At 36.7% G+C, this 72089-nt stretch overlaps 3 protein-coding genes and 1 long non-coding RNA gene across 4 annotated transcripts; 2 read left to right on the top strand and 2 right to left on the bottom strand.

Annotated features, from left to right (window-relative positions):
* Window positions 1-10060: 10060 nt before the first annotated feature.
* On the bottom strand, window positions 10061-23654 carry LOC107759207 (uncharacterized). The gene is made up of 11 exons (XM_075217644.1): window positions 23403-23654; window positions 19323-19404; window positions 19141-19208; window positions 18948-19045; window positions 17299-17435; window positions 17136-17203; window positions 15500-15601; window positions 12678-12834; window positions 12452-12580; window positions 12164-12346; window positions 10061-10418 (listed from the first exon to the last, which is right to left on the bottom strand). The coding sequence occupies exons 1-11, from the start codon at window positions 23411-23413 to the stop codon at window positions 10260-10262; spliced, it is 1194 nt and encodes a 397-aa protein (XP_075073745.1). The 5' UTR covers window positions 23414-23654; the 3' UTR covers window positions 10061-10259.
* An 849-nt stretch (window positions 23655-24503) lies between these two features.
* On the top strand, window positions 24504-24962 carry LOC107759206 (uncharacterized). The gene has a single exon (XM_016577087.1). It carries the CDS (start codon window positions 24504-24506, stop codon window positions 24960-24962), a length of 459 nt encoding a protein of 152 aa, XP_016432573.1.
* Window positions 24963-31950: 6988 nt separating this feature from the next.
* On the bottom strand, window positions 31951-33917 carry LOC142182573 (uncharacterized). Its single transcript, XR_012711386.1, has 3 exons — window positions 33674-33917; window positions 33275-33341; window positions 31951-32250 (listed from the first exon to the last, which is right to left on the bottom strand). It is a non-coding gene; the product is annotated as an uncharacterized LOC142182573 (long non-coding RNA).
* A 24649-nt stretch (window positions 33918-58566) lies between these two features.
* Window positions 58567-62126, top strand: LOC107797821 (uncharacterized). Its single transcript, XM_016620744.2, has 2 exons — window positions 58567-58754; window positions 60746-62126. The coding sequence occupies exon 2, from the start codon at window positions 60791-60793 to the stop codon at window positions 61529-61531; it is 741 nt and encodes a 246-aa protein (XP_016476230.1). The 5' UTR covers window positions 58567-58754; window positions 60746-60790; the 3' UTR covers window positions 61532-62126.
* The last annotated feature ends 9963 nt before the right edge of the window (window positions 62127-72089 follow it).

The raw sequence follows: 72089 nt of genomic DNA on the forward strand, positions 1-72089 counted from the left end.
GCCCCACAGTATCATCTTCAGACATGGCTTGCTCAGTTTGACTCCTTTTAGACTTGTTGTTGCCCTTCACGGATGACCCTTTTTGTTGCTCAATAGTTTCATTGGATTCTTTATCCACAAACTTTTGAGCTTTTATAGATTATTGTACTAAGGAACCAGGTTCCCCTAGAGCATTTTTGTCAATCTCACTTATTGGAACACTCTTGTTAGTGACAAACTCCCTTTGATTCATTATCCTCTTTTTCCTTGTCTTGACACTCCTCTTGCTTTTCTGCAATATGGACTCAAAACTCTCTTGCTGTTGTAACCTGATAGTGGGTGACTTGGAGGAGGACTCTACGAGCTTAGAATGATCAGAAGGTGTAGGAGTGGGTTTGCATGGAAGAGAATCAGGTTCGTCAGAAGGTTTTTTTGAGAATGTCTCATGAGCCAAAGACTCAAGGAATACTGTGGTTCTTACATCTCCTAGGAATGGAGTTTCTTCCCCTTGATACCCAGATGAGAGATACGCTCCTTCATTCATCAGACTCTCAGCAACGATAGCCATGATGTTATGCGCTGCTTCCTTTTCTGGTGACTATGAGAGAGTCACTAAGTCCAGGATTGAGGAGTTCAGATATTAGTTAGGATCATCCTCAAGGACTTCTAACACTTGAGAGGTAAAACCTCCTGAGTAGGGCTGCTTATCGGGCGGATTAGACAGTTATTTACTCTTAACGGTTTGGCTTATCGGTTATCGACTTTTAAATGTATTAATCCGCTAGCCACCCGATAAGATATCGGATGGATTGGTATCGATTTAGCTCTTATCGGGCGTTTTATCAGCCTAATTCAATCTTTTTTTTAAATAGAATAGAAATTCTGAATTTGAAACTGAAACTTTTATACATGATTTTAAGAAGCAGAAGATTTCACACTTCTATTTTAGGATTGGAAAAGGCTCACTACGAACTTGGGGACTAATTTGGTACTCAATGAATATGGTGATTGAAGGGTTCATGTCATGCTTGCAGATGCAAACACTCCATGTAATTTTGGGAATGACCCCAGGAAGCACCTAACAGAGTTGATACAAATAATGATTAATTGAACTGGGCTTGAAGATACAAACTGAATAGCTTAAAGTTATACAGTGTTCTTTGGTTATCCTTTGCAGTCCAAAAAAGAAAATTATCATAATATTCTATTATGCACTTGATGTAAATGTTATTTGGGTATGGTCATCTATTTTCATTTTTATATGGAGCAGTCTATTGATACGTGAAACTCAAAAGGAAGCTGAACACTTCATATGTTGAGCCCGTGCATTTGCACGGGCAACCTCCCTCTAGTGTGTGTGTGTATATATATATATATATATATAACGGACTAACGAATTATTCTTTAAGAAAATTGAATAATCCTCCCCCAAACCAATAAGCCATTAATAAAAAAATTTCAATCTGTTCCCCATCCGTTAAACTGTTAACCCGATACCAATAAGCCATTAAGATTCAATTGTTCGGTTTTCGATTTTGGTTCGGGTTTGAACTTTGATGAGATCAGAGGAATGGCTAGACATAGGGTTTTCAAAATACGGAGGGAAACCAGGGTTTATCTGAAAAGGGAAAACTGTAGGAAAGGAGGAGGAGCTAGGAGTGGGTAAAATAGTAGAAGGAGTGAAATAGTGAAGCTCTAGAGATGATTTCAAGGATGATAGGGAAGTGGGAGTGGTGTTAATAGTGGGAAAAGGGGGCGATTGTTCGATTGCCATTATAAAAGTATTTGGAAGGCGAGTAGACTAGGAGAGATAGATGAGGAGAGGATCACAACTGCACAAAAGAGATGAAGGTTCATGACTTGTTGTGAGAGAGAAAGAAAATTTTATTGGAAGAAGGGCTAATGATGAGAGGAGAGAGAAACAGGTTCTGAATAGTTCTGAAAACGGCGGTAGGTTTGTGGGAAAGCGTTACCGTGTAGAGGGGATGAAGGGATTTAAAAGACAAGACATGACATGCAGACTTTAAAAAGTCGGATGATGTGGCGGTTGAGTTAATTTTGTTAAACAATTTTTTTTGTTTTGAGAAGGCATGCACAATAAACGTATTACTACTAACCTGGGGTAAAGGAACCTAATGCCAGAACAATTTTTTTTTTGAATAAGGTTTTAGCAGCCCCTCTTTCGCAGTTCGTAACTGTACCTTTAGCTTCTATTATCGTCATGCGTGTTTACCTGCAACGGTATTGATATGAGTTAGGCTTGGTCAAAAAAATACTTTAGCTAACTTTACCTGATGGTGTCTTGCATATCCAATTGATGGAGGATCAGGTCCTTCATTAGACTCTCATGACCCCATATTCACCTTGTTTGATCCAGAATATTCTCTACTCAAGGCTTTGATAAAGATATCTGGAATTTGGTCTTCTGTTATGCAAAACTTTCCACAGATCAACCCTTTCTTCATATTGACCCTCAGAAGATAATCCAACCCCTCAATATGCTTGGTCCTCTTGTTTTGAGATTTTTTTTCAGTTGTTGACGATGCCATTGAGTTTTGCTTCCTTGTCCCCTGAGGGATGAGGCATGAACATGGCAAGTGAACCGTTCCAGAAGTGTTTTTCCTTTCCATAGAAAAACCTGCATAGTTAACATCATCATACCCAACAGGATTAAAAATACTGTCACCTGAGGGGTAACACATGACCAGGTCTTGAGTTTCCTTAAGGTATCTCAACCTTCTATGAACATCCTTCAAGTAGGATTCCTATTAACTTTCACTTTAGATTATATTCTGGATTGGAGATACATAAGAGACTAAGGAAAAATGTTTTTCCTTTTCCCTTTTTTTTAAAGTTTTTAAATACTTATCTAACTCTAGAATAAAAGAAAGTGATTAACTTGTCACACTGATGGGAGCTTTTGTGTTTCCAGTTGGGACTAAAGTTTGATTGGTAGGGGAGATTTGGAGGTTAATTTGATTTCCCCACACTCTATGTTTTGTTGCTTGTGGAGTGCCATGAGTTGCATCTCATTCTTTCTTCAGCTTCAGTAGTAGTAAGTAAAATACCATGTTCCTTGTGAGAAATGGAAGATGATGTTGCATTGCCTTTCACCAGTCTCATCTATCTTACTCATTTTATCAGCATCCCTATTTGAAGCCTCAGATATTTCCCAGGGACCAGAGTTGGTTCATCACATTGATCATCACCGTTTCTTCCTTGGCTAGAGGAAGGTGTCTTGTTGAATACCGCATAAGCACTTCCTTCCATTTAGTGTGCCCTTTGTTTTAGACTTTGTGGCCTTGCTTTGTAGAGAGTAACCCATAAGGATTCCTTCGTTCGCCTTTTACATTGAACTTCCCAAGCTGGTCCTTCCCGTTGTCGAGAACATGGCATTTTTAGTCAAGAAGGTTCTCAGATGAGTTGTCTTTTAGTCAAGAAGGCATTTTCTTCCATTTGGCAGCTCATAGTGGGTGTTGATTCAGGAAAGACCTGATCAGACACCTGTTCACCAAGTAGAAAATAGTATTTACTACTTTTACCCAGAATTTCTTAGCGATTCCATAGTCGATGAGCATTGTCCATGCCACATCTTCCAGTTCCGTTCTTTCTTTCAGCAATACCATTTTGTTTTGGAGTCCTTGGTGTTGAGAAGTTGTGCATGATCCCTTCCTTTTTTTTATTTTCACTTGAATCTTTTTGACAAGAACCATTAATACCTCGAGAGTCTCTTCCTTTATTTTGTGAACCCGTATCCAGGTGACTCTTGAGTTTGGCAGACCATGGACCAGGTCCTTCTAAGTTAATTTATTCGGAGGTGAGAAGCTTGCATACACCAATCTTTCATGCCAAAGTTCCTACTTCACCCATCTCATACCACCAGCTTTTGTAGATTCATAGTCGACAGAGTGGATGTTCTTGTTTCCTTTGTCCACTGAGACCACTTTGCCAGTTATCAGATTGGTACCTGTACTTTAGGCCATTCACATAGTACACGTTCCGAACTGAGTGCCAAAGAACCTTTCCAACTTTACATTTACTAAGAATGTACCCTCTCATTTCTTTTTAAGGATACATTCCATTCATGCAGGGCTTTCAGTGAGAAGAAATTCATGATGTTTTTAGTCACATGTTTTGAGCATCCACAGTCCATAGTCCATCGCAGTCCACTTCCTCTCATTGTTCCCTGTACATGCAAATCAAAGGTTAGATTTAGGAACCCAAACTAGTTTGGGTCCCTTGTTATGATAGAAAGGATGAATAAGGGTTTTCCTAGTCCATGCAGGCAACATTCGTTTCTTGCGAGTGGTACCTGGTCCCTTGTTAGTAGTCACTTTATCAGTAAACACTTTGTTTTTCTGTACAAACTGAACCCTGTCCTGGTAATTTTCTTTAAAGTGCCCATTGTTCCAATAGTGGGTACATAGCCAGTTATCAGGGATAGTGACATACTTGTTGTGAGGGTTGTAAGGAGTTTTCTCTCTTTGGAACTCGATCCTCTTCCTGTTTCCACTATTGTTAAGATATATGGCAGTGACAGCATCAGAGGACCAGGTCCACTTCAGAGATTTCTCAAGATCAATTCTTACTTTCTCCAATTCAGCTTGAAGTTGTTGATTCTTCTCGAGATTACTACATAGATTGGTTTTCACATCAGATAATTCCTTTTCAAGCTTGATGTGTGTCTCACTAGCTACTTCCTTCCCTTTCCCAAGACTCACATTCCTATATTCTCTATTGAGTCCCTCAATGGTTTCCTCTAGATCGATGAATATCACTAAAAGGTCATCCCTATCTTGCTCAGTAGTTGTAATTTTTCCTTCTAAGGTGTGTTTCTCATTGCTAAGATCTTCTATTATTTCTTTTAGATCAACAACTACTACCATCAGGTCGTCTCTCTCATTTTCCACACTAGTTATTCTTTCATTCAAGGCTTCCTTTTATTTTTCAAGATTAGCTATGGTCTCGTTTAGGTTCACTATACAGACCACCAGATCATCTCTAGATTGTTCGGCTTCTCCTAGTTCTATGGTCAGGATCTCCTTATTATTAACAAGGCTATAATAGGCATCAATTAGAACATTTGCTAACGACCTTAGCTTCTTAGAAGAGTAGGATTTCAGATTTCTCTGAACATCCCTGAAGTTTACCTCATCATATTCATCTTCTTCATCATCATCAGACTGAGCCATCAGCGCGAACAATGAATCATACTTCATTGCTTCAGTTTCCACTGCCATCATGGAACTAATTTCAGCATCTGGTTCCTTTTCGGATTCACTAAAGGAGTCTCCCCAAGCAGCAAGAGCCTGCTTAACAATATTGTCAGCAACACTTTTTTGATTGAATCGTTTGTCTAGAACCAGGTTCCTTTTTGCTGCTTTGTTAGGATTTTGTTTGTATTGATCCTGTTTTGCGAGTGGGCAGTCTTTTATGAAATGCCTTGGCTTTCCACATTTGTAACAGAGATCATTGTTCCTTGCTTTGCTTGAACTGTCCCACTTTGGTATACCACTATTTCTTTGAACCATCGTTTGAGATCTCTTAGTAAGATAGGCCATGTCACTATCTTCATCACTTGAGTCACTGCTTTCAGCTTTGAGTACCAGGTTCTTTTTCTTCTTAGGCTCTCTTCTTTCACTGTCTTTCTTTCTTTTCATCTCGTATATCTTCAAATTACCAATCAACTCATCCATGGTCAGAATTTGTAGATATTTAGCTTCAGTGATGGCATATACCTTACTTTCCCAACAACCAGGTAGGACACTGAGGATTTTCCTTACAAGCTTGTTTCTGGGAATGACATTTCCAAGTGAATGAAGCTCATTTATGATGGAGGTGAATCTGGTGTGCATATCTTGTATAGACTCATCATCCTTCATCCTAAAGAGCTCATATTCCGTAGTGAGCATGTCGATCTTGGACTGTTTAACCTGAGTAGTTCCTTCGTGTGCGGTTTGCAATGTTTTCCATATTTCTTTTGCAGTATCACAAGCTGAGACTCTGTTGTACTCATTAGGTCCTATGCCACACATCAAGATTTTCTTGGCACGATAGTTTTCTGTCTTTCGGCACCATTGGTCCTATTTTTTCAAGCTTCTTCATGGGAACATGGGGACCATCACAAATGAGGTCCCACGGTTCTAAATCTTCTGCCATTATAAAATCATGCATGCTGGTCTTCCACCAGCCATAGTACTGACCATTGAATCTGGGAAGTCTGTAGGTTGATTGTCCTTCCTCAAAGTTGGGTGGAGCAGCCATTGAGATCATTTCTAGGTGTTAACTTTTTAGAAAGAATCTGGTCTGATACCAATTGTTAGTTTGTATGAGTCCAACAAACTGTAGAGTACCTAGTCCTATATGAGATAATGCTGAGAATGCTATAGAAACTGAAAGTAAAGAAGGCAAGGGATTTTTACGTGGAAAAATCCCACACAAGGGGATCAAAAAACCACGATCTACTCTTGTAGACTTTTAACTTCACTAACTTGCAATCTCCATATTACAAGCTACTTTGCAATAACCCTATTACAAATACTTCAACTAACTTGTGATGATTTCACCACAAGCCACTTTATAACTCTCCTAGTTACAAAGGCTTTAAACTTATGACTATTCCTAGTCACAACATAAACTCGAAAGTTTACGAATTTTTGGTATTTTCCTAAGACAAAACTTCTAAGAAAGCAAACTAGGAAATACAATAAAGAGCAAATAATAAGATTACAACTCAACTACGGATGTACATAAACTCATTAAGAAACTGATCCTTAGTGGAGTTATCTTCTTGTTCTTGACACAACAGTGACTTCAATGTCGGATGAACACTGTTATGCTTGAGAGAATATCACTGAATGCACAAAGATGTTGTATCTTGCACCAGGTTGTTATATCACAAAAGATATCACAATAGATAGTGATGTCAATTCTTGATATACGCTTTTTCCCAATGAGAAGTGACCGATGTACTGACTGCACAGTCACTTCTGTGCAGTTGCGTTCCAGCTGGATAGTTGACTTGTACTTCTGTCAAAAAACACTAATGGACCAGGTCCCAGTTGTGTTCCTCTTTTGTAACAGTTGCGAGATAGTCACTTTCTGCTGTTACGTTCTAGCTGTTCAATTGACTTGTACTTCTGCCAGAGAACCTTAAGAGACCAGGTTCATGTTGTCTTCCTCTTTATAATGATTGCGGACAGTCACTGACTTGTACTTCTATCGGAGTACCACTAAGGGACCAGGACCAGGTCCTTGTTGTGTTCCTCCCTGTGGTCGTTCATTCATTTGTTGATTTTCAGACTGGACCAGGACAGTTGAAATGAGGATCGGGTTCTCTATCTGGTTCTTTACAACAAGTTTGTTAGATCATCAAAACATAAGAAACATAAGGTAAAGACATTGAAAACTCATCATCTTTTTTGTTCCTACATGTAGAAAACTTTATTCTTTTCGACTCAAGTTACTTGTGCTTGTAAGTAGCGTATAATAGATTATTTTGACTAGTTTTTTATGGGGATGGAGCATAACTATATATATAGTTTTCTTTAATTTTTATGCAATTTAACCTGTTTATAAATATTTACTATAATTATATTATTTATAAAATATTAAAAATTAAATATGCATGGGGCTTACACCCTATGCCTAGGGGCTTGCGCCTCGCTGAAGCATATGTAAAACACCTTGCTTTACGTCCACGCCTTTTAAAACACTGCCTGCAGCATTGGCAAAAGATGAGGAACAAGATATCTTGTTGAGGAACTGAAGTATTTGATCATATTGATCCTTACTAAGAGTCACTGGAGCTTGTGAAAGTTCCCGATGCACTGGTGCAGAGGAAGTTGTAGCATTACCTGCATCATTACTTTCTGCAGTATGCATTTGAGATGCAGCTGGAATGCATCATGTAGACACATACATTTGACGTGTAGGAGTCCTTAGTCTTCAAGACGGGTAGATTCACATTATTTGTCTCTGAGAAGACATTGTAAGCATTACTTGTTGTGGTAGGTGCTCCCCCTTTCTTCGTGTATTTAAAGTCAGGGTGGATAGTTAACAATTTTATAGCAGTTCTCAATGTTATGTCCTTTAAGTTTGTAGAACTCACGTTGTTTGTTGTAATTCTTTCTGAACTTCTGATTTCCAGTAGCTTCAGAGTTGTACAATGTTGTTGATTCATAGTGACCAACATGTACATTAGGTAGAGGACCTAAAATACCAGTAGTGGTTGTCACAACTCTTTGACTCTCATCACTAACATAGTATAGGCTTAATTTACGGAGGGTACTGGTTTCAACATAAGAATTAGACTACGAACTTGTGAATATGAGTCATTCAAGCCCATAAGAAATTGGTACAATTTCTGTTTACGTAAATGCATAATAAAATCCCTAGATTTAACACAGTCACAAGCAGGACAGGGCACTAATGCCTCGGCTTCATCCCAAAGGTCCTTAAGCTTAGAATGATAGACAGTAGCAATTTTCTTGTGTAAATTGTAGGAACGAATATCATTTACTTTGTCAAATCGCTCTTGGAAATCCATCCATACTGCATGAGCATCGGTAGCATAAGCAATTCCACTGATTAGGTTTGGGGCAACTGCATTCATTAGCCATGATAGCACAATTGCATTGCACCTTTCACATTGATACCAATATTTTTCACGAAATCGTTCCTTCTTCCATCTACTATCCACAATTCCAAGCTTGTTGCGACCAAGTAAAGCAATTATCATAGATCGATACCACAGTGAGAAATTGTCAGTACCGTTTAGTTGAAAAGAGATGAGAGAAATGTCATTGGTATCTATAGGAGCGAGATAACGTGGATGAGTAACAGCAATTGTGACGCCTTCTTCAAATTCATCATCGGATGATACTTGAGAATTCTCTGTTGTAGTTGTTGTGGTTCCTTGCTCTAAATCATCTATAGCCATTGTTGATCAAATTAGGGCTTGATTAAAGAGAAATTGAATCAAATTGAATTTGAGAAAAAGATTTAGAAAGTGCAAACAAAAGTTAAACCGGATCGATTATGAGCTATAATCCATAGCTCTTTGCTCTGATACCATGAAGAATTGAGAGCAAAGTGAAGAAGACGACATGCAGAGAGAGGAGAGAAAAAGGGAGTGGTCTTGTGGAACTATTTCATTGAAGTTCAAAGCAAAAATGAAATACACGTGACTACTTTATGCACAGTCTATGCTTAGTTATCATCAACTAACTACTTAGCTAACTAATCACTTAACTAACCATAAATAATATAAAACTACTCCCTAAGTTTCATTACTCTCAACTATTGATGATATGTAGTAATGTAGGTTTGAAGAGAAAGCTTGAAGATAAATGGAGAGGTCATTCCTCCATAACTAAAAAGGATACTTAATGAGAAAATTATCTCCAAACTGCCATTAAGCAACTATAGTTATCACGTGGCCAAAACAAAAAAAGCTACAGCTATTCAGGGTACATTCAAACATTGTTGGCGGCTACGATTCGGAAAACCAACATGGTAAAGTTACCCTTTAGGTTAGCTCACTGCACAGAAAACACTCCACACCAACCTCATACTCTCACCATCCCATCCGGAGAATCACTTGCGGATGGTATTGCCAATTGATGCCGTACTTCCTTATGTTTTCTTATACTCCTAACAGCAGGAATTTGGAGGTACAGCAGTGAATAAAAGAGAGTAATCAGCACTGTAGTATGACGGAGCCCAGAGGACGAGAAATTTCAGGCTCAGACCAGCAGGAATATGAGAAAACAACCCGGAAGCAAAAGAGGGAGGGCGGCAGGTGGTTGGTTATGGTGCAGTGGAAAGGCATAGCAGGGATATATTATTGCAAAAGGGCGACGAGTATCTGACTTATGGTTGAGGCAGGGAACGGCAAACCCAACCCCAAGGCCATTACCATCCCTAGGCCTAAGTTTTCTTCTGCTAAAAAGCTGTAAAACCCACAAATTTTCCGGGGCATGAGAGAGAAGTCCCAACTCCTAAATAGCAAAGTCGAGAGAACATGAGGAATTCAACAACGAGATGACGGGAGTGCATTAACTAGTCATAATTTCTGACATTTTACTAAAGCAAACAGATAGGCTAACATTCATTTTAAACCAAAACTTTGGCATCAAAGTTGATAGAGCTCAAATATCCTTGACAAAGACAAGCAAACATAAGCAACTTGCTGCAACTGCATACAGGAGCCTGCAAAAGCTTGTATTGTAGCGATACAAATGATAAAAAACATTCCAAGGTTAATAACTGAAATCAACCTAAGCCTTGTAACCCCTGCTGTTTCTTCTTCCTCGAGCCCTCTCAAACTTTCTGCCCTTGGAACGCACAAATGGTTTGGTATGGCTGTGTGGAACACCAGGAGCTGGACCAAAGTGCTTCACTGCTTCACGTGCATTCTTAGGACCCCTTAGGAGAAGCTGCAAATCAATAGAAAATATCAACAATTAAGCAAACTGGGACTTCCTAATACTCTTCAATTTGTAGAGTGACCGAAATATGATACTCAGCTATCTTTTTAAAAATAAAATGCTGGATAAGGAATACTCTCAGAGCAAAACAAAAATTCTATAAAACCAAAGAAAATTCTCAAGTTATTAGACACCTTTTCTGGTACCACTGGAATAATATTCAGAGGTTTAATATATTTAAAACTAGACCTAAGAAAAACAACAATTTCCAATCAAATAGAACCAATAATAATTTGGACAAAATGTAATCCCATTACATTGAAGCACAACTCCATATTCAGCTGGGAAAAGGCTTAAGCAGATAGGATCCTTCTGGTTTGCTATACACACAGATAAAATCTTCGAAATCATAAGATTCCCAAGAACTATGTGCATCAAATGAGCATCTAAGGTCATACATTAACTTTCTTTGCCAAGATTCAAAATTCAGAGTGTTCCTCTTAAATTTGCAGGTATGCAGACGAGACTCAAAAATATCACATAAAAATTATTAGGAAATAATTGTAATCCCATTACACTGAAGCACAACTCCATATTCAGCTGGGAAAAGGCTTAAGCAGATAGGATTCTTCTGGTTTGCTATACGCACAGATAAAATCTTCGAAATCATAAGATTCCCAAGAAGAACTATGTGCATCAAATGAGCAGCTAAGGTCATACATTAGCTTTCTTTGCCATCTTTGCCAAGATTCAAAATTCAGAGTGTTCCTCTTAAATTAGCAGGTATCCAGACGAGACTCAAAAATATCACATAAAAATTATTAGGAAATAATTGTAATCCCAATACATTGAAGCACAACTCCATATTCAGCTGGGAAAAGGCTTAAGCAGATAGGATCCTTCTGGTTTGCTATACGCACAGATAAAATCTTCGAGATCATAAGAAGATCACCAAGGAGATCTATGTGCAACAAATGAAGAGCCAAGGTCAACAAAACCTAGGGAGCAAGGGACAGAGCAGAAGTACCGAGAGAGAGAGAGCATTCAAAATACAGAGGAAACAGTCCAATTGCAAAAGGCACGAGTCCATCACAAAATATGTCTAAATCAAATCAATAAGTTAACATGAAAGCACTTGCTTCCTTCATTGAGTCATTTACTGTCACTAGAACAATCACAATACTGCACTTTACCAACTATTTCCCTGGTATGCTGTGAAAGACTAATCTTTAACCATGTCAATCCATAAATAATGTTCATTTTCCTACCTATTAATAATTTGACAGGAACCGTCTATTCATGTTGACAGGTATCTACAAAAAGCACAATGAAATTCACAAATGATGGTCACATATAGCTCTATCAAAACAAAAAAGAAAGAACATGACGGTCACATTAGCAAGATATGAAAGGCACAAGAAATGTGCAAGGTCCTGGTCTTATGGCCAACAAATTTGCTAGTCGTTACTGAAGAGAATCAAGGCTCACTAAATTTTTCATCCACTCAAGGTTATTATCCAATTTTCAAAAGTTATTCCACTCTTTTAATACATAAAAAAATGTCAGCTGTTAAACAGTAGTTGTAAAAGGAACATCAAAAGCTGACAAAATGGGAGTTCACCCCCTTTTTGCAACTTAAAACTCATTAACTACTTCACTAAAAGTAGCAACAAATAAATACACATCACTCATATCTAGCAAAGATCCACAAAATACTGCAAGTAGAAGAGCACTATAAGGATGCAACTCAATACCGTGTTCTGTCCAAGTGGAGCCCTGAGAGCCAGCTGATCGAACGTCAAGCACTCGCCACCAGCCTTCTCAATCCTAGCCCTGGCGGTCTTAGTGAACCTCAAAGCACACACCTTCAATGCTGGAACTTCGTAAGCCCTAACATCGTCGGTAATAGTACCCACAATCACCACAACCTTATCCTCCTATAAACACATTTCAAAAACCTCACTTTAATCACAAACCACAAACAAATAACATATACATCTGAATCAAATACATACTGAACAAAGAAACACTTAACAATATACCTTTCCTTTGGCATAAGAGATCAACCTCGAGAGAGAAAGTGGAGGCTTGTTGATCTTGCTCATGAAGAGCCTCTTAAGAATCACCGCATTGAACTTGCTTCCGGTCCTCCTTACCAGGAATCGGTAAAGCTATGACACACATAGAGAAACAAACTTTAAGCAATCGAACATTTAGACATTCTGAGCAAAAACAAAAACGTAGATTTAAAACTAACTAGAGATATACCTTGACGAGGAGCTTGAGGTAAACATCGTCAGATTTAGGGGCAGTACGCTTAGTCTTCTTACTCTTACCTCCGGCCTTCAAATCGATACCCATGGCTGATAGGGTCTGGACTCCGCTGAACGAGTGATGGAGAAATGGCTGCTGCTGCAGGGGTCGGCTCTTATATGAATATGAAAGAAATGAAGTGGGGAGCTAGGGTTTTTAGAGAGGTTTGTGCTGCCCCCGTGTTTTCTGTTGCTGAGGTCTATAGTAACTCCTATGCACCTTACTTTGATGTTCCCCACGTCTTTCCTACTAAGTACATTATAATGCAACTTTTTCTTTTTTATTTATGTTCCTCTCTATGAGTTAGGGTTGTGTGGGGTGTCAAATGGCGGGTTCGGCCCATTTTGGGGAGGGTTAAAATAGATTTAACCAATAATTTGATGGGTCAAATAACCCGTCCAAAAGTTACTTGAGCTAAAATGAGTTGGATCAAGATGGGTTAAAAATTAGGTTATAGTCCAACCCTCACAACTCTTATCAAACTTAACTTAATATGTGTTATTTTCTTATGAATTGTATAATTACCAAATAAGACTTTTTTCTTTTGTTATAATCATATATAACATATCAAACCAAAAAAAGTTTTCTAAGATATTTTGGTAAAGTTACTCATGGATCAATTTAGGCTTAAAAATTAGTCTAATTTTAAATGAGTTAAGATGAATTGGGTCAAGATGGGCTTAGATCAATAATGAGCAGGTCAATGACCCGCCCAATTTTGGGTGAGTTGGGCAGGTCATTTGGGCTGGGGTCAAATTTGGCAGCCCTAGCCTTATTCGTACTATTAAAAACGAACACAAAGCTTTTTCCTGGAAAAAAAAAAAAAAATTGGTTTAATTTTAGATGAAAATTTTCTCAGGCTCTTTTAACCCTCACTGAGAACCTATATATATTTGTAGAAATTTCTCCAACTCGTCTCATTTTCAAGTCTTTTTAAAACCCCATTATACTTGATCATCGTGTCTTAAGTAATTGGCTACATCAACTTCTCTCTCGTTAGGCCATATACATCTATATATGCATTTTAGATTAGAAAATTGTAGCCTTAATTATAATTTGATAGTTAGACCCTATTTATTTCGATGAAGAATCTCCATAAGTTGAAAAGGTTTACTTGAAATATTCTGACCAAGTGGATTATTGCCATGAAAATGTGATTATAACTAGAATTCACTCTCAAATGCACAACGTTACATATCCCTCCGTATATAGATGTCTCCATTTAATAAATCATATAGCATCTTAGGGAGATTTTAGGTGTGAGGCAAAAATAAAAAATTTCTATCTTAGGTATTGCAGAATCCATACATTTATCTCTATAGTCTGTATCACAACCCTACAAATTTTCTTCTTCCTTATTACAATGCACTTATTTTTTAGGGCTCGTTTTCTTCTTCTTTTTCTAATATTAAGGTGACTGAATTTTTATCTGTGTCTGATTATAAAAATAGTCTTTTGATTTGAATACTGGATAATTAAGCCTATTTGTTTCTTAGCATTTAGATGTGTATAATTTCAAATCTTAATTTATACGGTGTTGCAATTCCTTTTTTTTTTATGGAACACACTCCAAAAGATAGCGGTGATAGCAATGATATTGGTGGTGATTGACACAATGGTTCAGATCCCGTTGTAACTTATACTAACGACTCTTACATAACGTAAATAATATCGAAAGTTAATTGAACCATACTGATATCGAATTGAAACTGAGATGATTAGGACGATTTTGAAAAATCTAATTTTGGTTATACAAAAATAGAGTAACCAAAAACTCTAAATTTGGTGATAGAAATTTTATAAAAAGACCGGTCATATGGTGATCTCAAGTTTTGGGCACTAAGTAGAAAATCAATAATTTCACATTTGAATAATTCAAATATATTTTAAAGTGAAAAGATGGCTCTGTTTACTCGAGGCATTCAATTTTTTAGGCTTAAATCAATACAGTACTTCCAACATCACTGCTTCGCTGCTCTCTCTGTCATTAATAAGGGTAAATCTGAAACTTTTTTTATGGGTATTGATCAAAGAATTTGCTTTGACTGTTAGATATTGTTTGATTTACTTGATACTAAACATGCTAAGTTAAATTTATTTCCCTACATTTAGTTTGTTGAATGCTTGCAAACATGTTCGTTAGTTTGTCACATTTAGCTTCTACTATTATTATATTATGTATGATATATTTTCTTAGTTTTTCTTTTCTAGCGAAAAACGAGACCCATCGTTATCGTTTTGGATTAATTTGTTCTTTTTTAGTTCTTTTTTTTTTTGGCTTGATTTAACCAATTAGTCCGAAATAACAGTTTCATGATTCACAATTACAAGTTTTAAATGTCTATTCTAATTTTTTTTGCTAAAATATAACTTTTAAAGAATAGTACCGAAGTCACCAAACCAAAGTAGAAAATCGAAAAGTGAAAAAACAAACCATATCGAATTTATGGTTGTGTTTAACATTTTTAAAGATTTGAAATCCAAAATATCAAACCAAAATCTCTCAAAAGCGTACCGAACCAATGAATGAACACCCCACTAACATCTAGAGAAACGAAATAACAGCTGCATGAGCAACTCTTGCTATTTGCAGCAGGTAAACATTGTCTTCCATTCAAGCTCAATCCAGTCGCTCCATCTGTCAACAGAAACCCAGATCACAAATTGAACATGACTACAGAATGAAATAGCTTTCACGTTTCTCACAATTGCATCACAAGAACATAATCATGTTCCATCACCAAACAAAATGCCGTATGTATAAATCAAAAGGGAACAATTCACTGCTCGTATAGGAGTCGTGACAATAGAGTACCTTCCAGAGGCCATCATTAAGATAATGCATGTTATCCACACCAATTCCCTTGTTGATTGCCCTTCTGCAATGGTAAGACATGCTTTTTCAGGTGTTGAAACAACAGAAATATATATCTCACACATGAGAAACATAAAAAATAACAGAACTTGAAAATGACTCTTAAGAGTAGAATATAAGCAAGATCGTCAATGTCAAAGTTTTAAAAAGTCATTTGGTACTCCTATACATAAAGGGGTCGTTTGGTTGGAATACAATTTATACCGGTATAAGTTATATTGGGATAAGTTATTGTGGGATTAGTTATGCTGGAATTGTTGTTTATTCATTGTTTGGTATGTTCTATTAAGAATAACAATTGCATAATTTCTAAGAAGAAGGTATAAGTTATACCGGTGCTAATTACCCCACCTTCTATAAGGTATAAGTTATCCAAGTATTAAAATTAACACCGGGGTAACTTATACCTGATTTGCTAACTAAACAGAGTATTAAGGTGGTATTAAATTTTTATACCACCCTTATACCTTTTTATACCTCATACCAAACAACCCCAAAGTGTTTTATTCTCACACGTACATAGAGATAGAGATAGATTGCCTAAAATAATCACGAAAGCCTATTAGTCCTCATGAGTATATCTTCACAAACTGCTTTTTCCAAATCCACCACTTCAAGCAAATGAAATGCTATCAACAGCATCCCATCTCTCATACTAATTGTGTCTCTCACCTCGTATAATTTACACACATTGAAAAAAACACAGAGAATTATACTATATGGAAGCCCAAGGCAAATACTGCAAATATTGATTACTGAATATGTAAGGATTTCCAGTAAAACTGCAAGTATTACTGCAAATATTAAATATTTCAATAACAAAACAGTTTTATTTTGATCCTTTTGATAACTTTGAAGATAAGCCAAATCGCCATGAAAATCTAACTAGGGTTCATGAGAACAAAATGAGAGAGAAAGAGAAGCTTCAGATTTTCTGTATATTAGAATGGCCAAAACCGTCCAAATGTGTACAAACTATATTATATATGCATTGGGCCAAAATGTCTTGAACCCGGAAAATATAAGCCAAAACTTAACAAAACAAAAGCCTATACAATTAACTTATACACAACTGGGCCTATTTCTGCCGAGGCCCAGATGCCAAATAGCCTTCAAGTCCAACACTTTTCTCACAATCTCACTATACCAAAGCTGCCAAAAATATTTAAGGTCAAGAAGAGAAATATATGCACTTTCAATGCTAGAAGGCGTTACTAGCCAATCTCCTTGATGCAACGAGGTAACATTTTAAGTTCGAAGACCAATATAGGTACTTTAAAGCTTTGACATGGAAACTTTCTTTTTTGGTTGGGTTTTCCTCGAAAGTTGTGGCAGATATTCCTCACGACAATTGAGGCAATAAAATGGCACAGAGGATTCACATTTAGGGGGGCAGTAAACAAACTAAACAAAGAAAGGGCAGAACATATTTGACCTATAAAAGGTAAAACATCTCAGTGCTATCACACAGAGGAGCATGCTTTAAGCATACAAAAGAAAAGAAAAGTAGCCATGCTAATACTAAGATAGCAACTCACATATCTTTTGCTGACATCTTTGTAAAGCCAATAGCAAGAGCATGTTGCTTTCCTTCAGCCATAATAGCCTAAAAGTAAAAGGCCGCACCTTAAAGTTCCACCCAAAAAAAATGCGGCAACAACAACTAATAATATTAAAGCATAAAATTGCTCTTATTCATACCACGGGAGTTTCTGCTCCCACTTCATCATCCAAGGCACCCCCAGGAGAAGTAAGGCCCGGACACATTATGTTGGCTCCAGAAAGGACAAATTTAATAGCCCCCCTGTCAACTTGTAGTTTTTTCATTATATTGGGATCTGTATAGCGGGAAAGAGGAAGGTCAAACAGAGCATTGATATCACTGAACAAATTAAACTGTCAACATAACATATAAATAAAGTTCATCAATCGCATACATTGAAAAGTTACAAATAACAACCATATGTATCTGACACTGAGTCAACAAGCAACTGTTTAAAAGGATTGGAGAATGAGAATCGGCAGGGTATGCCATAGGATCTGACTATCAGTAAACTGAACCAGACAGAAAGTCAATTGAATAAATGGAAGCAAATAGCCAGTTAACCTACTCGCTCCATCTCAAAACTGAATATTTATTCTCGCCTTCAAGAGCCAGACTGCTCAAAAACAGTATTTGTCCAATCTCAAGCATAACAAATTACTTAATATTTCGTCCCCCGCTCTCACAAGAAATCAATGACCTCCACATGGTAATTTAGTTTCCTAGATTCTTTTTGACAAGACTGTGACGGAAGCCTTCAAAATTTTGAGTATTTAAATCGGAAGTACACAAATGCTTGATCCCTTCGCTGAGACTGGTTTTACTGAAACAAGCAGATATATTTTGTGAATGGTTATGCATATCAAGGGTAAAGAAAAATGAGGCATTAAGTATCATGAGCCTTCAAATGAGTTTCTGGATGTGAATCTTATACCCTTTCTATTATTGCTTGGTTATTTATTTTAATATGCTAATCAGCAGCATCAGCTGGCTTGAATTATTTTGGTGCATACGGTCATAGCCATTCCATATTGAAGCATGATCTTGTGTTTGATGCATGTTCGATTAGAATCTTCAAAACTCCGTAGATGGGAAGTCAACTATTCTTTTTTTTTTTTTTGATGACCGAGAAATCCGTCTGGGACCGAGAAGTCAACTATTCTTCCTTTACATTCTTCAAATTTCTTAAAAAACTCTATTTTTCCTCACAGCCCACAAAGGTCGGACTTGACTGCATATTAAAGTAGATACTTGCTGATGACAAAAATGACCTAATAGTGATCATGCTCTGCCCAGTCCAATTTTTTTGAAGTGGTTTCACAGGTAAAACTAATAACTTTACTAGGGCGAAAGTATCACTTGTATCTGATCTGGATTGTCTATGGCTAGTATCCAAGGAAACCCGACACCAAATACAGTCCTTATCAGTAAGAAATAAAAATGTCTTTAAGCACCCAAGGGTGTGGCCTAGTGGTCAATAAAGTGATGACAACTATGAGGTCTCTGGTTCAAATCCCAGTGGAGGCAAAAAACACTAGGTGATTTCTTCCCATCTATCCAAGCCTTGGTGGATAGAGTTACCTGGTACCGGTTGCTGGTGAGAGCTGGCAGGTATCCCGTGGAATTAGTCGAGGTTCGCACAAGCTGGCCCGGACACCACGGTTATCCAAAAAAAAAATTTGAAAAGGACGTGATACAACCATCAGAAAGATTACCAAAAGAAAGGGCAGAAGTTTAAGTGGATGACCTTTGATTTAACTGAAAAGAAATATAAAGGAGGAAGAAAATTAAAAACTGGATAACTTACACTGATGCAGAAGACGTAAAGTAGGCATATATGGTCCATCACGTATGTTGAAAAACAGGGGTACATTGTTTACAACAACTAGGTTCAGATGATTCGGACTGCAAAAGAAATGATGAATGAAGGAAACATAATGTCAATTAAAGAAAAAGAAAAAAAACAGATAAGAAACTGCATTAAGACAGTTGAAATCAACCATTTTGCAACAATAAGTGGAGACTTCTTTGGAAGCAAATCCTCCAACACCGGCTCTAGTGTTGGGTACTGCAAAAGGAAGAAATTTTGACATTATTAACATATTATAACCACGATTTAGAGAAATCCTCTAGTTGGAATAAAGTGTGGAAGAAACAAAGTGGTATGTAGCATAGTCAGGACCTCTTCCGCAATGCTTTGACGAATTTTACGCTGCACAGATGCCTTGACTTGATTTTGTCCAGACACTTCTTCAGTTGTAAACCTAATATTTAACATAGATTGAGTTGTCCAAATCATATTAGCTAAGTATAATAAACTGCAGTGGGACACAGCAAACTTAACAAATTTGAGCATGAGAACCTAAGATCTAACATCAGTGACACACATATTCTCTACCAGAGAACTTTGACTTAATGACATTTAAGGTTAAGGGCCTGTTTAGTTCAAATTGTTTTACCTGATTAAATCAATAGATAATTGTCAGTTGATACGTCACATTACAATATAAAAAAGTATATAAATTTCTTCTGGATAATTACAAATAGTTCATATTGATAAGGTAGTTGGATAGCTGAAAGTTGCAATGGGGTGGGCGTCGGCCGATTCGGTTCGGTTTTCATGAAGTTCGGTTCGGTTTGTTCGGTTTTCTATTTAGTGCACCAATAACAGAACCAAAATTGGTTCAGTTTCTTTGGTTTTTGCTAATTCGGTTCGGTTGATTTTCGGTTCAATTTGGCCGGTTTGGTCTTGTCGTATTGAGCTTTTAAATCGGACTTTTTCTACTAAAAAATATGACTAATTTCATGTTTTAGTGCAACTAAAACTCGAAAACACGATACTTATAATATGATTAGCCAAATCATTTAGTTGATGTAGGAAATATAAATTTATTTGACAAATATTACTTACAATATAACTATCTCGTAGACAACAACATCGGCGACGTGCAAGCAAATAAAGATGAAAGATGCATTGGCAAACAAAAAGAAATAATTTTTAGAATGTGGGACTTTATTTGGGTTTGGGCTTCAAATTTTATAATGTAATTATGTAAATATGTGGAAAAGTTGGGGTAGACAACTTAAGAGGAGCCCAGAGGCTAGGACCCATATTAAAAACTTCGGTTTTTCGGTTTAAACGAAAACCGAAGTTGCCAAACCGAGCACCGAAATTATAGAAAACATAAACCACAAACCGATCGAATAAGCCGAATGAACCGAAGTTTAGGGTTCGGTCGGTTTTTTTGGTTCGTCCGGTATTATGCCCACCCCAACCAATGAGTATGTAAGTCTGAGGGGCCAAAGGCAGTTCTTCGTCACTGTACACGTAGGTTATAGAATAAACTGCAGTGTGGATGAAATGCATGCCACTAAAGACATAATCTGACACGTTAATCAATCAATCAGCAATCAATCAATGCTTCAATCCGAAATAGATCTGCTATATGAGTCTCCATATCCATCCTACTCTATTTAGGCACATTTCATTGCAATATTGCATAATTTATATTTAAGGGAACTCAGGGATTCTTCAAAACTAGAGATCTTTTTAATCTCACATTTTTTTTTCACATGGATGTACAAGTTTCTAACCAGAATAAAAAGACTCTCGACACATATCTACATAATGCAAATATAACAACAAATATGCCTCGACCCTAACTGGTAGCAATTTCTTATGCGTCCTTTACTTCATCGTGTTATATCCTAAGCTAAATCCATAATGAATTCCAAGAGATCGATGGTTGTTTAAGACGACTTCTCCCTGTGATTTAGTTCTATCTCATTTCCAGTTGTCACCTCCTACAATCATCATAGGGTCACACCCACCATTGGTCAATATGGAGGTGTACGTAAAATCATCTTAGGTGACACCTTTTCATTTTATCAATGTGTGCGTAACTTGCAACTTGTTTTTTTGATTAATCAACTAGTGAAGGGAATAGAAGCATAGGTAGAGAGGAGGAATGAGAAAGCAAGCTGGCTGCATATATCGTGGAGATGCCCGCTTTGTAGATTTGTTGAGTCAGACCAATTAGGCTACCAAATTGTCTTCTTGGAATGTACTTAATTTATTAAGAAAGTGACTGATTCAGGAAATGTGGATGTGACCATTTCCAATCTTGTCTGACCCACATCCGCACTTCTACAACATTTGCTACAGTTTCCATGGCCAAGAATCATAAGGATCTCAAAGGTGCAAAATAAAGGTACTGCTTCAAGTTGGAAACTGAAGAGTTTGGATACAAGTACCAATGATTAATATTTGAACTTTAACAATCTAGGCAATGATCAGCTTTACAAGAGTAAATAGTCTAACCATTTCAATCCTTGGCTACCAGAAAACATTGAATTTGTAAATGAGGACATCAAACAGGAGAAAACAACAGCAAGAAGAAGGTACAATAACAAGCAAATCTCCAAACCCAAGAAAGGCTCTAGGAAAAGCAGATTGCAAATACAAGTAGCTGAATTTCAATTGCATCCTTCTTCGGGTCTTAGACACCTCTATGTTTTGAGATATTGCAGGCATTTCACAGTCTATGACAGCTGCATAGTTATCACTGAGATGCAGGTATATCTATAACGAGTATGTCAGATGGTTTGTCAACACTCAACAATATTTCCTGAATCATGTAATCATACTAATATAATTACATCTGTTGATCACAACCTTGAGCAAGAACTTCGGCTCCAAGTCTTGCCTGCTGGTTTAAGCATCATGTATATTTCAGCTGTAATGGATTTCTCGTTAGTTAAGTATGAACCACTCTTAGTTATCCCCTTTTTCCTCTCTGGTAAAAGCATTTAAGGTAGCTCGGCCTAAGAAGCATTGGGGTGAGGTGATCAGGCAGGACATGGCGCAAATTTCCGAGGACATGGATCTTGATAGGAACATGTGAAGGTCGGACATTAGGATGGTAGGCTAGGGGGTAATCGAGAGTTCCTCCCTTTTTGTATCGGGTAGTCTGATAGAGTTTTGTTTAGGTTTGTTAGCGGTATATGTTGTGTTCACATTGTTGTTTTGCATAGTTTTGTGTATTGTCCTTTCACTTATTTGTTGTTGTTATTTTTTTTCCGGCATCTTCTGTTGTTATGCTTTTTCTCTTGTTTCTTTTCTGATATTATTGTCTCTCTTGCTGAGCCGAGAGTCTCCCGGAAACAGCCTCTCTACCTTTTTCGGGGTAGGGGTAAGGTCTGCGTACACTCCACTCTCCTCAGACCCCTCTAGTGGGATTTTACCGGGAATGTTGTTGTTGTTATTACACCACCCCAATCATCTAACATCTGTCTAAATTCTAAAGGTATCAACCACTAATCCCTTAATGTTCTTAACCCCAAAAAGATTTGTTGTTTGAAAACTATTAAAATAGAACCAATGAGGTTTCCTCCCACCCCTCGTCTAAATTGAGGCTAAGGAAATCCATACAAGTAAAAGAACCACTTGGTTTAGACAAACTTGGAGCGGCTAAATTGAAGTTGAGAACCTCCTAAGCACTACCACATTCTGCTTACCAAAAAAAAGCACTGATACTCACCCAAGGAGACAAAACTATACAATTTGTAAAGTCTTTCCTAGTCATATGCTAAATTTAAGGACATACAGGGGCTGGACTACTCAAAAGGATACCATCATAAGCCAGATATGAATTGCAGCCAGGAACAAGAAGTTTAAAGTTTAGCACGTCAGAAGATGGAAGGCATTAAAATCAATTGTTTAATTCTTTCGTCCACCTTTATAGATGAGGATCTGCTGGACTGAACATCTACCTTGTGCAGGAATTACTTTTTCTTACACTAACAACTATGTTTTGCTTATACTTATAGTGTACAGAGCCCGGAGCCTGCTGCAGCAAACATCCTTAATCACTCCAACAATGGAGAAAGGGAAAAAAGCATATTAGTCTCATGAATATAGTCTATAGACAAGTTGAGAACAAGCAACAAAGTAATAAGTGAATAAAACAACTACATCAGCTCATTTTTCAAATGACCAATAAATCATTTACCTAAAAATCAAGAAAATAAACAAAACAGCCAAAGTAAGCAATTTACAATAGAAAAAAGTAAAATACTAGCGGACACCCTTAATTCCCGTACTTAACCAAAATAGAGAAGTAAAATCACTAATCAGGCACGGAATGTACATCAAACTGAATCAAGATTGTCTAATAATTCCATGGAAATTAATCAAATAACAAGAGAAGTCTGAAATTGAACCTAGAGCTCCAGTAGGGAAAAAGGAAAGGAGTGCACTTACTTCTTGAACATTTTCACGGGCTGACGCTGAGAGAAGAATAATATGTAGGGTTTAAGCTGATGAACAGAGTGATAAATTTGGAATTGAGATCTCAATTTTAAAATAAAACATATGCTAGCCCTTATATTTATTGATGATAACCAAAGATGACGTTTTTTTAGTGGATCTACCAGCCCCGTGGACCGCGTTGTAAGAAAGCTAAGGTATCTGAGTTCCACTTTGATGATTTTAATGTACTATGTTAACATGTCCGTATAAAGCTGGATTTAGTGAACCTTTTGCTGTTAAAAGAATAAAAGAAGTATTTGAGGCTAAAGTTTAAAACACAAAAAAGTATATGGACCGCGATTGCGAATTACATTAGGGAAGCCGTTAGAGAGGTATTGGGAGTTTCAAAAGGCTCGTCTGGTGGCCGCATAAGGGATTGGTGGTGGAGTACTCAGATTCAAGGCAAAGGGGGAGCCAATAAAGCAGTATATCTGCAGTTGTTGGGGAGCATAGACGAGGAGGAAAAGAGGACGAATAGATAGCGATATAAGATAGCTAAGCTTGCGGTTATAGCGGCCAAGACTGCTGCGTTTGAACGCTTGTATAAAGAACTCGGAGGCAAATGGGGGGATAAGAAGTTGTATAGACTAGCCAAGGTGCGAGAAAGGAAGGCCCGTGACCTGGACCAAGTGAAGTGTATCAGGGACGAGGAAGACAGAGTTTTGTTGAATGAGACATTCATTGGCCGAAGATGACAGACTTACTTTCATAAACTCTTGAACGAAGAAGGGGTAAGAACATTGAGCTAGGTGACTTAGAACACTTCGAGAGTCGTCGGGACTTTCGGTATTGTAGGCGCGTAAGAGTCAAAGAGGTTGAGGGGACTATGCGTAAGATGAGCAGGGGGAGGGTAACGAATCCAGACGAGATCTCGGTGGAATTTTAGAAGCGTGTGGGTAGGGCGAGCTTGGATTGGCTTACTGGGTTATTTAATGTTATTTTTAGGACGAAGAAGATGCCCGAAAATGAAGATGGATGGTCTCACTATATAAGAACAAAGGTGATATCCAAAGTTGCAACAACTACCGGAGTATCAAGTTACTAAGCCATACTATGAAAGTCTATGAGAGGGTGGTGGAGCTGATCAGGTTGAGGAGGATTGTGACTATTTCTGAAAACTGGTTCGGCTTTATATTGGGACATTCGACTAAAAAAGCTATCCATCTTGTTAGGAGGTTGATGGAGCAGTACAGGGAGAGGAAGAAGAATTTACATATGGTGTTCATCGGCTTAGATGAGGCTTACAATAAAGTACCGAGGGAGATTCTGTGGAGATTCTTGGAGGCTAGAGGCGTTCCGGTTGCATACATCAGGGCTACTAAGGACATGTATAATGGAGCTAAGACTCGAGTGAGGACAGTGGGAGGGGACTCAGAACACTTCTTAATTATGATGGGATTGCATCAGGGGTCAGCCATCAGCCCATTTCAAGTCGATCGATGCTCTGACGCGCCACATTTAAGGGGAGATGCTGTGATGCATATTATTTATAGACGAGATTGTACCAATTGACGAGATGTGATGCGGTATTAATCAGAGGTTAGAGGTTTGGAGGCAGACCCTGGAGTCTAAAGGTTTCAAGTTGAGCATGACTAAGACAAAATACTTGGAATGCAAGTTCAATGGTGTGATTCAGGTAGTGGATGAAGACGTGATGCTTGATTCTCAAGTCATCCCTATGAAAGAAAATTTTAAATACCTTGGGTCAATTTTACAAGGGAATAGTAAGATCGACGAGGATGTTACACATCGTATTGTGGCGGGATGGATAAAATAGAGGCTCCCTTCTCGTGTTTTGTGTGATAAGAATGTGCCACCCAAACTTAAAGGTAAGTTTTATAGAGCGATGGTCAGACCGACTATGCTGTATGAGGCCAGCCAAGAACTCTCATGTCCATTATATGAATTTATCTGAAATGATGATGTTGAGATGGATGTACGGACATACTAGGTTAGATAGAATTATAAATGAAGTTATTCGGGACGATGTGGGAATGGCCCCTGTGGAGGACAAGATGCGGGAGGCGAGACTTAGATGGTTCGGGCATGTGATGAGGAGAGGCACAGATGCTCCGGTAAGGAGGTGCGAGAGGTTGGCCTTAGAGGGCCGAAGAAGTATTGGGAAGAGGTGATTAGGCAGGATACAATATTGCTCCAGTTTATTGAGGACATGACCATGGATAGGAAGGTATGGAGGTTGAGTACAAATAAAAGGTTAGGATAGATAGTTGAGCATTGTCATGTCCGTCTATCGTCATATCCCTTGACTTCCGTTATTACTTGTTGTTGCTTTCGTTTCGTCTTTCTGATTAGAGTACCTATTATTAGTTTTGTATTTTTACTTGGGTTTTTTGATTAGTATGCTTGTTGTTGTCCTTCTTTTACCTTTCCTGAGCTGAGGGTCTACTGGAAACAACCTCTCTGCCTTCTTAAAAATAGGAGTAAGGTATGCGTACACACTACCCTCTCTAAACCCCAGTAGAGAGATTATACTGGTGATTATTATTGTTATTGCTAGACTTCAATATTTAGAGAAAAAGACTTAATAGTCCCTTAAGTATGGTTGTATGAGTACGTTTATCCCTTATTTATACCACTGAATATAAAATATCTTTTTATCTTAGTAAAAAATGGACAATTTTTATCTAACCCTTAATAGGGTTTATAAAATTAATGATAAAGGCGTCAACTTAGAGTTAAAAGTAGTGGAGTTTTTTCTCTAATAACTACCACTTAAATACAATGTTAGCATCCATCAAATATTTTTGTCTCTTGCTCTCCGGCTCTCCCGCCCATCAACCCTCTTTCTCCTAAAATCCCTAGAATTGAACTCCACCCTTTCTACCAAAATCCCTAGAAATCGAACTCGACCCTTTTAAATGTTAGAAACTATGAGTCTAGTCAGTGGAAGGATGGGATAATCCGGAATCGAAGTTCAACTGGAAAAGATCATAGAATAAGTGATTTGTAATCATCTATAGGTTTGTTAAAGCAACACATTGTTAATTTTTTGCATTCGTATTCTTGCAACCAATTCATGTGATTTTGTTCTTATCCAAGTAGCTGCAGTTGAAGCTTTTGAAGCTACCGTTACTTACCAGTTTGTAGTTTTATGCTTTGAGCTTTTATTTTTAAGAACTCAAACCTTCTATTTCATAACTGTATGGTCAAAAATATGAAAAATATATGATCTCTCTTTTAGTATATGTCTGATTATTTTGGTTTACAAGCTACTTACATTTTTTAAGATAAATCTTTTTGCTCTTTTAGCTTGACATATGAATTTCTTTTGCACCATGGACTATGAACCTGGGGAGTAAATTTGTAACTATTTCAGTAGCCTGGTTCTTGTAATAAATAAAATTAATAGTTGGAACTTACTTGAAAACTGTAAGATAGTTTGTTATTGGCAAGTTGGAAGTGGGACGTTTCTTTCTCGTACCGTGCCTGTTGGTCTCGGAATTGATCATTATGAAATAGCGCATAACAGGCACGAGATTGACTCAACAGGCACGACTCGTGCTGACTCAACAGGCACGAAATCCTAAAGTTAATTATTTTATTTTCTAACAGAAAAATCAAATTTATTTGAATTTTAAATTCAAAATTCGAATAAATAGTTGTGTCTGTTTGTGAAACAAGATATCTTTTCTGAAAGGGTCTGTTGGTTGCCTATAAATACACAAGAATTCCAACGAAGTGGAATAGAGAAAATCACAAGTATTATTGCAGGCTTTGTTGTATCCTGAAGAGAATCGTTTTGTATTTTCCCTAAATTAGTATACAGGCGACAACTCTTTAAGGACAGTCGATTTTCACGCCTCAAAGCTAATTTTCTTTATTATTTTCTAACAATCTTAAAGAGTTATTCTGCTATGGAGAAATTGATGTCTGTTGTTGAGAATCCGAAGGAGTTCATCAAACTTGATCGCTTTGATGGAACGAACTTTACCCGTTGGAGAGACAAGATGATATTCTTGTTGTCCGCTCTCAATATCTACTATGTTCTTGATTCTGCCTTGCCTCCGATGCCTGAGCTCACAACAGAAGATTCTGACGTAGTCAAGGAAGAAAGGAAGAAACGAGAACATGATGAACTGTTGTGTCGCGGCCATATTCTGAATACTTTGACAGATCGACTCTATGATCTTTACTGCAATCTGAAGTCGCCAAGAGAGATTTGGACTGCTCTACAAACTGCATACCAGAATGAAAAATGAGGTATTGACAAATTCCTGGCTCTGCAGTACTTTGAATTTAAAATATTTGATACTAGTCCTATAATGGATCAGATTCATGAACTGCAAATCTTAGTATCAAAACTAAGTGATCATGAAGTTAAAATTCCTGATGCACTTTAAATAGGTGCTATTCTTTCGAAATTGCCTTCCTCTTGGAATGACTATAGAAATAAAATCCTAAATTCTATGGATAAAATGACTGTGGAACAATTTCGTACTCACATTCAAATTGAAAGTGAGACTCGTGCTCGTGATGCTATTAGTCAGCCTTCGAGTTCCGCAGTCAATTTTGCCAGTCAGAATGGTTCAGGAAGTGGGAACAAACATCTGAAAGTTTCCAAAAAGTCTTATTTTAAAAAGAGAAAGAACTTTAGTTGTCATCATTGTGGAAAGAAATGCCATATGATTCGGGACTGCAGATATAGAAAGGCAGGAATAAATTTCAATGCAGGCAATACCGAAAAGTCTGGAAAGATTGAAAAATCTAAAAAGGCAAACGTAGTGGAAAATTCTGCCCAAGGACTGGTTGCCATGGTTTCCGCAATGCAAATTGGTATGGTCACAGAGTTGAATGTGGCTACCGCTGCTACAAATACTCAAGACTGGTAGCTAGATTCGGGTGCTACTATTACTGTCTGTAATGACAAGAAGATGTTCAAGACATATGCAGAAGTGCAGGATTCTGAACAAGTCTTGATGGGAAACCATGTTGCAGCAAATGTTGATGGAAAAGGAAGTATTGAGATTAACTTCACATCTGGCCAGAAGTTGACATTACTGAATGTGTATCATGTTCCTGATATGAAGAAAAACTTAATGTCCGCTGCTTTGCTATCAAAGAAAGGTTTCAAGATAGTTATTGAGTCTGATAATGTAATAGTGTCTAAGAATGGAGTTTTTTGTTGGAAAAGGCTATAACTGTAACGACATGTTCAAATTGAGTATTAATGAAATAAATTATGTTTCTGCTTACATCGTTGAGTCTGATTCTTGTTTATGGCATGCTAGACTAGGACATTTAAATTTTGGCTCCTTGAATTATATGTCCAAAAATGGTTATATCTCATGTAAATAGATTTATAAATGAAAATGTTGATGAAATGACTGAAATAAATGGAAAACGTATTGATGCTAATAAATTGTCGCTTTCTGAAATTATTAAAACTAAGGAAAGAAGTGATGATATGCAGATAGAACCAAGGAAAAGCCAAAGAATAAGAAAAGAAAAACATCTTGGTTCTGATTTTATTTCTTCACAATCTATAGTATTTCTTGTTGAAGGAGATAGGACAAACGTTTGTAATCAAATTCCTATTGTATTAAATGTTGAAGAAGACCCAAAGACGTTTCAAGAAGCACTGTTTTCTAGAGACGCTGCCTTTTGGAAAGAGGTCATTAATGATGAAATGGACTCAATTATATCCAACAACACTTGGATTTTGGTTGATCTTCCTCTTGGATCAAAACCTATAGGTTGTAAGTGGGTCTTTAGGAGAAAGTACAATACAGATGGTTCTGTCCAAACCTTCAAAGCAAGATTAGTTGCAAAAGGTTTTACTCAAAAGGAAGGCATAGGCTATTTTGATACATATGCTCATGTTGCAAGAATAACATCCATTAGAGTCCTTTTATCCTTGGCCTCTATCTATGATCTTTACGTACATCAAATGGATGTTAAAACAACATTTTTAAATGGGAACCTTAGTGAAGAAATATATATGCAACAACCTGAAGGAATAAGATAAAATTTTTACTAAATTCAGTTATTTAGGAATAAAGAGGTATAATACTCCTTATGATTCTAGTGTTAAGCTAACTGCAAATACTGGAAGAGCAGTAGCACAGTTGGAGTATGCAAGTGTGATAGGTAGTATGATGTATGCAATGCATTGCACTAGACCCGACATAGCATTTTCTGTTTGTAAACTTTCAAGGTTTACCAGTAATCCAGGTAATGATCATTGGAAAGCAATAAGTAGAGTACTTGGATATTTAAAATATACAAAGCACTTAGGCATTTGCTATAATGGTTTTCCTAATGTATTAGAGGGATATTCTGATGCAAGTTGGATTACAAGTGTTAATGATAATAAATCCACATCAGGATGGATATTTACTCTAGGCGGTGGAGTCATTAGTTGGGCATCCAAGAAACAAACATGTATTTCCCATTCTACTATGGAATCAGAATTTATTGCATTAGCAGCTGCTGGAAAAGAAGCAGAATGGCTGAGGAATATATTACTTGATATAAACTTGTGGCCACAACCTATGTCAGCCATTTCCATATTCTGTGATAGTGAGACTACAATGTGTGTTGCTCACAATAAAATATACAATGGGAAATCAAGACATATAAGCTTGAGACATGCTTATATAAGAGAATTAATTACAAATGGAGCTATAGCTATAATATATGTAAGATCAAATAAGAATTTGGTTGATCCACTTACGAAGTCATTAGGTAGAGATGTAGTACAACAAACTTGTGGAGGGATGGGGCTGAGACCCTTAAATTAAATACAAGGAATAGGAACCCCACTTTGAGTTAGTATACACTCTAACAATATAAGTTCAATGGGTAATAACAAGTTACTTGTATTGTTTAAGCACTGATCTTCTCTTTAGGAGCCCTAATTCTATTGTACTACTTACTGTTATATGAGGAGTTAAGAAGTTGTTAAATGCTTGTTATAACATGGGCATAAAGTCAAACTCCAAAGTGCATACTGTTACATGAAGAGGTTGATTAATCTTAATGGAATTATTAATGTCTAGAGTAACAGGGACATAGTAACTAATTCCACCTATATGAATATTGAAATGGTGTCGCTTCTAGCAAGATTTAAAGGGTTGATCTTGTAAATATTCATGAATTCAGGATGAGCACATGGTCGTAAACGTGCTAAAGCGAATACTGGATTTTCTAAGCTACTAGATAACACTGTGTGTGTGGTACTTTCGGTTTTGGCACAAGGAGTTGTGGTTCAAATCTTAAGATACCATTAACTTCGTCAAAACTTTAATATACTTACACTAAAGGAAAGTTCAAATCTGTAAAAGATACTTTCAATTATTCACAAGCGTTATGAAGTGAAATAACAAACTAGTAGGGGATTGTAAGATAGTTTGTTATTGGCAAGTTGGAAGTGAGACATTTTCTTTCTCGTACCGTGCCTGTTAGCCTCGGAACTGATCATTATTAAATAGCGCATAACAGGCACGAGATTGACTCAACAGGCACGAGATTGACTCAATAGGCACGAGACTGACTCAACAGGCACGAAATTGACTCAACAGGCACGAGATCCTAAAGTTAATTATTTTATTTTGTAACAGAAAAATCAAATTTATTTGAATTTTAAATTCAAAATTCAAATAAATAGTTGTGTCTGTTTGTGAAACAAGACATCTTTTCTGAAAGGGTCTGTTGGTTGCCTATAAATACACAAGAATTCCAACGAAGTGGTATAGAAAAATCACAAGTGTTACTGCATGCTTTGTTGTATCCTGAAGAGAATCGTTTTGTATTTTCCCTAAAATTAGTGTTAGAAAATAATAAACAAAATCGGCTTTGATGCGTGAAAATCGACTGTCCTTAAAGAGTTATCGCCTGTATACTAATTTAGGGAAAATACAAAATGATTCTCTTCAGGATACAACAAAGCCTGCAATAATACTTGTGATTTTCTCTATTCCACTTCGTTGGAATTCTTGTGTATTTATAGACAACCAACAGACCCTTTCAGAAAAAATGTCTTGTTTCACAAACAGACACAACTATTTATTCAAATTTTGAATTTAAAGTTCAAATAAATTTGATTTTTCTGTTACAAAATAAAATAATTAACTTTAGGATCTCGTGCCTGTTGAGTCAATCTCGTGCCTGTTGAGTCAGTCTCGTGCCTGTTGAGTCAATCTCGTGCCTGTTGAGTTAATCTCGTGCCTGTTATGCGCTATTTCATAATGATCAGTTCCGAATCTAACAGGTACGGTACGAGAAAGAAACGCCCCACTTCCAACTTGCCAATAACAAACTATCTTACAATCTCCCACTAGTTTGTTATTTCACTTCATAACACTTGTGAATAATTGAAAGTATCTTTTACAGATTTGAACTTTCCTTTAGTGTAAGTATATTAAAGTTTTGACGAAGTTAATGGTATCTTAAGATTTGAACCACAAATCTGTCACGACCCAAATCCCGATCGTGATGGCGCCCAGCATACTACTAGGTAAGCCCGACCATTATTCAACACTTAACCCAATTTATCAAAAATAGCGGAAAGAAATATCAATTAAGCAAGATTAAAGTACTGAAGAATTTAACAAAATACACAATATAATCTCACTAAGACCCGGTGTCACGAATTTGAGCCTCTAGAATACAGAATATCATCCTAATACATGATATATCCAAAGTCTGATAATGTGGAAATAAAGAGATAGGATAGGAGGGAGAAGATCAATGGCTGTGAACGCCGTGCAGCTACCTCGATACTCCCAGAAGCTGGATCTGCTGATCAACTGGATCTACTGAGCCTGAGACTGCCTTGGATCTGCACACAAGGTGCAGGGAGTAAAGTGAGTACTCCGACCCAGTGAGTAATAAAAGTAACTACAGTCCGAAGATAAGAAAATCCAGTAAATACACAAAGTAAGCTAAAATCCAAATATACAACAACATATGGAACTGAGCAGCTAGACAACAGTATAAATAGAAATCCATGAATGCAATGCAATGCATATGATGATACATTCCAGTACCCACTGCGGCGTGCAGCCCGAGCCATCCATATTTATTTATCGTCGACGGCGCTCACTGAGGGTGTGTACAGACTCCGAAGCGGCTCCTACAGCCCAAGCGCAATATCTTGGTCAGTCATTGTTACCTGACCGGTCAGCCATTGTTACCTGACCAATTTATATCATACAGTGCCATTGTTGCCACTGTTCAAGTATATCATCTAGTGTCATTGTTACCACTATTTCAAGTATATCACACAGTGTAATTGTTACCACTGTTTCAAGTATATCACACAATGTCATTGTTACCACTGTTTCAAGTATATCACACAGTGTCATTGTTACCACTATTTCAAGTATATCACACAGTGTCATTGTTACCACTGTTTCAAGTCACTTTATAATCAGTCCAGAAAATAATATAATAAGCCCCTTGGGCATTTACAACACAAAAGTTCCCAGCCCGGAATACATTTAAAAATATCATTTAAGTTTTCAACACTTAGAATTATGGATGAGTTTGCAAAACAGCATTTGAAACCTTGGACTGAAATTAAATGATATGCAAATCATGCTAAGCAGTAATATCAATCCTCGAAGGATTTTACAAATCGGCACAAGGCCCCAAACATGGCATCAAGCCCCGTAATATCAATGAAGTATGTGTATCAATCACCAGTATAGTATAAACATCACACGGGATGGACCAAGTCATAATCTCCAATAGTATCTGACCCCGCACTCGCCATGGAGTGCATGTCACGCCTCAATATAGCGTTACGATGTGAAAGTCCGGGGTTTCAAACCCTCAGAACAACATTTTCATCTATTACTCACCTTTAACCGGCCGTAGACTAGTCCGCAATGCCCTTTCCTCTTGAATCGACCTCTTCGCGCGTCGAATCTAGTCAAAACCACAACGAATACGTCACAATAGGCTAAGGGAATATAACCCAATCGAAAAGACTCGAAAAATGTCGAAAATCCCGAAATTAGCAAAACCCGAGCCCCGGGCCCACTTCTCGAAAAATTATGAAAGTCACATCACCGGATTCCTTGTCTCGCCACGAGTCCGTACATACAAAATTTACCAAAATCGGAGTTCATTTGACCCCTCAAATCACCAAATCTTATTTTCAAATCCCTAGGCCTAAATCCTCAATTTTTCTACAATTTTCATGCTCAAATCCATACATAATTGATGTACTTAACTCAAAATAGATGGCGATAACTTACCTTCACATTGACGATGAAAATCCCCTCTTGAAGCTCCCCAAAAATCGTCCATACTTTGAAGAAATGAAGAAAAGTGAGCTAAATCCGTGTATAAAAGAATCTGTCTGTGTTTCGTCGAGTTGTACCTTGCACTTGTGCTATACAAGTTGTACATCCTATTAAAATTGTTCCTTGTCGGACACCTTCTGTTTAAACACCCATAACGTCTTGTATAAATATCCAAATGACAAACGGTTTGAAGATTTAGAAACGAGACTCAAAGATCTTTAATTTGATAGGTTGTACACCACATAACTCTTTATATATCCCGAGATATGAGCTTATAAAGTGCATCGTAAATTCTGCCGAAATTGCTCCAGTAGCCCTTTTCGATCCATCGTAACTTTCTGAGATGATATCCAAATCGCAAATGGTTTAATTTTCCGAAAACTAGAATGTATGGGCTACAACTTTTGTGTTTTGCACTTTTTCTGATTTCTTATAGATTACAAGATATGAGCTTCCAAACTGGACTACTCGCAGCAGAATTTCTGCAATTTTCTGCAATTTTTCCCAAGTCCGAAATCACTCCGAGACACCTCCGAAACACTCCGAAACCAAATATGAACACTGACTCTAAAACATCACACAAACTTGCTCGAACGATCAAATCGCCAAAATAACATCAAAATCAATGATTTGAGCCTTAAATCCAAGAATTCTTTCAAATTTCATAAACTTTCAAATTTTTCAATTTAAGGCCGAAACCCGTCAAACAACGTCCGTTTGTAACCAAACTTTACAGGAAGCACTTAACCAACATATATGACCTGTACCGGGCGTCGGAACCAAAATACGAGCCCGATACCTTTACTTTCTGATCAAATTTCATTTTCATTTTCCTTAAACATTTTCAGAAAACAATTTCACAAAAAAAATCATTTCTCGGGCCTGGGACCTTGGAATTCGATTCTGGAAACACGTTCAACTCCCATATTTTTCTATGGACCTTTCAAGACCAAAAATTCACGGGTCCGGGTCCGTTTACCAAAAATCTTGACCAAAGTCAACTTTAACAATATTAAATATCAAAATTCTTCAAATTTTTCACATAATTCATATATTTCAACACAAAAATATTCCGGACACACTCCTAAGTCCCAAATAACCTAACGAAGCTATCCAAACCATAAAATTCGCATTTCGAATCCGATATCAAAATTTCCACTTCCGGCCAAATTTTCTCAAAAACCTTCAATTTTCCCTCTTTAGCCGAACGACTCCAAAATGACCTACGGACCTCCGAATTCACTTCCGATCGCGCTCCCAAATCCAGAATCATCATACGGAGCTACTCTCAGTCTCGGAATCCCAAACGGACATCAATAACACTAAAATGCATTTTAAACCAAACTGATGCAATTTCTTCTAAAATGCTATCTTCCACAATAGGCGCCAAAACGCTCCCGGGTTATCCAAAACCCGATCCGGGCATACGCCCAAGTCCAAAATTATCATACGAACCTGCTGAAACCTTCGGATCCCAATTCCGTGGTCGTTTACTCAAAATTCCAATCCTAGTTCATTTCTTCAATTTTAAGCTTTCAAAATGAGAATTTCCATTTAGATTTGACTCCAAACTTCCTGAATTTTAATTCTGACCATACACACAAGTCAATATACCTGAGATGAAGCCGCTCATGGCCTCAAACTGCTGAATGACGTGCCGGAGCTCAAAACGACCGGTCGGGTCGTTACAATCTCCCCCACTTAAACATACGTTCGTCCTCGAACATGCTGAGAACTACACTAAAGTAGTCCAAAATAACTTGTTTAACATATCATGCACCTTCCCATGCTACCACTACTCCGTTGAGCACATTAGCTCGATAATTCTGTAGATATACTTATTTATTCAAGCAAATAAGCCATTAGGCCCAATTCCAACATCCTGAATTTCCCTCCTAAGCCTGTTTCCATCATACGACCACCATATCAATCTCCACACGCTGTACCCAAACATGACTGCATAACTTTGCTGAATTCACACTTTCCATCACTTTACTCATAGAACCACAATAACATTCTTTAAACATAATAGTCGAAATTCCATGAATCTGATGCTCCCATTGCATCTCATGATCTACACAGGTCTTGCTCTAGTTTATTTTATTATTATTATTATTTTATTTTTTTACACCGATACGACTGAAGAGATGTGTCGAAATTCACAACCAACTGCTGAATCAACAATTCATTGGATCTACACTACTGACAAGTTCCATTACCTTGTCCCAAACCAAAGAATGATCTTTGCTCTATAATATACTTCATATAATCAGTTTGCACTGACCCCAAATCTAGTAACCTCGTCTCACCCAGTACGAACTGATCAGGTAATAAGCTACCTCAGACATAATCAAAAATCCCACAAGACGCCACAATGTGCCAGTATGCTATCAATTCGAACGCGATACAAAAGAAAGGCGAACTCTAGAAGGACCTACTCAACTCGCACACTAACATAGACTTCCTCAGAAAACAGGGAAACAGAACACACAAAAGCAAATACGGGCACTGAACTGAACATCGCATTGTTGCGGCGTGCAACCCGATCCAAACAACATACCCATGGTGGTGTGCCACCCGATCCACATATAGAACTCACATAAGGAGATATATGTTGAGCTGAAAAGCTCATCACATCAAAACACCGTATATCGGTCATAAACACACTAAGGTGCATAATACCATTCCCGAGGAAACATATAGCTCTATAGGCTACAAACTCAAGCACAACTGAGGTGCGATACATGATCTAAGTCTCAAGAGCCATCTTGCTCATATAATATCACCGCTGAGCGGAACCTCAACTCAAAAGGAATTTACCAAGCCGTCTCACAACTCATACGGCGCAATATATCTTTACATAAATTAGCTGACCACGAAATAAGACTGTGACTATCCTTTCATAAAGAGCGCATTGCTGAAATAAACACAACTGGCCTGACGTAAGGCTCACTTCCACATTTAAATCTATCCACCGACCTCAAGTCGATCCTGATCGTGCCAAGCTAGGCCAATAATCTTTCACAGGTCCATAACCCAATAAACAGAGTGCCCTCCAGGCATAAATTCTCAAATGGATGATATTACCAAAATCCTCATACTTGGTTTAAATTTCTAATTAATCAAGTGACTACATGTCACACTTATACAATATTCCTGTGGGACAAGCTCCCACCATCTTTCGAAATAATTAACGGGTCTGCACATCCAAACCACCGGCTGCACTAACGCTGAAAAGCGATCAAGAATCCCTAACCAGGATGCAAAGCCTTTCTCACAGAACACCGACCTCAGGTGATACTAACGTCAATACCCATCTTACTCGAAACACTGAAACTCATATACTACTCATCCGAGATCGTGACATTACAGTCATTGACCAAACTGCAACCTTGGTCCTTACTTCAAATTCCATACCACTCACTGCACCTCACGTGCCAATATACGATAGACGCGATTTCCATCACAACTCTTGAACCGCCGATAGGCTAATACTTCATCACATAAGACCTTCCATTTAACTCACTTCAGGAGAACTATAGCAACATACAGGCGAATTCTCATAACCGTCGAATATGCCAATCTCTAAGTAGTGGTCCAAGCCGCCATAACCCTTTCCGGGATCCGCCTACTCATAACAGGCCCTAACAGAAGAATGATTCAGAATAACATCAATCACTACGGCCGACAAGCCTCACACGCACCACCACAAATCACATGCATAACTCGATCACGCTGAACGAACCGATCACTCACACCAATATGCCAACTCAACTATGGCTAATCAATCTACTTCCTTCCAGTTTATCCTTGATTGCCTTAGAAATAATAATATCTCCCTTCAACACCTAACTTATTCCAACGCACTCACCCCGAGTGACCTTAAATCATGAGACCATGCTGTCTCAAAAACCATGACCATTTCATGTCTCTCATGCTACATCGCAAGTCAAAACATCATAGAACATTCTGTGTCTTTCTTCATAAGCTGCTTCAAAAGCTTGACTCTTAACTGTACTTATAGACTCAGAATCATCAGGCACCACACTTTGCCTCTCGAATTCACTAGGACCGCTATTGAGAGCCACCCAGCTCTGACTTGGCCCCGAATGCAACCAACTCTACTGAATTTTATAACATATGAATACCATCTCGATAAAGCACCCAACGAAATCACTTTCCTCGAAGTCTGCACCTATACGAGGCATAAATCATGAATCTTCCCTCAAGTCTAAATATGAGCCAATAAGGCTAACCATAGCATGCATCCAACAATTCATTTACTCAAATTACTACTCATGGTCCTTTTTCCGTAGCTGCAATTACCCACCAATACGCCAATAACCAGAATTCACCCAGGTAATAAACCGTGCAATCAGCTAATCAACAGCAAGCTCCCCAACTTGGCTCGAAGCCATAGATCACAACACATATACTCTATTGTTGTCGTAATATCATGGTGAGATTAAACTCACTCCATCATAAGCTCGTGGAAACACGAATCATCTGGAATTTTAACTCTTCTGCAATTCTTGCATTTACTCACACAACAGTTAAGCCCACTCTCTAGGCGACCAATTTTTTTTTTTACTAAGTCCTAAATTTTTCAAAAATTTCGGCAGAGCCTCCTTTGTAATTGGTCCTATCCACCTGCCAGAGAATCACCAAAACCATCCTAACAACACATCCACAACTTGACAAAGCATCACAATGCATATCAATTACATAAATCTAAATTGATACATGGACATGCGTTTCACCTATTTGAATCATAACACATAGAAAATACCCTTCAACCCTCCATTATTGGGCTATTCAACCAAGTAGGAACATATTCTTTCTTTAATATTTTTGACCTTCAAGGTGGTCTCCTTGACTCAACGATTTAGTCATAATACATTTACGGAAGCGATCTCAGCTCCCAAACTTATCTAACTAGGAGACACGAAAAAATATTCTTCACTCGCCCATAACTCGGGCTACTCAACAGATCACAATAAGAAACGAATCACTTAACAGTTCATCTACTATCCAGTAGGCTTCTTCGCCACTACCAAGTCGTACAAATACACCTCGTAACACTAACATACTCATCACGTGGATATCCAACCGCCATTCCGGCTAACAAGGACAATAATGAACATATGAGTTAAAAACACTTGCTCACAAAATCAGCACCTCGGTACTCAAGCCATTGGCAAAGATTTGGCCTCAAGTCCTCCAGACTGGTCTAACTTCAAACTCACAAAGATTACACCTCGCCCCTCGATCGGGGAATCAAAGCCATCGAGACACATCTGATACTGAGCGCCCGTTGGTGCATACGATCACGCAGAAAGAATTTCAAAAGTTTCTTTTCAAGCTGAATCAAGGACGCACGATAAGAATTCAAGAATGTGAAGTTTTCCTAAAGATTCGGCAGCCTCTCGAGGATAAGTACAGACGTTTCCGTACCGATCCGCGAGACTCTACTAAACCGGCTCATGACTCACGAGACCAAGTAACCTAGGCTCTGATACCAACTTGTCACGACCCAAATCCCGGTCGTGATGGCGCCCAACATACTACTAGACAAGCCCGACCATTATTCAACACTTAACCCAATTTATCAAAAATAGCGGAAAGAAATATCAATTAAGCAAGATTAAAGTACTGAAGAATTTAACAAAATACACAATATAATCTCACTAGGACCCGGTGTCACGAATTTGAGCCTCTAGAATACAGAATATCATCCTAATACATGGTATATCCAAAGTCTGATAATGCGGAAATAAAGAGATAGGATAGGAGGGAGAAGATCAATGGCTGCGAACGCCGTGCAGCTACCTCGATACTCCCAGAAGCTGGATCTGCTGATCAACTGGATCTACTGAGCCTGAGACTGCCTTGGATCTGCACACAAGGTGCATGGAGTAAAGTGAGTACTCCGACCCAGTGAGTAATAAAAGTAACTACAGTCCGAAGATAAGAAAATCCAGTAAATACACAAAGTAAGCTAAAATCCAAATATACAGCAACATATGGAACTGAGCAGCTAAACAACAGTATAAATAGAAATCCATGAATGCAATGCAATGCATATGATGGTACATTCCAGTACCCACTGCGGCGTGCAGCCCGAGCCATCCATATTTATTTATCGTCGACGGCGCTCACTGAGGGTGTGTACAGACTCCGAAGCGGCTCCTACAGCCCAAGCGCAATATCTTGGTCAGTCATTGTTACCTGACCGGTCAGCCATTGTTACCTGACCAATTTATATCATACAGTGCCATTGTTGCCACTGTTCAAGTATATCATCTAGTGTCATTGTTACCACTATTTCAAGTATATCACACAGTGTAATTGTTACCACTGTTTCAAGTATATCACACAATGTCATTGTTACCACTATTTCAAGTATATCACACAGTGTCATTGTTACCATTATTTCAAGTATGTTACACAGTGTCATTGTTACCACTGTTTCAAGTCACTTTATAATCAGTCCAGAAAATAATATAATAAGCCCCTTGGGCATTTACAACACAGAAGTTCCCAGCCCGGAATACATTTAAAAATATCATTTAAGTTTTCAACACTTAGAATTATGGCTGATTTTGCAAAACAACATTTAAAACCTTGGACTGAATTAAATGATATGCAAATCATGCTAAGCAGTAATATCAATCCTCGAAGGATTTTACAAATCGGCACAAGGCCCCAAACATGGCATCAAGCCCCGTAATATCAATGAAGTATGTGTATCAATCACCAGTATAGTATAAACATCACACAGGATGGACCAAGTCATAATCTCCAATAGTATCTGACCCCGCACTCGCCATGGAGTGCATGTCACGCCTCAATATAGCGTTACGATGTGAAAGTCCGGGGTTTCAAACCCTCAGAACAACATTTTCATCTATTACTCACCTTTAACCGGCCGTAGACTAGTCCGCAATGCCCTTTCCTCTTGAATCGACCTCTTCGCGCGTCGAATCTAGTCAAAATCACAACGAATACGTCACAATAGGCTAAGGGAATATAACCCAATCGAAAAGACTCGAAAAATGTCGAAAATCCCGAAATTAGCAAAACCTGAGCCCCGGGCCCACTTCTCGAAAAATTACGAAAGTCACATCACCGGATTCCTCGTCTCTCCACGAGTCCGTACATATAAAATTTACCAAAATCAGAGTTTATTTGACCCCTCAAATCACCAAATCTTATTTTCAAATCCCTAGGCCTAAATCCTCAATTTTTCTACAATTTTCATGCTCAAATCCATACATAATTGATGTACTTAACTCAAAATAGGTGGGGATAACTTACCTTCACATTGATGATGAAAATCCCCTCTTGAAGCTCCCCAAAAATCGTCCATACTTTGAAGAAATGAAGAAAAGTGAGCTAAATCCGTGTATAAAAGAATCTGTCTGTGTTTCGTCGAGTTGTACCTTGCACTTGTGCTATACAAGTTGTACATCCTATTAAAATTGTTCCTTGTCGGACACCTTCTGTTTAAACACCCACAACGTCTTGTATAAATATCCAAATGACAAACAGTTTGAAGATTTATAAACTAGACTCAACGATCTTTAATTTGATAGGTTGTACACCACCTGGACTACTCGCAGCAGAATTTCTGCAATTTTCTGTAATTTTTCCCAAGTCCGAAATCACTCCGAGACACCTCCGAAACACTCCCGAACCCTCGGGGCTCCAAACCAAATATGAACACTGACTCTAAAACATCACACAAACTTGCTCGAACGATCAAATCGCCAAAATAACATCAAAATCAATGATTTGAGCCTTAAATCCAAGAATTCTTTCAAATTTCATAAACTTTCAAATTTTCCAATTTAAGGCCGAAACCCGTCAAACAACGTCCGTTTGTAACCTAACTTTACAGGAAGCGCTTAACCAACATATATGATCCGTACCGGGCGTCGGAACCAAAATACGAGCCCGATACCATTACTTTCTGATCAAATTTCATTTTCATTTTCCTTAAACATTTTCAGAAAACAATTTCACAAAAAAATTCATTTCTCGGGCCTGGGACCTCGGAATTCGATTCCGGAAACACGTTCAACTCTCATATTTTTCTATGGACCTTTCAAGACCGAAAATTCATGGGTCCGGGTCCGTTTACCAAAAATGTTGACCAAAGTCAACTTTAACAATATTAAATATCAAAATTCTTCAAATTTTTCACATAATTCATATATTTCAACACAAAAATATTCCGGACACACTCCTAAGTCCCAAATAACCTAACGAAGCTATCCAAACCATAAAATCCGCATTTCGAATCCGATATCAAAATTTCCACTTCCGGCCAAATTTTCTCAAAAACCTTCAATTTTCCCTCTTTAGCCGAACGGCTCCAAAATGACCTACGGACCTCCGAATTCACTTCCGATCGCGCTCCAAAATCCAGAATCACCATACGAAGCTACTCTCAGTCTCGGAATCCCAAACGGACATCAATAACACTGAAATGCATTTTAAACCAAACTGATGCAATTTCTTCTAAAATGCTATCTTCCACAATAGGCGCCAAAATGCTCCCGGGTTATCCAAAACCCGATCCGGGCATACGACCAAGTCCAAAATCATCATACGAACCTACTGGAACCTTCGGATCCCAATTCCGAGGTCGTTTACTCAATATTCCAATCCTAGTTCATTTTTCAATTTTAAGCTTTCAAAATGAGAATTTCCATTTTGATTTGACTCCAAACTTCCTGAATTTTAATTCTGACCATACACACAAGTCAATATACATGAGATGAAGCTGCTCATGGCCTCAAACTGCTGAATGACATGCCGAAGCTCAAAACAACCGGTCGGGTCGTTACAAATCCTTGTGCCAAAACCGAAAGTACCACACACAAAGTGTTATCTAGTAGCTTAGAAAATCCAGTATTCGCTTTAGCACGTTTACGGCCATGTGCTCATCCTGAATTCATGAATATTTACAAGATCAATCCTTTAAATCTTGCTAGAAGCGACACCATTTCAATATTCATATAGGTGGAATTAGTTACTATGTCCCTGTTGCTCCAGACATTAATAATTTCATTAAGATTAATCAACCTCTTCATGTAACAGTATGCACTTTGGAGTTTGACTTTATGCCCCTGTTATAACAAGCATTTAACAACTCCTTAACTTCTCATATAACAGTAAGTAGTACAATAGAATTAGGGCTCATAAAGAGAAGATCAGTGCTTAAACAATACAAGTAATTTGTTATTACCCATTGAACTTATATTGTTAGAGTGTATACTAACTCAAAGTGGGGTTTCTATTCTTTGTATTTAATTTAAGGGTCTCAGCCCCATCCCTCCACAAGTTTATTGTACTACATCTCTACCTAATGGCTTCGTAAGTGGATCAGCCAAATTCTTATTTGATCTTACATATATTATAGCTATAGCTCCATTTGTAATTAATTCTCTTATATAAGCATGTCTCAAGCTTATATGTCTCGATTTCCCATTGTATATTTTATTGTGAGCAACACACATTGTAGTCTCACTATCACAGAATATGAAAATGGCTGGCATAGGTTGTGGCCACAACTTTATATCAAGTAATATATTCCTCAGCCATTATGCTTCTTTTCCAGCAGCTGCTAATGCAATAAATTCAAATTCCATAGTAGAATGAGAAATACATGTCTGTTTCTTGAATGCCCAACTAATGACTCCACCGCCTAGAGTAAATATCCATCCTGATGTGGATTTATTATCATTAACACTTGCAATCCAACTTGCATCAGAATATCCCTCTAATACATTAGGAAAACCATTATAGCAAATGCCTAAGTGCTTTGTATATTTTAAATATCCAAGTACTCTACTTATTGCTTTCCAATGATCATTACCTGGATTACTGGTAAACCTTGAAAGTTTACAAACAGCAAATGCAATGTCGGGTCTAGTGCAATGCATTGCATACATCATACTACCTATCACACTTGCATACTCCAACTGTGCTACTGCTCTTCCAGTATTTGCAGTTAGCTTAACACTAGAATCATAAGGAGTATTATACCCCTTTATTCCTAAATGACTGAATTTAGTAAGGATTTTATCTATATAATGTGCTTGTGACAAAGTCACTTGTTTGTTATCTCTTTTGACCTTGATTCCCAAAATAGTATCAACTTCATTTAAATCCTTCATTTTAAAAACTGAGGTTAGATACTTCTTGGTCTCGGTAATTCCTTGTAGATTCGTACCAAAAATCAGCATGTCATCGACATATAAACAAATTATTACTCCATATTCTTTTGTAAATTTAGAGTAAATGCACTTGTCTGCATTATTATGTACGAATCCGTTTGATAGTATTACACTATCAAATCTTTCATGCCACTGTTTAGGCGCTTGTTTAAGACCATAAAGAGACTTTATCAATTTACAAACTTTCTTCTCGTTTCCCGGAAGAACAAATCCTTCAGGTTGTTGCATATATATTTCTTCACTAAGGTTCCCATTTAAAAAGGCTGTTTTAACATCCATTTGATGTACGTAAAGATCATAGATAGAGGCTAAGGATAAAAGGACTCTAATGGATGTTATTCTTGCAATAGGAGCATATGTATCAAAATAGTCTATGTCTTCCTTTTGAGTAAAACCTTTTGCAACTAATCTTGCTTTGAAGGTTTGGACAGAACCATCTGTATTGTACTTTCTCCTAAAGACCCACTTACAACCTATAGGTTTTGATCCAAGAGGAAGATCAACCAAAACCCAAGTGTTGTTGGATATAATTGAGTCCATTTCATCATTAATGGCCTCTTTCCAAAAGGCAGCGTCTCTAGAAGACATTGCTTCTTGAAACATCTTTGGGTCTTCTTCAACATTTAATACAATAGGAATTTGATTACAAACGTTTATCCTATCTCCTTCAACAAGAAATACTATAGATTGTGAAGAAATAAAATCAGAACCAAGATGTTTTTCTTTTCTTATTCTTTGGCTTTTCCTTAGTTCTATCTGCATATCATCACTTCTTTCCTTAGTTTTAATAATTTTAGAAAGCGACAATTTATTAGCATCAATACGTTTTCCATTTATTTCAGTCATTTCATCAACATTGTCATTTATAAATCTATTTTCAATAAATTCAACATGTATAGATTCTACAATGACATTAGATTCTAGATCTAGCAGTCTATAAGGTTTGGAGTGTTGTGCATATCCTACAAAAATACTTTTAACTCCTCTAGGACCCAATTTTGTTCTTTGATGGTGAGGTACTCTATAATAGGATATACACCCCCACACTTTAAAATAATTTAAATTTGGTTTTCTACCATTCCAAAGCTTATAAGGCGAAATATGCATACTCTTTGAAGGCACTCTATTTAAAATATAACATGCAGTTAGTAGTGCTTCACTCCATAAATTATGTGGCAAATGTGCATTAAGTAACATAGCATTAACCATATCCACCAAAGTTCTAATTTTTTTTTTCGCTAACCCATTTTGTTGAGGAGTATAAGGGGCACTCATTTGATGTATTAGGCCATGCTCTTCACAGAACTTATTAAATTCGTTAGAAAAATATTCTCCGCCTCTATCACTTCGAATAATTTTAATTTTCCTACTCCTTTGATTTTCCACAACAGACTTGTATTCTCTAAACTTTTGAAAAGCTTCGTCCTTAGTTCTAAGTAGGTAAACATATGAAAATCTAGAGAAGTCGTCTATAAAAGTAATAAAATATCTTTTGCCTCCTCTAGTTAATTCTCCATTTAATTCACACAAATCTGAATGTATTAAATCTAATAGTTCTGTGGATCTTTCAACTTTACGAAATGGTTTCTTTGTCATCTTTGCTTGTATGCAAATTTCACATTTTATATGTTGAGTTTTACATGAGATATAACCATTTTTGGACATATAATTCAAGGGGCCAAAATTTAAATGCCCTAGTCTAGCATGCCATAAACAAGAATCAGACTTAACGATGTAAGCAGAAACATAATTTATTTCATTAATACTCAATTTGAACATGCCGTTACAGTTATAGCCTTTTCCAACAAAAACTCCATTCTTAGACACTATTACATGATCAGACTCAATAACTATCTTGAAGCCTTTCTTTGACAGCAAAGCAGCGGACATTAAGTTTTTCTTCATATTAGGAACATGATACACATTCAGTAATGTCAACTTCTGGCCAGATGTGAAGTTAATCTCAATACTTCCTTTTCCAGCAACATTTGCCGCAACATGGTTTCCCATCAAGACTTGTTCAGAATCCTGCACTTCTGCATATGTCTTGAACATCTTCTTGTCATAACAGACATGAATAGTAGCACCCGAATCTAGCCACCAGTCTTGAGTATTTGTAGCAGCAGTAGCCACATTCAACTCTGTGACCATACCAATTTGCATTGCGGAAACCATGGCAACCAGTCCTTGGGCAGAATTTTCCACTACGTTTGCCTTTTCAGATTTTTCAATCTTTCCAGACTTTTCGATATTGCCTGCATTGAAATTTATTCCTGCCTTTCTATATCTGCAGTCCTGAATCATATGGCCTTTCTTTCCACAATGATGACAACTAAAGTTCTTTTTCTTTTTAAAAGAAGACTTTTTGGAAACTTTCACATGTTTGTTCCCATTTCCTGAACCATTCTGACTGACAAAATTGACTGCGGAACTCGAAGGCTGACTAATAACATCACGAGCACGAGTCTCACTTTCAATTTGAATATGAGTACGAAATTGTTCCACAGTCATTTTATCCATAGAATGTAGGATTTTCTTTCTATAGTCATTCCAAGAGGAAGGCAATTTCGAAAGAATAGCACCTATTTGAAGTGCATCAGGAATTTTAACTTCAAGATCACTTAGTTTTGATACTAAGATTTGCAGTTCATGAATCTGATCCATTTTAGGCCTAGTATCAAATATTTTAAATTCAAAGTACTGCAGAGCCAGGAATTTGTCAATACCTCATTTTTCATTCTGGTATGCAGTTTGTAGAGCAGTCCAAATCTCTCTTGGCGACTTCAGATTGCAGTAAAGATCATAGAGTCGATCTGTCAAAGTATTCAGAATATGGTCGCGACACAACAGTTCATCATGTTCTCATTTCTTCCTTTCTTCCTTGACTACGTCAGAATCTTCTGATGTGGGCTCAGGCATCGGAGGCAAGGCAGAATCAAGAACATAGTAGATATTGAGAGCGGACAACAAGAATATCATCTTGTCTCTCCAACGGGTAAAGTTCGTTCCATCAAAGCGATCAAGTTTGATGAACTCCTTCGGATTCTCAACAACAGACATCAATTTTTCCATAGCAGAATAACTCTTTAAGATTGTTAGAAAAAATAATAAACAAAATTGGCTTTGAGGCGTGAAAATCGACTGTCCTTAAAGAGTTATCGCATGTATACTAATTTTAGGGAAAATACAAAACGATTCTCTTCAGGATATAACAAAGCCTGCAGTAACACTTGTGATTTTTCTATACCACTTCGTTGGAATTCTTGTGTATTTATAGGCAACCAACAGACCCTTTCAGAAAAGATGCCTTGTTTCACAAACAGACACAACTATTTATTCGAATTTTGAATTTATAATTCAAATAAATTTGATTTTTCTGTTACAAAATAAAATAATTAACTTTAGGATCTCGTGCCTGTTGAGTCAATCTCGTGCCTGTTGAGTCAATCTCGTGCCTGTTGAGTCAATTTCGTGCCTGTTATGCGCTATTTCATAATGATCAGTTCCGAGGCTAACAAGCACGGTACGAGAAAGAAAACATATTTTGTCTTTATATATTCAGCTGAAGTTATTCTTATTTTCTATTATAAAGGTCAAATCTATAGTCGTGATCCACAAATTAATGGAGTAAGTAGGAGAAGTTGAAGCATAATTGAATTTTTGTATGTAAGATGGAAGTTGAGTTTGAGAAAATGAACAAGATGTTTTAGTGATAGTGAAATTTACGACGTTTGCCATGGACGGTTCACATCATCTAGCCTGCAACTCAGTGGCATAATTGCCATATGTATTACTAGTTTTAGTTGTTAGTTGAAGTTATAATATGTATGACTAGTTTTAGTTGTAAATTAAAGTTAAAATAGTAACTATTTTATAAATGAATGATGTAGTCGAATCATGTGTATATGGATGCAATAGTTTTTTCTTTTGATAAGTTAATAAGTAACAGTGAATTGATAACAATTCAATCACCATCTGCTTGAAAAATATTAAATGGAGCCATCACATGATATAGTGAACAAGAACCAAGTGAACTAAATATTGTCTTCGAAATTATATCATGCATTAAAGCATCAAAACATAGTTAACAGCTTTCTCAAAACATGAACTCCATATGGTATATGTTCAAACATTTGAAAAGTAAGAAGTCTTCAACGGCTTCTAGTTCAACAAGAAGTTTTTAATAGTTTCAGCAATTGCATATTATATTCAGCTTCCAAAAAAAAATAGTAGTAACAGTAACTTGAACATCATTCCAAAACAACTAAAAATTCGAACAACATCAATTCATTATTTCTCGTGTTCTAATTCTTCTCTTCTAACCCCCCCAAAAAATAGAAAAGATGCTTTAATTTTTAGCTTGTAACTAAAAGGCCGACTCAACGTAACATATTCAAATATTATACCGGCAACTTTAAAAGAATAATTTTGGAGCCAAATAGACAAAATTTGAAGAATGATTTTAGCCAAAGCAAAGAGAAGAAAGTATGGAATTCTTCTCTTCTCCCTTGTATCGGTGATACTTTCAGTCTTCTTAATGTTTGGCTAACTTTTGCCGTAAATTTTCTTTCTTTTACTGTTAGTTTATAAACCTTGTTAAGGGTTAGATCAAAGTTTTTCTATTACAAAGATGAGAGATATTTTATATTCAGTAGTATACATAAGAAATAAAAATACTCTTATATACATATTTAAGTGCCAAAGTCTTTTCCTCAGGGCATTTGCATATTGTTGGATCCGTGGTTATCCTTTATTTGTAAATAATAATTCTGGAAAAAATAAAACGTTATCTTATAAACGTAAATTTAAATGATACAGAAATTAATTCGAGCCCACTAAATTTACAGTGTTTCCTTAAGGAATTTAATCCCCTTCTAGTACCCAAGGTTATAGATTATTTCCTCCCAGGATATAACGAATTACACACTGGTGTAGCGGTACTTCAAACCTCAGTGTTTCAGCGAACACAAAGTTCGGCAGCAAATCACACTTATGGATGCTTTGTTTGTAGTTAAAAACAATGCAGAATAAGGAGGACAACTCAGAAGTCGAATGGAAATTCTAAGAGGAAGGAATGCAAAGTATAGCCAATGTTGAATTCTTGCTGAAGAGAATATCAGATTGCACTTCGTTTTTCCAGTGTATACAGAGTGTATATCCAGTATATACAGAGTGTATATCTAGTGTATACAGAGTGTATATTAAGTGTATACAGAGTATTTCGAGTGTTTTTTCCGATGTGTTCTTCTTTCTCTCCAACTTATACTCTATTTTAGCAGTTATTTGAGAGAAATCCGCCCCCTCCATGGTACAACAAACACTAGGCTATCATGAAGGAAGCACTTACATGGTGGAATATACACTTGCTTAGTGGGAGGAGCATTTGCACCATTGTGGGAGGTGCACTAGGCTGCTTATTGCTTAGTGTTGCAACACAATACACGGATTGGAAAATATCCGTTACAAACACAGATTATATCACGTTAATATTCACCATTAACAAATAAATTTGGTCCAAAAAATTAATCAATCGATCGATCATTTGACCAAATCCGAATCCAAATCCAAATCCAAATCCAAATCCCATTTCCCATTCATTCTAATTTTAAGACTATTTCATCTTAAACAAAAACTCAACAATCCCCCACATGAATGGGGAATGGCTATATCACGGAAGTATGCATGAAAAACTTGTGTGATTTGCAAGCAAGAATTAATTGCATCTGGATAAGTAGGTTTCCCTTTGAACTTTCCGTAGTGAACTTATGTTGGATATACTCGGTCAATCGGTAGATTTGATATCTTTGAACCATCGAACTTTAGTGTATACCTAGACAACCATAAGTCACACAATCAATCCTTTAACCGTCTTTGGTTCTCATTGTTGTGTTCGTTTCAGCCATGAACACTGCCTAGTTTCATAAGTGCGTAGAGAATTGGCCTTTGCAAAATTCTCCTTGAAGCGGCTAACACTTCACACTTACATAGGTGATTCCTAAACGTGTCATCCTGTAGATACACTATTTGATATACCCTGTATCAAATTTAGAAATCATTAAAAAGCCTTAATGCTTTATCCTTAGTACTGAACATTGTCTCATCACGAGAATGGACTAAAAAAATTTTGTTGACAATGTTGAACCGTCATTAATGACTTTGTTTGATCTCCTTGAACCTAGATCTTGGGATCTCCAGTCTTCTAGGTAGAGTTACCGCCACAATGACTTGTTCTCGGCCATAGTCTCATTCCCTTCGATGATTTCTCAACTACCTCTCTAGTTAGGCCTTTTGTAAGTGGATCCGACACATTATCACTTGACTTTACATAGTCAATCGTGATAATTCCTCTAGAGAGAAGTTGCCTAACGGTTTTATGTCTTCGTCGTATATGACGAGATTTATTGTTATACATAACGCTCTCAGCCCTTCCAATTGCCGCTTGGCTATCACAGTGTATGCATATTGGTGCCAACGGTTTGGGACAAAATGGAATGTCTTCCAAGAAATTCCGGAGCCATTCAGCTTCTTCACCGGCTTTATCTAAGGCTATGAACTCAGCCTTCATTGTAGAGCGGGCAATACATGTTTGTTTGGACGACTTCCAAGATATCGCTCCTCCACCAATAGTGAATACATATCCACTTGTGGACTTCAAATCAGTTGAACCGGTGATCCAATTTGCATCACAATATCCTTCAATCACTGCATGATATTTACTGTAGTGCAAATCAAAGTTTTGGGTATGTTCTAAGTATCCCAAAACTCGTTTCATTGCCATCCAATGAGATTGGCCTGGATTGCTCGTGTATCGACTTAGTTTACTTATAACACAAGCTATATCTGGTCGTGTACAATTCATGATGTACATTAAGCATCCCAACACACGAGCATAATCCAATTGTGATATGCTTTGGCTTTTATTCTTTGCTAGTGCAAGATTTACGTCAATTGGAGTCTTTGCAACTTTAAAGCCCAAGTGCTTGAATTTTTCAAGTACTGTCTTAATATAATGAGATTGTGACAATGCCAGACCTTGAGGAGTCTTTTGGATCTTAATCCCTAGAATTAAATCCGCAATTCCCAAGTCCTTCATATCAAACTTGCTAGTTAGCATACGCTTAGTAGCATTTATGTTGGCAATGTTATTACTCATTATCAGCATATCATCCACATATAGGCAAACAATGACTATGTGATTTGGAACATTTTTAATGTACACACATTTATCACATTCATTTATCTTAAAACCATTTGACAATATTGTTTGGTCAAAATTCGCATGCCATTGTTTGGGTGCTTGTTTTAGTCCGTAAAGGGACTTAACAAGTCTACATACCTTATTTTCTTTACCTGGAACCACAAACCCTTCAGGTTGTTCCATGTAAATTTCTTCCTCCAACTCTCCATTTAAGAAGGCCGTTTTAACATCCATTTGATGAATTTCAAGACCATACACTGCAGCTAATGCTACTAACATCCGTATGGACGTAATCCTTGTAACTGGGGAGTATGTATCAAAGTAGTCAAGACCTTCTCGTTGTCTATACCCTTTGACAACAAGTCTTGCCTTAAATTTATCAATAGTGCCATCATCTTTCATTTTTCTCTTAAAAATCCATTTAGAACCCAAAGGTTTATTTCCAGGAGGAAGATCAACCAATTCTCATGTATGGTTGTTCAAAATGGATTCTATTTCACTATTGACTGCCTCTTTCCAGAACAATGATTCCGAAGAAGACCTAACTTCTTTAAATGTTCGAGGCTCATTTTCTTATAAGAAAGTCACAAAATCTGGTCCAAACGAAGTAGACGTTCTTTGACGTTTACTACGTCTTGGATCCCCCTGATTAAATGTACTTTCTTTTGTTTCTTCCCGAGGTCGTTTAGATCCTTCACCAATCGACTCGCATTATTTTTTATACGGATATATATTTTCAAAGAACTCAGCATTATCTGATTCTATAACCGTATTATTATGAATGTCAGGATTTTCTGATTTATGAACCAGAAATCGAAATGCTTTACTATTAGTCGCATATCCTATGAAAACACAATCAACTGTTTTCGGTCCTATTTTTACCCTTTTGGGTTTAGGAACTTGCACTTTTGCCAAACACCCCCACACTTTAAAATAATTCAAGTTGGGATTCCTTCCTTTCCATTTTTCATATGGAATGGATTGTGTTTTACTATGGGGTACTCGATTTAGTATTCGACTGGACGTAAGAACGGCTTCCCCCCACAAGTTTTGTGGCAAACCAGAACTTATTAACAATGCGTTCATCATCTCCTTTAATGAACGATTCTTTCTTTCCGCAATCCCATTGGATTGAGGCGTGTAAGGGGCTGTTGTTTGATGAATAATTCCATATTCTAAACATATTTGTTCAAAAGGAGATTCATATTCACCACCCTTATCACTTCTTATCATTTTGATTTTCTTGTTAAGTTGCGTTTCAACTTCATTTTTGTATTGCTTGAATGCGTCTATTGCTTTATCTTTACTATTAAGTAAGTAAACATAGCAATATCGAGTACTATCGTTAATAAAAGTTATGAAATACTTCTTTTCACCGCGAGATGGTATTGACTTCATGTCACAAATATCTGTGTGAATTAAGTCTAAAGGATTTGAATTCCTTTCAACCGACTTCTAAGGATGTTTAACATACTTAGATTCCACACATATTTGACATTTTGATTTTTCGCATTCAAACTTAGGCAATACTTCCAAGTTAATCATTTTTCGCAAGGTTTTATAATTGACATGACCCAAACGTACATGCCATAAATCATTTGACTCAAGCAAGTAAGAAGAAGCTGAAGTTTTATTATTAGTTTCAACAACTATTACATTCAGCTTGAAAAGGCCCTTAGTAAGGTAACCTTTTCCTACAAACATTTCATTCTTACTAATCACTATCTTGTCAGATACCAAAACTCACTTGAAACTGTGCTTTACAAGAAGTCCACTAGAGACTAAGTTCTTCCTAATCTCGGGAACATGAAGGACGTTGTTCAAAGTCATGACCTTGCCAGAAGTCATCTTGAGAAATATCTTACCGTATACTTCAATTTTTGCTGTAGCAGCATTTCCCATAGAGAGCGTCTCTTCGGGTCCAGCAGAAGCATATGTAGAAAATGCTTCCCTCACAGCACAAACATGGCGAGTGGCTCCAGAATCAATCCACCACTCCTTTGGGTTTCCTACCAGGTTGCATTCAGAAAGCATTGCGCACAAGTCATCAACGTCATCATGCTTTTCTACCATGTTTGCTTGACCTCTTTGCTTGTCTTTCTTCCTAGCACGACACTCCGTAGATTTGTGTCCGGTTTTCCCACAATTGTAGCAGTTTCCAGTGAACCGCTTCTTTCTTGGGTTGTATTTCGAACCAGAAGCCTTCTTTCTCTTTTTGTTATCTTCAACAATATTTACTCCCATTATTGTTGAATTTCCATGGCCTCTCCTTTCAGCAGCTTTATTGTCCTCTTCGATTCTCAATCGAACAATGAGATTTTCAAGGGACATCTCCTTTCGTTTGTGTTTCAAATAATTTTTAAAGTCCTTCCACAATGGAGGCAACTTCTCAATTATTGCTGCTACTTGGAATGCTTCATTGATGACAAGACCTTCAATGAAAATTCCGTTAGTAAAATTACTAAAAATTTTACTTTCAACATTAGCATTCATTTCAAATATACTTTCAGCAAGTAGATCATGAATAATCACTTGTAACTCCTGGACTTGGGTAATAGCAGACTTGCTATCTACCATTTTGTAGTCCAAAAATTTTGCAGCGACGAATTTCTTCATCCCGGCATCTTCAGTTTTGTATTTCTTTTCAAGCGCATTCCACAATTCTTTTGACGTCTCCACGCCACTGTATACATTATACAGATTATCCTCCAGTCCGCTAAGAATATAATTCCTGCATAAGAAGTCAGAATGTTTCCACGCCTCAATCACGAGAAAGCTATCATTCTCTGGAGTTTCATCTGGAAGATCAGGAACATCTTCCTTGATGAACTTCTGTAGACATAACGTAGTCAAGTAGAAGAATATCTTTTGCTGCCAGCGCTTGAAATCCATCCCGGAAAATTTTTCGGGTTTCTTTGTCGGTGCCAACGCCGGAGTTCGACTTGTCGATGCGTTGGCAGTCATCATCGGAACAACTTGATTTCCGTCATTCGCCATTTTTACTGTAAAAATGACACAAACAAACGTTTAATAAACGTTTAAAACTGGAGTAAAAAATCACGTAGATTTTAATCTTCAACAAAACGCCACAAAGGCTTTACTCTCCAAATGGGAGTACACAAAACCACAAAGGTTTTAAGTTTCCAGAATAATAAAAGTAACACAAATACAGAAATTAAAATTATTAAATTCCTTAAGCTTGTTGGATCCGTGGTTATCCTGTATTTGTAAATAATAATTCTGGAAAAAATAAAACGTTATCTTATAAACGTAAATTTAAATGATAAAGAAATTAATTCGAGCCCACTGAATTCACAGTGTTTTCTTAAGAAATTTAATCCCCTCCTAGTACCCAAGGTTATAGATTATTTCCTCCCAGGATAGAACGAATTACACACTGGTGTAGCGGTACTTCAAACCCCAGTGTTTCAACAAACACAAAGTTCGGCAGCAAATCACACTTATGGATGCTTTGTTTATAGTTAAAAACAATGCAGAATAAGGAGGACAACTCAGAAGTCGAATGGAAATTCTGAGAGGGAGGAATGCAAAGTATAGCCAATGTTGAATTCTTACTGAAGAGAATATCAGATTGCAATTCGTTTTTCCAGTGTATACGCAGTGTATACAGAATGTATATCCAGTATATACAGAGTGTATATCTAGTGTATACAGAGTGTATATTAAGTGTATACAGAGTATTTCGAGTGTTTTTTCCGATGTGTTCTTCTTTCTCTCCAACTTATACTCTATTTTAGCAGTTATTTGAGAGAAATCCGCCCCTTCCATGGTGCAACAAGCACTAGGCTATCATGAAGGAAGCACTTACATGATGGAATGTACACTTGCTTGGTGGGAGGAGCACTTGCACCATTGTGGGAGGTGCACTAGGCTGCTTATTGCTTAGTGTTGCAACACAATATACGGATTGGAAAACATCCATTACAAATACGGATTATATCACATTAATATTCACTATTAACAAATAAATTTGGTCCAAAAAATTAATCAATCGATCGATCATTTGACCAAATCCAAATCCAAATCCAAATCCAAATTCCATTTCCCATTCACTCACACACACACACACACACACACACACACACACACACACACACACACACACACACACACACACACACACACATATATATATATATATATATATATATATATATATATATATATATATATATATATATATATATATATATATATATATATATATATACACACACACACACACACACACACACACACACACACACACACACACACACACACACACACATATTTGTTAAATATACTTGCTCGAATTTAAAGTAGTTCAATCTTTTCAATGCAACTTTAGAAATCAAATATGAGGTTTTCCTATCTTTCAATTGCAATTTTGGAAATTCAAATCTTAAGTAGTTCAAGTTCTTCAAAGCAACTTCAGATTTCGAATCTGAAGACGAAATCTGAAGTTCTTCTATCTTTTAATTGCAACTTCAGAAATTCGAATCTTAAGTAGTTCAATTTTTCAATACAACTTCAGATTCAAAATCTAAAATCTTAAGTAGTTCAATTATTCAATACAACTTCAGATTCAAAATGTAAAGTTCTGAAATATAAACTTGTTCTTCGAATTTTAACAATCCAAGACACGATTCAACACCCAAATCTACTTCAAATGAGTTTAAATTTAAAATATAACTTTCAGACAACATAAAGAATAAATTTCAATCATCAAATTGTTAAAACAATAACAAACAAAATCCATTTTGCAACTAAGAGGAAAAAAAACCCTAAATACAAAGAAGAAGAAAATAGCAGTGAAGAAGAAAAGGAAAATGTATGTATACGAAGTTACTACAAAATGGGATATCAGTTAAAAAATTTATAAAGAAATATGTACAAATTCAATTAGTTGCCCAAAACTGAGCCACATGAATTGCACGGGGCACCTTATTTGGTCGCCCCCATTTAACCTATACCCATTTTTTTAAAAGTTTTAACTTGTACCCACTTTTTAAACAACTTCAGACTCCTTTCTCCTCCTCATTCGTTTTCTTCTTCTTCTTCTTTTTCTTCTTCTTCTTCTTCTTTCTGCTGCTGTTGGTGCTGCTATGAAATTTCAGTTTATAGGATGATTGCCATAAGTATGTTTATCAGATTATTTAAAAATAAATTATAAATAAGTACGTAAGTTAGTAGACAATAATTTATGAATATTTCCACGTAATTCTGTTCTTTTCACGTTTATTGTTTTCAAAATTTATGATTTAGATACCGTTGACAATCTAATTATTTTATAGTAGTAATACACTATGAAAGAATAAGGTGATTATTTATCTAATATATTAGAAAGCATTTTCAAAACCTTCAGCTTATATAGTGCTGAAGTTTTTACAAATGAAATTGCATTCATTTACACTGACTCATGACCAGATGGAGTTATATACACGTATATATGTAAATATATGTATATAGGATACGAAAAAAGGTTATGGTGTTATATACGCACCGGCACCTGATCAGCTGGTATACGTTGATGATTTGCCCACAATGGCTGAGATGATACGATGGGATGCCCTTAGAGGCTTGATGATGTTATGAACATATATACCCATGCATGGTATGACATTATAAAAATGAAATGATTCACAAAGCTATGCAAACGTACATGTCGAGTCTTTTACTCCATGTTTCTCTCATGTCTATTATTTACTGATTTTCATTCCTTACATACTTGGTACATTATTTGTACCGACGTCCCTTTTGCCTAGGGACGCTGCGTTTCATACCCGCAGGTCCCGATAGATAGGTCGAGAGCCCTCTAGGTAGGCTATCAGCTAAGCGGAAGATGTTGGTGCGCTCCATTTGCTTCGGAATAGCTGGTTTGGTTAGTATGATTTAGACGTGTATTGTTTGGTATGACGTGACTCTGTCCCGACTTTTATGAAAATTACGTATTCTTATAGGCTTGTAGATAGATGTCATGTACGTAAAAGATTGTATGGCCTTGTCGGCCTATATTCAGTGTACGAGTGATTATTTTGGCCTTATAGGCCAGTATGTCTTATGTATACGTTGGTATTACATGTTGTATTCCACTTATCTCACGACAGCCTTCCGGTTCAGTTATCTATAATAGTACGACATGAAAGGATACATTATGTTGGTACTCGGTTGAATAAGGTACTGGGTGCCCGTTGCATCCCATCGGTTTGGGTCGTCACACTCTCCCCAAAAAGTTGCACGGGCACCCTGTTTGGTCGCCCCCATTTAACCTATACCCACTTTTTAAAAAAGTTTTAACTTGTACCCACTGTTGAAAAAACTTCAGGCCTCTTTCTCCTCCTTCTTCGTTTTATGAATACTGAAGATTGAGATATTGTTATGTGTTCTAGCCTGGTGATTCATATATATCTGCTTGTCCCATTATGCGTGTGTGTGTGTGTGTATGTGTGTGTGTGAGAGAGAGAGAGATAGAGATAAAGATAGAGAGATAGAGCCTAACTTATATATGCTATTTTAGCTCTTTACAACTAGGAATTAGCTTTTGGACCGTCCAGTTCGGAAATTCTAATTTTAATTGTTGTTGAAACATGAAAGCACGACTTGATTCCCTGTGCATTAGGTGAAGATGTTACTTTTACTAATGGTCTTATTTTATAGGAGTATTGCTTTTCAAATTTCCCGATAATTCCATTATTCTAAGGCTAAAATATACAATAAATAGTAGTTAGCAACTGGATCTTAATGACAACTTGTCATTGTTGTTTTAGAACTTCAGCTCTAACAATGTTGAAGTTCAACAAATATAAACAAAAACTCCAGCTCTTAGAATGCTGAAGTTCAGCAAATACAAAACAAATTTCAGCCCTGAAGTTCATCACAAACATAACAAAACTTCAGCTAAAACATGCTGAAGTTCAGCAAATACAGAACAAAACTTCAGCTAAAACATGCTGAAGTTTAGCAAATACAGAATAAAACTTTAGCTACTGGAATGCTTAAGTTCAGCAATTATAAACAAAAACTTCAGCCAACACATGTTGTTGTTTTATTGAACTGAAGTTTGTCATTTGCACTATGAACTGAAGTTTGTGTGATTGTCTTTGCAAGTCAGACCAAAATTCATGCAAAAATATTTGAAGTTTTGCTACACTTCAAGCAAAATTTTTTGCTACTTCAGGCCCGTATGCCTGAAGTTACGCGAAAAGTGGGTATACTTGCAATATTTTTTATAAAGCGGATATAAGTTAAAACGTGACCCAAAAAGCTGATATAGATGAAAATGGCCCGCCTCTCCCTCCACTAGGCCCAAACGAAATCCTCCACTTTAGCCCAATAAATGGACCATCGAGCTCTCAGCCGCGGACCACTTTGGAATCTCACCCTGCACGGCCAAGAATACTGATACAAATTCATAATTTTTGGGTGCTTCTTTTACTTTTTAATCTCCACTGTTCATCGCTTTCCCCGAGAAGAAAAACCTTAGACACTATTCTTTGCATCTCTTTTTATTTTCGGTCTTAGCCGAAATCTGTTTAATCTCGCCAAGTATATCTGAAGCCTAAAAGTCCCCGTTCACTGCCCCACAAAGGTCTGTGACCTTTTTCTTTAGCTCTTTTGAATGTGTTTGTGATTTGGTTGCTATTCTTGGTGTGCTGTTAGTTTCTTTGGTTGTGTTCATTAGATATCATATCTTTGGCAAATTTAATTTTGTGTCTCGCATGTCGTTTGAACAATGTTTTGGAATTTCTTTTATAAAAAACATGACTACGATAGTGTGTAGTTTCTTTCATCCCATTCGACGACGTGGGTTAATAATTCTAGACTTCAGTTTTTCCTGTTAAGAAGATAGGCTCTATGAATTTCAGCATGGCTTTTTCAATACACTTAATGTTTAGGCTCTCACTGAAGATGCTAAGTTAAAAATAAGAACTTGCTCGCCTCTTTCAATTAATTTTTGTTTCATTAAAAATGTGTGTATGTGTTTATGTGTTCCTTGTTCTTTATTGCCTTTTTTGCTTCAAACGTTATTTGTATTAGCTGAATTAGCAAGAAGAGTACTAGTCCTTTTTGGGGGTTAGGTATTGCGTATGGGACATTTAAACTTTTGAAGATAGGAAAACCATGGCTTTGTTTACTATGATATGAAAAAACTTGTTTTTTTTTTCTTCGTAATGACACTTTTGTGCTGACTATTCAATTGTTATTTCTTTTGAAAAGCTTAGTTTTTCTCCCTTTTAAATGAATCCTAGCTGTTGAATTAATAGACTTAAAAGTCCTGGAGGGTAGGAGTAATAACTTGGAGATGTCAAGTTCACATCTTTAGTTACAACACTCTTGTGGGTAGGTCTAGACTTGCACTTGTGTTTGTGGGAGGTAGTAGGCTACTTGGTGGACTAGTTGAGCTAGGTGCTCAGAGGTGGATCGTTGATACTTAAGGGTAAGTTCTACAAGGTAGTGGTTAGAGCGACTAAGTTCTATGGGGCATAGTGCGGGCCAGTCAAGAACTCCCATGTCCGGCAGATGAAATGAGAATGTTGAGATGGATGTGTGAGCATACTAGGTTAGATAGAATTAGGATTGAAGTTATTCGGGACAAGGTGAGAGTGACCCCTATGGAGGAAAAGAGGCGAGGCTGAGATGGTTCGCGCATGTTAAGAGGAGAAACACAAATGACCCAGTCAGGAGTTGTGAAAGGTTGGCCTTGGGGGGTAAGAGGAAGGGTAGAGGTAGGCCAAAGAAGTCTTGGGGAGAGGTGATCAGGCGGGACATGACACAGCTTGAGCTATCCGAGGACATGACCCTGGATAAGGGGGTTTGAAGGTTGAGGATTAGGTAGTCGTGTGTTTCCCTTTGTCTTCATTAGTTCGTTAGTGTTAGTGTTAGTATGGTATCCTTTTATCCTAAGTTTGCTATTTTCACATATCTTGTTCTGTTATTACCTGTCACCAGTACTTCCTTAGTTTGCTATCAGTCCTTATTTCATATTCTCTATTGCTATCAAACCTCGGATTTAGTTTCCCTAAATATATTGTCTTGCTATTTCTTGCTATCGGTACTTCTTTCATATTCTTTATTGCTATTTTCAATTTAGTTTTCTAAATATATTGTCTTGTTATGAATTGCTATTAGCACTTCTTCCATCTTCTTTAGCCGAGAATCTATCGGAAACAGTCTCTCTGTCCTTCCAGGGTAGGGGTAAGGCTGCGTACATTCTACCCTCCTCAGACCCCACTTGTGGGATTTTTACTGGATTGTTTGTTGAGTTCAACCTTTAAATTTCTTAGAACTGACTGAGTGTATTTTGAAATTGTGGGTTTCATAATTTAATATTTGTTAAAATTTTAATGGGTTTTCACATGTATATCTATGTTCTCTGTCAAAAAGTTGGGTTCAGTTGAATGCACCTCTGAAGGTGTTGCAAGCTGGACCGAACACCATCAAAATAAAAATTAATTGACTCAGATTTAAGTGCGTACTTGTATTTTAGTCATGTTTTCTGAAGTTAGCGTGACTTATTTTGTATTCCTAACATCCTTTAGGGTTTGTGTTGTATGCTTACGCCCCTCCATCTCTATGCAGCAACATTCTCAAGTTCTTTTTCTTGAAGAGAATCAAATTGTTGAAATGAGAAAAGACAAGGCAGCTGTTGCAAGGTCAAGTAAAATCAAATTTGCTGACTCTGATGAACATGAATCCTCGTCCGAATATGAGGAGGAAAAGGAGTTAGAGGAGGAGCTTGCTGATGTGACTTTTGAGGAATTGCAGAGAGCACGATCCGATGGGTCAGATACAGTGTATAGGAAGTTCAATTTGGAAGGAAAAACTGGCCGAGCAAACAAGAATAGGCCAGTAGAGATGAGTAGCAAGAAGCCAGTGAGCAGATTTAGGGAAATCATCCAAGTTCCTAAAAAAGTTACTCGTGATCCTCGCTTTGAGTCTTTATGCGGTCAGCTCAATGAAGAAGGGTTCAAGAAGAGATATAATTTTCTTTATGAGGATGATCTTCCAGCAGAAAAAGAGGATCTGAAGAAACAGATGAAGAAATCAAATGATCCAGAAGAGGTTATTGAACTGAAAAATCGCATTGCTTGGATTGACAAACAATTGAAATCAGCAGGAGTGAAGCACACTGAGAGAGAGATTCTTTCTGAGCACAAGAAGAAAGAGAGAGAAGCTGCTAAGCAAGGGAAACAACCTTATTACCTCAAAAAATCTGAAATTCGGAAGCGCAAACTTGTTGAGAAATATAAAGAACTCAAGGCATCTGGCAAACTGGAAGCATACATTGAGAAGAAAAGGCGCAAGAATGCTTCAAAAGACCACAGATACTTGCCATATCGTCGTCCTGGCGAGCCAGAGAACTAGTGAAATAACAGGCTTGCATGCTGTAGCAAAATTTGTTTACTTGGGTTTCTTCTCACAAGTATGTAGAGCCTTTGCTTGATAGGCATGACCATGGGCCCTCTCATTCAAGATACAGAGATACTGGGGAGAGGCTGCTTTGTTACTTCAATTCTTGTTAGGGTGCAGCCAGCTACGGCCTATATATGCCTTTGGTATAACTACCTTGGTGCTATACGAGAGGTATTGAGAGCCTGGACCGAAATCATTAATTTATTGTGGAGGATTTTTCTCCTCAATATTAGCGTCCCTGATGGTGCAGTTGGCAGTTCTTTTTTAGGTTGGATATTCTGAATTTGAGTAGCACTGGCAACAACAGTGCTCTCTGTAATTGAAGATGAAGTAGCAAATTTATCTCCTTGACTTGGCTCTTTTCATATTTTGTTATCTGGATTCAATTTCATATTGCATTAGTATTGGTTGCTTGTAGTTGTCCAAGACTCTTTTGTTACGTATCTGCAGGACTTTACCTGAGTCATTTGATAGAGAAGATAATGTAAGTATTCTTCTTAATGCTTGCTGATATAATGACATTCTGCAAGTCAAAGATGATTGTAAACTTTTTTTCTTCCCCAACAATTTCAATGTTAACCACCTTCCAATTTTTACGAATTATGAGTGAAGGCTAAGCACCCTTGCATCTTTGACATGACCTCTTTTGGGGAATTTTTTTTATTCTGGTTTGTAAACTAAATTGAGAATAGGAAATGAAAAACGAAATGTTGCTACTTGGTTCTACGACAAGATAATATTGAAAGATAATTAACAGTGGTGGTGGTGATATCAAATGAAGGAAACAACCATGTTAAGATATAGTTATGCAAAGCACAAAGTGCACTTCATGAATACATTTTGCGATTGCAGTTGGTTAATGGTTGGAGCACGTAATGTTATTTGTTTAAGTGGTCAAAACACCTATCCTTAGGAGAAGTTTTATTTTGTGTCTCGTACAACTGACACTAGTTGTATGAGGCTCCTTTTTGTCTCACAAATTTTTGGACCCCAATCTTACACTTCTGGGTCCACAGAAATCTGGGTCCACAAAATTGTGAGACAAAAAGGAGTCTCATACAGCTAGTGTCAGTTGTATGAGACACAAAATAAAATTTTCCCATCCTTAGGATTATACACCTATCTTATTTTGGGAACTTCCCCAAAATTCATAGTACCGTATTTTGGATTCGACCTCATTTTTGCACCATCTTAATCTGATGACCCAACCGATCGTTTTGAGCATTTGCACTTCGCTCAGTAGTTTGGGGGCACGAGTAGATCTGTATACTTTATAGTACTTGTGTGCAAAATTTGAGTTCATTCCGAGTTGATTTGATATGTTTTAACGCGAGTGTTTGGAAGTCGAAAGTTCATTAAGTTTGATTGGAGGTGCGTTTTTTCGTTTCGATGTTGTTATGCGTGGTTTGAGGCCTCGAGTAAGTCCGTGTTATATTATGGGACTTATTGGTATGTTCATACGGGGTCCCGAGGGGCTCGGAGAGTTTCAGATAGGTTTGAGTTGTGTTGCGCTCGTTTTTTTAATGTTTCGACGTCGTTTCTTCAAGCATAAATGGTACCACATTGAACTAATGAGTTCCGATTTCTATTTTGATTGAAGCACTAGATCCATAGCAAAAAGAATCATCGAATTTGGAAATCGTATGAAGATGTTACGGTACTAAGAATTGGGTTGCCAGATTTTTCAGATTAATTACGAAATTGCCATTGACTTCGTATTTAAAAATCTGCACTATTTTCAAATATTTAAACCAACATATCTCCTTCATTATAAGGTCAAATGGAGTGATTCAAAAGTCTAAATTGACTGAAATTTCACAAGGAATCCATTGGAGGCATCAAAAGCAAGTCTCGGAATTATTTTGCATGTAAAACGAGGCAGAACAATTGGGTAAAAATACTTAATATCAAAGGTTTGTAACATATTTTGAGTTGGGGAGCTCAGATTTGGACAATTTTTGGAGGCGATTTTCACCATATGAATTGGGGTAAGTGTTCTATACTCGATTTTGTTTATATTTCATGAATCCATATTCGTTTTTGGCATTTGATTGATGATTTCAAAGTGAAATTTGAGGGTTTTGTCTAAAATTTCATAAAGTGAAATTTTGAATTTTGAACATCGATTCAGAATCGGATTTGAGTGAAACTAGTTTTTTCGGACTCGTAATTGAATGAGTTATCGGATTTTGTGAGTTTTATCGGGTTCCGAGGTGCGGGCCCGGGTTTGACCTTTTGGTCGATTTTGGAATTTTCATTAAAAATTCGACTTTTATCGATTGGGTTTGTTTTCTTATACATTATTTGATGTATTTGAGTTTCTTTTGGCTATTTTCGAGCCGTTCGGAGGTTGGTATGCACGAGATGGAATTTTTTGAGCATCATTTGGCTTGCTGGGTATTGGATTTGGCTTGTTCGAGGTAAGTAACACTTCTAAACTTGGTGTTGAGGGTATGAAACCCCGAATTACGTGTTATGTGTTTTGTGTTGAGGTGACGCATATGCTAGGTGATGGGCGTGTGGGCATGCACTGTATGAATTGTGACTCCGCTATTTCAATGGTACTGTATAGTTACCCGATCTTACCATTAACCATAAAATTTCTACGTACTTGAGCTATTGAGCTGTGACCCATGTTAGAAACCTTGTCTAGGCTACATACTTATCCTGTTGGGACCCACTGAGGTCATTTCTGCTGTTAAGTTATCTACTTTCATTGCTTTTTATACTCAGTCATACGCATTCATACGCATATCATATCTCAATCTCTGTTACCATTTATTGACACATCATATCATCATTTTGGGCTAGTTTCATGGTATTGTGAGCCCAAGAGACTGGAGAGATTGATGATTGAGTTAGGTTGAGGGCCTGATTATGAGTGACATTTATGAGATCGGACTGCACACCACAGTGGTTATACAAATTTGTGATAACGCTTGGGCTGAAGGAGCCCCTCCGGAGTCTGCACATACCCCTAGTGAGCGCGATTGATTATATTGAGAGATGGATCTTCCTTGGACATGGATCTTGTACGGAAGCATTTATATACCTAGGGATGAATTGGATTTGGTCCTACTCAGTACTGAGTAATTGATGGTCAATTGATGTATATATTCCGGGATGGATCTTTCCTGGGTCGGACTGGCCATATACAGTACTAAGTGATTCAACATGATGAGTGGAAAGTGTGATAGAGTGAGATTGAGTACTCTAAGAGTGTGAGTACATGAGTTCATCTCTGAGATACATTACATTGATATGCACACATGACATAAAGGCATAGAGATGCATTTTCTCACACTGTACGGTATCACGTCATTCATGATTTCTCACACATATTGACATATGGGCATAGAGAGGTATTTTACACTTGTTATCTGGAAAGAAAATGAAACATATTATTTATTGTTGAAAGAATTTTTGGAAAAAATTACAGTTTTTAAACTTACTCGTATTTTCGACGATTTCGTTAAAGGATTTGGGTTTTCTCTGATATACTTGAAAAACTAAACTATTTTTCGAGAAACTATGAAAGAGCTGAGCATTTTACCTCTGAGTTACTTCTTTTATTACTTGCTTTACGTTGTTATGAACTGTTATTGGCTATTGGTGTTGGACCCGACCTTTGTTCCAGCTCGTCATTACTTTCAACCTAAGGTTGAGTTTGTTACTTATTGAGTACATGTGGTCGGTTATACTCATACTACACTTCTGCACCTTGCGTGCAGATGTTGGATGTTGATATTGCTGTGATCGATGGGAGCTGAAATTGAAGACGTACCTGCGTTCCGGTTGTAGCTGCCTCTTGTTCATGGTAACCTTAAATTTATAAAAATCTGTTCATGTACATTTCGAAAAGATGATGTATTTATTTCATACCAACTTTGTAAATTCTAATCTTAGAAGCTCATGATTTGTACTACCAGTCTTTGGGGAATGTATAAGATTTAGATATTTTCTTTTACTTAATTGTCTTACTAAATTTCATTGGAATTGGATAGTTGTTAACTGGTTTACCTAGCGGGTTGAATTAGGTGCCATCACGACTAGTTGGATTTTGGGTCATGACACTTAATTTGGTCTGGATCTCTTTGTTTTGATGATTTTAGTATAATTTGGTTCTATCACTTTTTCTCTTTTCAAAATGACAAGCCATGCCCCAGAGTTTCAGTTTATAACACGTGTGCCCATCTATTTATATCACATACATTGTATCTCTTTCCCAATTTCAAAATACACAACCATTATGTTTTAATCACAAATTCTCAAACTTTAATTTATTAAATGTCAAGTTTAATTTCAAGTAAAAAGGGTTAATGTTTTATGGGTAGAAAGCAATCTCTCAAACGTGCAAGACATGTTCATCCAATCTCACCATCACCACAAGTTTCTAATTTTGATATGGATATTGAAATTCGGTCTGTTACAATGACGAAGTCTTATATGAAAGATGCTCCAAGTGCGCATGTAATTGAAGCATCATCTTCGGCAAGTGGAACGCAAGCAATTAGTTTGAGACAGACGCGTTCACAAAGGGCTAAGGCACGAGATACTACTAGTTCTTCAAATTCTAAACAACAACAAACTGATGTTTCTCAAACTGATCCAAAAGACCCTTAAGTGGTCATAAAAATGGAAAATCAGCTTCGAATGCATCTGGATCAGTTAGTTTTAGAAGAACACATTTTCAAAGTACTAAGGAATGCGAAATTAGCGGTTCTCCAAATGCCAAGGAACCAAAACTTGATGTTTATCAAAATAATTTCATTCCTACAAAAAAGAAGAAGGTTTGTGAATCCAGTATTCATCACAGATATTATGTCGAATCCCCTTCAAAGGTAAATTTAGGTTCACCTTATTTATTAATAACTACTTCGTATAATGTATACCTATATGATATACTTATATATATGTGTGTGTGTATTTAAATGTAGCTTAGTGCAAGTGATAGTCCGAAACTTGGCATTGACTTCAATTCTGAGATTGTTAACAATTTGAGAACAAAATTATCAACAAGACAACTTGAACTTTTTAAGTCAACTTGCTTTGGCTATTTGTTGGATTTGCCTAGTATAAAACTGCAATCGCAGTTGATATACTCTTTGTTAACGATGGAGGTTGAAAAAGGGAATGGGGCTAAAATGGTGTTTCTCATCAATGGGGTTAAGCTATGTTTTAGTTTGTCTTAATTTACTTGTGTGAGCAGATTAAAATGTACCGGTGCTGTACAACTCGATCAACCTATGGGAAAGAATAATCGTTTAATTGGAAAGTACTTTGTGGATTGCCCTTGTGTTGCTAAGAACCATCTTTTGGATTGTTTTCTCACAAAAAGATTTGAGTTTGACAAAGATGTTGTTAAGATGGTAGTGCTATTTGTGATAAACTCGTTCCTCTTTTCTATTAAGAACGTAAAGCTGGTTGATAGGAAGTACTTTGACTTGGTTGAGGAAGATGATTACAACAATTATCTATGGGGAATAGATGAGGAAACCGTGAGAACAATGTCAGGTATTTTGGATAAGCAGCGACAATATTACTGAATTTTAGGATTTCTTTTTGCTATTCAGATACGGTTCTATGAATATTGTGGATATTTGCATAATTCTATCGTTGTTCGGTGTCGAATACATCTCTACGAATTCTTCTTAGATGGAAGGTTACATGACTGCTAAAGTTTGAGGAGTTACATGAAAAAGTGTGTGGTTTGCCTTCAAAGAAGGTACATTAATTTTCTTTGTTTTGCCATGTATTAACAGTTAATTTTGCTATATATAATTTTTTAAATAAATTTTTTAAATGTATGTTTGTGTAGTTGAATTTAAGGAATATGTCTCTTGAGAACTTGGAAAATGATATGGTGGATAATGTTGATCAGAAACACCTTAGTTCAGTTGATGATTTTGTTGATCATCCACTTAAGAGTTCAAAAAGGCAGTGCAAAATACAGATTAAAATACAGGCGAAAAGGCAGTGGAGAGTTGCTAATAATTTGGAGAAGAAGGGGAAAGATGGTATTGATTTGGAGAAGGAGGGGAAAGCTGCTAATGATCTTGTCTATGCTATACGTCAAACCTAAAAAATGCAAAGTAAAGTTGCTAATGATTTGGAGAAGCATATGATGGGGAATATTCATCAAAAAGGTCATACTATAGGATATGCCGCTGTCAACCCTCCAACTGAAGAAACAAAAAAAAATTCTAAAGTTAAGGAAGCAAATAATGACCTTGTTGATCCTACACCTCAAACATCAAAAATAAAAAGTAAAGCTGCAAATGATTTGGAGAAGAAGGTTGTGGAGAACGTTCATGACAAATATCAAAGTATAGGGAACGCCTCTGTCGACCCTCCACCTAAAGGTAGTGACTGGGATATTCAGTTTAAGATTTTGGATGGCCAAGTGGAATTAAAGAAAGAAGTATCGTTATTGAAGAAAATACAAGGATGAACTAGTGGGTTTAAAAAATTATCTTGCTGAGAAATTTGTGGAGGTGTTTAATGCCATTGATTCAATTAAGAAGAGTAATTTAGAGGTATACTAGTACTTATTGTGTGTATTATTTTTCTATTTTTTGATAGTTCTAAAGCTAATAACATTTTATTTGAAATTTCTGAAACCAACACAACAAAGATGTGAAAAAAGATAAAAATGGTGATGGTGATAGGAACCAGGATGCAGTCAATGAAAATAAAGAAGGTATACTAGTATACTGTACATTATGCTGGAAGTCTGGTATCCGAAGGGATGTTGTCCAATTTTATACACTAGAAGAGTATAATTTAGTGGATGAGTATAATATACTATATTTTGATCATATTTTTTTTATATTCTAATCTAGTATTTTTTGTTGAGTTTCTATAATAATGTGGTAGGCTTCATAATTCAAAATTTTATTCCAGTATATTATACTTAAAGTCTTAGAAGGTATACAATTAAACTGTATATTATGCCGGGAAATCTGGCGTCTGAAGGCTTGTTGTCCAGTTTTGTATACTGAATAAGTATAATTTAGTGTATAAGTATAATATACTATAATTTTTTATTATATTTTTCCATTCTAATCCAGTATTTATTGCTGGATATTTATTATTTCTCATAACATGAAATCCAGAATAATGTGCTAGTTGTAAATTTAATTTTTTTTTAATATTTATCTTTTCTAACATCTTGATGTATTTTTATTTAGCACCTGGGTTAGTTGATGTTGGAATTCTGGATGACTATAAGTGGTTAGAAATGTGTGATTTAGAGACTCATAAATTAACAATTGAGCTTGGTAAACAAACAACAACTGAAGATATTCCATTTTATCAGATGCCTAAACAGTCACGCGATGAAGATGTTCCGGCTGTTGAGGTTTATATCAACTACGGAGATATTTCCAGATTATGAGGTTGAGATGATTGACTCTCAGATTGAGTCTCATATTCATAAACTAACTTCTGAGATTGCTAATCAGTCCATAGGCGTTTCTCTTGTAATGTATTTTATTCCAAAATGCTCTACACATGAAGATGTTGCAACTTTTTCTTTGCCTCTTTAGTCAACTTGTGAAGGTGTTCAAGCTTATGGGGTTTTATATGACTCTACTCAAGAAGATGAAACAATAATAAGAAAACCTGTTGTACCTCGTATTATTGTGAAAGGGGATCACTCTTTTAAAACGTCAATTACAAAAGAAGTTTCTCTATTAATTAGTGACGAGTTTACTAAGTTTGTTGAAATAAAGTTAATTGGAACTCGCAGGTAATGTTACCGATTTACTCATGTTTTGATTATATTTCCTTTTTAATGATAGTTTGAACTATCCTATTTATATATTTATTAAATCTTTTTTAGCAAGAAGGTGTATAAAAAAATGATGATATACTGGAGCAGCAATTTATCTTGGAATTGCATTTATAGCTGAGAGGATATGGTTTTTTGAATTTCACTATGCTGGTATAGGTATCAATGAGACAGTATGCCAACAGACATTATTTTTTTGTTTGTTTTAGTTTGACAGGGGTGTGTGTATGTTCGATTGGTGTTTTTTTTCTTTTTGTAGCATATTGATGTTATATTATATTACCTCCGGAAGAAAGTTAAATATGGAAAAGTGAGGATGACAACTACTGACAATTATTTCAGTTGTATCATTCAAGAGGTGTACAATAAATTAACCACAATTAGCGAAAATGTAAAAAAAGAAGAGATATTTGACTTGACAAAAAAATTAAAAAAATATGTGCTTGGGTATTATATTCTTTATAATACCCCTTGACTTTTCGTTGGTTATGTTATTATGCCAATTAATGTGAAAGATGCATGACATTGGATATTGGGCGTTCTGTCTTTGCATGATGGGTGCATTTACATATACGACTCTATGAGATCTGCAAGTCATGATATTGTTTTCTTCTTTTTGTCTATAGTGTAGTTATCTTACAAAATATAGTATTAGTATTTACTTTGGTTTCTTTTCTTCATTCTTTATGTCTATAGTGTACTTATCTTATATAATATAACATTATATTCACGTTGGTAAAAACATTCACGTTAATAAGATGTTAGCAACATATTTACAATCCGTACCTTGGATCTTACTCTAAAAAACGTTATTTACCAATATGAAATTTGAGTATTTTAATTCAAATTTCTAATATATATATATATATATTAAAAAATTAGTCTTTCTTTCTATTTTTATAAGGGTTTTGTATTTTTTTCTATAAACTTTAATATTGTCTAAGCAAAAAATAAAATAAAAAATGCACAACTAAAAATATTTTTGGGGCCCAAAATTTGGGAAAAATTCAAAAATAGCCAGATTTACAAGTGGTCATTCAAAAATAGCCACAGTTTCAAAAGTAATTAAAATTTAGCCACTTTTCATGTAAAGATAAATCTGAATGAAAACACTGTTCCAAATCCGGAAAAATACTCCAGTATAATATACTATAATTCCAGTATAATATACTAGAACTCCAGTATATTATACTGCAGTTCCAACATAAGTATACTGGAACTCCAGTACTAGTATAATATACCGGTCCAACATAATATACTCGAGATTGGAGCACCGGTACTCCAATCTCCAGTATATTATACTAGAACTTTCTGTGTGTTGGAGTTCTAGCATAATATGCTGGAAGTTCATACACAGGTGCATTGGTCTCCAGTATATTATGCTGGAACTTTCATGTTGCAGCAAAATAGTGGCTATTTTTCAATGACTTTGCAAACGCTGGTTATTTTTGAATGACCAGTCCGAAAGCTGACTAGCTCGTTTTATTTTTACCCAAAATTTAGGGGAGAAATTAAAAAATAGCCAGATTTACAAGTGGTCGTCCAAAAATAGCCACAATTTCAAAAGAAGTTGAAATTTAGCCACTTTTCATGTATAGATAAATCTGAACGAAAATACTGTTCAAAATCTGAAAAAATACTCAAGTATAATATACTTGAATTCCTATATTATACTGCAACTCCAGTATAATATACTGAAGTTCCAGTATAATATACCGGTCCAACATAATATATTGGAACTTTACGCGTGTTGGAGTTCCAGCATAATATGATGGAAGTTCATACACAGGTGCACCGATCTCCAGTATATTATGTTGGAACTTTCCATATTGCAGCAAAATAGTGGCTATTTTTCAATGATTTTTCAAATGTTGGCTATTTTTGAATGATCAGTCCGAAAACTAATTAGCCCGTGCTATTTTTACAAAATTTAGGGAACTAAAATAAAGGCTTTACTAGCTTTTCTTTGAGGCTTGAGCCCAGTCAATAAGTATCTTCGTACTTAAATATTCTGCGACTTGCAGGGGTACATTTTGGGCGATGGCGAAGAAGTCAGCTGGGGACTACAATGCATTTCCCTACATGTGCCAACTATTATGCAAAACTTTATGGTTCTTCTATGGAGTTCTCTCTCAAGATAGTTTGCTAATCTATATATATATATATATAAGAAACATATTCATCTTTTTTCTCCTTTTTTGGGGTTTTCATCATTTTTCCATTTAGTTTATATTAAAAATTCTATCTTCATAACTCACACCTCTTTATCTTCATAACCTATATTTTTAATAATTTGAATAGCTTCCATGCCTTTAATATTCATAACCTCTAAATATTTAATGTGTAAGTTTATGACAAATTATTATATGTTCCTCCATATCTATATATTTGATGGAATAGAGAAGTTGACTTGGCATATCTCATAAGCCAAGATACCTATTTATCCTTTCTCTCATATTTTTTGCCATTTTCCCCTCATTCTTTATATATAATTTATTTAGTTTATGTTTAATAATTCCAAAAGTCACAACCTAAAAGGTTTCCGTTACCAAAAGCCACACACATAATAAACCATTTCCACAGGCCACAACCTAAAATGTTCCCGTTATCAAAAAAGTCACAAAGTAAACCGTTCCTATTATTTTGGAAGATCAAGAGTCATCAATTTTGTCATGTGGGGTATATCTAAAAGTAAGATTTGGAAGAAACAAAAACTCT

Source organism: Nicotiana tabacum, chromosome 7 (assembly GCF_000715075.1).
Source record: "Nicotiana tabacum cultivar K326 chromosome 7, ASM71507v2, whole genome shotgun sequence".
NCBI classification, from domain to species: Eukaryota; Viridiplantae; Streptophyta; class Magnoliopsida; order Solanales; family Solanaceae; genus Nicotiana; species Nicotiana tabacum.

Excerpts from the sequence above, each read along its gene's own strand:
- LOC107759207 (XM_075217644.1), bottom strand. Across the intron at positions 19,046-19,140 it reads CCACTTATTGTTGCAAAATG|TCCGAATCATCTGAACCTAG; the intron begins GTTGATTTCAAC and ends TTTCTTTTGCAG. Across the intron at positions 12,581-12,677 it reads ACCTCAAGCTCCTCGTCAAG|CTTTACCGATTCCTGGTAAG; the intron begins GTATATCTCTAG and ends TGTGTGTCATAG.
- LOC107759206 (XM_016577087.1), top strand. The coding sequence starts at position 24,504 with ATGAAAGTCTATGAGAGGGTGGTGGAGCTGATCAGGTTGAGGAGGATT.
- LOC107797821 (XM_016620744.2), top strand. The coding sequence starts at position 60,791 with ATGAGAAAAGACAAGGCAGCTGTTGCAAGGTCAAGTAAAATCAAATTT.